This window comes from Sceloporus occidentalis, unplaced genomic scaffold, assembly GCF_023333645.1.
Source record: "Sceloporus occidentalis isolate IW3139 unplaced genomic scaffold, rSceOcc1.0.p SCAF_22, whole genome shotgun sequence".
Lineage (NCBI taxonomy): Eukaryota > Metazoa > Chordata > Lepidosauria > Squamata > Phrynosomatidae > Sceloporus > Sceloporus occidentalis.
Window position 1 is genome coordinate 9,686,658 of NW_028317002.1, and position 52,056 is coordinate 9,738,713.

Below are 52,056 nucleotides of genomic sequence, written 5' to 3' on the forward strand. Positions count from 1 at the left end.
ATAGTAGTATGGTTCCTTGGTAGAATGTGTTCCCAAAGATCAAAACTGACATTACAACCATCAAGAATTACTTCCAGCACAAGAGTTCCAGTATAGCTTGAGAGTTGCCGACATAAATGCATTTAATCTGTGGAAGATTACTTTGAAGGTAACAACTCATTATACAGTCTCTCACAACATTTATCTCTAAAACTTTTTGATCACTCTTTCTTCCCCAGAATTTCTCCACAATCTCCACTGGGCTATGTGTAGAACTATTCCAGAATATGAAAGTTTAACACCATCAAGCCTATCCCATTTTTGCACAGGGTAGCACACTGCCCTTTAGGTATTGCATCTATAATGGATATATGGTCTCTTTGTCATGTTCATATCCAAGTATTTCATTGGAGATCAGTGATGTAAAACTAAAACATTCAAAAGTAAATTTTTTCAGTTCATCAACAGCATATTGTAACTAATTTTATTCTATAGATTTAGAAAGTAGGAAAAAGCAGACAAGTGTTATCAGATTCCAACCTTTAATTCTTGTTAGGGACTGCTATCATTTGGTACAAAGATAGCAAGAAACGGTTCAATATTATATGCAGTAACAATATATTCACTAAAGTTACATTTAATATTGAGGTAGAAATAATGCATAATCTACGCACAAAAACATACATATGTTTTTGTTTTTAAACATATTTATTTTTATTTAGAACCAAAAATGTTTTGTTTCGATTCACATTCTTCAACACATGAAAACTGGTTCTTGGGTCTCTTTGGCAAGGGAGGAGCGAGACACAACTTAAAGTAACAGTTTAATGTAAATAATTGTTACACTAAATAAGAATGCATACTCTGTGGGTACAAAAAAATAAGTTAGAATCTTGAGCTGCCCTCCTCCTCTATGGTTTGATGAAACTTGAAGCAGCTAATCAGTGGCAGGAAAGTGCTCCCACTCAAATCAATAAGGCATTTTTTACACACATGCATAGGGGTTTCAACAGACTGTCTGCAAAACTATGCCAGCCCTGGCAGAATGCACAGAACTCATCTCCTGCACAGAAAATACAGTGCCCTGCACTAATATTGATACTCTTGGTAAATATGAGCAAAAAAGGCTGTGAAAAATTGTATTTATCGTTTAATTTCTCTTAGTGGATACCAAACAATTGCACACACAACACAGGTTTATCCAAAAAAGAAAAATGAAATACCGTATTTGCTTGATTATAAGACGACCCTGATTATAAGACGACCCCCCAAAATCTGAATATTAACTTAGGAAAAAAAAGAAAAAGCCTGAATATAAGACGACCCTAAAAGTTTTACCAGTAAATGTTAATGCATGTAAACTATTTTTTTTAAATAAAAGCTATGATTGAGAAAAATATTTTTTTTGTTTTTATTTCCTTGTATTTTCCAACCTGTCCCCCAGTTACACACATCTGCCCCCAGGCTTGCCACACCAATATGGCACTGTGGCCCATGATATGCCTTTTAACCCTCTATATGCCACTGTGCCCCATGGTATGCCTTTTGACCCCCTATGTGCCACTCTGCCTCCAGAAATGCCTTATACCCCTATATCCCATTCTGGCATTTAGGGGGTTAAAATGCATATTATGGGGCAGAGTGGCATATAGGGAGGTATAAGGCATTCCAGGAGGCAGAGTGGCATTAAGGGAGTTAAAAGGCATTGTATAGAGCACTCTGCCTCCAGAAATGCCTTATACCCCTATATGCCACTCTGGCATTTAGGGGGTTAAAAGGCATATTATGGGGCAGAGTGGCATATAGCGAGGTATAAGGCATTTCAGGAGGCAGAGTGCTCTATTAAATGCCCCTTTAACGCCACTCTGCCTCCTGAAATGCCTTATACCTCCCTATATGCCACTCTGCCCCATAATATGCCTTTTAACCCCCTAAGTGCCAGAGTAGCATATAGGGGTATAAGGCATTCCAGAAATGCCCTATGCCCCCATTTAACACACACACACACACACACACACACGCACACACACGGCTTCCAATTTCCTGCTGTATTGCCGGGGAAGCGGGTTGACGTCTCCTTCCGCTGCAGCCGGAAGGAGGTGGAGTTGGCAGCAGGGGTTTGTTTGCGTCCGTCGCGGATACCTTCCCCGGCTGTCAGAGATCAGAGTTCCCCGCACCGGCGTGGCGAACTCTGATCTCTGACAGTCGGGGAAGGTATCCGCGACGGACGCAGACAACCCCTGCTGCTAGCCACATCTCCTTCCGGCTGCAGCAGACGTTGTCTACGCGAATCGTGTAGACCTCAACCCGCTGCCCCGGCAATACAGCAGGAAGCACCGGTAAGTGTGTGTGTGTGTGGGGGGAGACAGGAGGATCCAGGTCCCCTGCAGCGGTGCGGGGGATCTGGATCTTAGTCTCATAATCAGACCTCTATTTGAGGTCTGATTAGAAGACGACCCCGATTAGAAGACGAGGAGTATTTTTCAGAGCATTTGCTCTGAAAAAAACCTTGTCTTATAATTGAGCAAATACGGTACTTGTGGCACAATTATTGGCAACCCTATGAATTCATATGTGAAAAATATAGTATATTCCCATTGATATTTCATATTTTATAGTACACTTGGGTGACTAGCAGCAGGAAATTGTTCAACACAGACTTCCCATTTCATTAGATATAGATATGGCAACACATTGCAATAGGCCCGACCAAGGAATATAGCTGTTATGTGCGGCAAAAGGTTGTTGAGCTTCACAAAACGAGAAGTGGTTATAAGAAAATAGCAAAACAATGAAAATGCCCATTTCCACCGTCAGTGCAATAATTATGAAGTTCCAGTCAACCTGGAAGAGGACATGTGTCTATAATGTCTCTATGCAATGTGGAGAGGATAGTTTGAAATGCCAAAAAATCTCCAAGGATCACAGTTGGAAAATTGCAGAAGCTAGTTGCATCTTGGGTTCAGAAAGTCTCCAAAACTACAATCTGACATTACCTACAAGTTCTTTGGAAGGGTTTCAAGAAAAAAACAAACCTCAACTCATTTTGTTTGCCAGACACTACTGGAACTTCAAATGTGATTGAGTTTTATGGTCAGATTAAATGAAAATAGAGCTTTTTGGCAAGAAATGCCATAGGTGGGTTTGGCACACACAGAGAGGTAGCCATATGAGAAGTACCACATGCCCATGGTTAAATATGGAGGAGGCTCTTTAATGTTTTGGGGGTGTTTTTCTCCCAGAGGACCTGGACATTTTGGTAGGATACATGATATCAACAGATATTAAATAAACACCTCACTACCTCTGCTAGAAAGCTTAAAATGGGCTGTGGTTGGACCTTCCAGCATGACAATGATCTAAAACATACATTTGTTTCTATACTGATCTTAGCACTGTCTTTTGAGTTTATTTTTGCTTTAATAGGTTTTCCCTATTTCTTGGGGAGTCCCAAGACTAGCTGCTTTGCTCTCTATTGGTTACTAATTATCTTTTATACAAAAGCCCAATATTACCTCGTCCATTTATGGCTGTTAGATATCAATTGTAAATATAAGTATTTTATACCATTCACATATAATTACTATTAATTGGTGTGGGAGTTTTTTCTCTTTTTTTTCTCTCGTGAAATATTTCTCACACATTAAATTAAGCGCTGTATTTTGTGTTTTTTGAAGGGAAGAGTCAACCTTGAAATTTGAAGGATCTGGATAGACTCTGTATGGAGGAATGGTCCCTTGCCATGTATACTCCAACCTCATCAGGTATTATAGGAGAAGAGCTGTTATATTGGCAAAGGGAAATAACACAAAGTTAAAAGGTGCAAAAATTGTGCCCCACACACACACACACATTTACATATATATATATATATATTTTTTTTTTTTAACGTTTTCTTTCTTCTTTTTTTTTTATAAACCTGTGTTTTTGCAATTGTTTGATATCCATGAGAGCAGAGCATCTTTGTGTATTCTGTGAAGAAAAGATACAAAGTTTAAACAATAAAGATATATTTCCACGGCCTTCTTTGCTTATATTTACCAAGGATGCCAATATTAGTGGAGGGCACTATAGCAGAGGTGGGCAAATGAATATGAGAGGATTTTAGGGAGGGACATCACAAAAATGTAAATGGTCCACACATTTATCATATGCACTAAAGTATACAAAAAAACAAAAACTGTCTGTGCTTCTCACCCTAATAAAGTTGGCAAAAAATATATAAACATAATATAAATTAGTGTTTTTTTCTTTTCCCTGTATGCACTTAAGTGCAAACGATGGCTAAAGTGTCCTTTGAACACGTCTCTGCTACATAGAATGGGAAAGTAATTATCTCAATCAATGTCTTTCTTCTTTGGATGGGTTTTTATATTTACTATATAAGCTATATAAAATATATAGCACATAATTATAAAATATATACCATATATTATATACACTAGTCAAGTCTTCTAACAATGATCAGTGTGGATACGCACATGTGCTCTCATTCTGTCGGAAATTCTTGTGGTAAAAGATGAGCAATGTAATTATCCTTGTCTGAATCATAGGCAATGGTGACATACAAGTCACTGGCTTGTAATTTACCTATAATGGGAGCCCTGTAATGTTATATTAAAGTAAATTATCCATTTGCTAAATTTATATTATTTTTATAAGAATTTGTAAATTACATAATAGTCTGTATATTTCACAAGGTGTTTTGTTTACTGAAATGTTTTCTGCCTACTCATAACAAAGAAGACTCCTTGATACATACTGAATAACTAGCTGCTCTTCTGTAATGAGATCACCATACATATGATGTTGCCCTGCAGAGAGTACAATAGTTTTTTTTAACAAGTTCTCAAATATGAAGAGGAGTGATCTACCCGTTTCCAGCCAGCAGTTTAACTATTACTCCAATAATAAGAGTAGCCACGGCAGAAATCACTACCAGCCCACGCCAAATAATCAGCTTCTTTACTGAGAGGACTTCTCCTACGACATTAGTAGTTTCAGCAAATAAATCATCTTCCTTAACCAACTGGTCTGTGTGTCTATCAACAGCACCAACATCTGGCAAGATTATATATCCAGTAAAATCTTGATCCTGTACACGATATGAAGTCTGCATTTCTCCTATATTAAGACAGAAAAGAAAGTCAGCAGGAGTTTATTGTGTATATTGTTAGTTTTAATGTTATTTTTATACTTTTTAATTCTCTCCTCATTGTCAGAGCTAGGAAATCTGCGGGCGCTCTTTAAATAAAATATAATAGTTATAAAAATGGAAATGTACATTTATAAAGCAGCAGCAAACAGAATTACAGGACATCAAAGATAGAGCGAGACATCTCATATACAGTGGATAATGTATTGAGAAGCATTTCTAGTGATTTCTCCAGTTTTCTGACTTTGCAACAGAATAGCTCTTTATACTTGAAACCCTCGCAATAAGTAAAACTATCGCAACCTATCGACAACAGCATAATTTTGGTGAACTGGTAGCTAAGTATGTGTGAATGTGTGATACCCCCATGTGTTTGGGTATCTTTGAAGCCGGCCAATGCAATTTACCCCATCAAATCATATATTTTTAAAAACTAGACACCCCAAGGTATTTGAAATGCTGGTATTTTAACCCTTTCCATGCACTAATTTTACCACCAGCCTTTGTGAAACTTTATGGTAGTACATTTATTTTTTATTTTTTTCACACATGTTGTACTTCAGGTATAAAATTATCGCTCCTGGTATATGCCCAATATGTGTTCAGCAACATTTCCTGAGCGCATTGATACCCCACATGCATGGGTTTGTTGGGTTATTTGGGAGGTAAAAGGCCGCCTTTGTGAGGTGTGTATTGTTATGCCATTTAGACATCTGATCCTACTGCCCCCATGTCCCATATTTGGGACATCTTTGAAGCCGGCCAATTTAATTTACCCCATCCACTCATGCATTTTTTAATAAGAGACACTCTATAGGCATTTGTAATGCCAATATTTTAACTCTTTCCATGCTGGAATTTTTGTAAAGATAAAGAATTTTAGGACTTGCTTATTAAAAATTATTTTTTTTGGTGACAGTGGGGCTTTTTACATGTTACCATATTTTTTTCAATTGTTTTATTTATTTTTTTAAAAAACATTTTTGAATAATAATTTTTTTTTTCTCTCTCTCATTAGTGAGCTGGGCTCCATTGACCTTGCATGGTTGGATGCAGTACCTGCATTCAACCTGCAGGAGGGGCTCGAGAGTTCTCAAGAGGGTCTGGATGAGCTCATATCTATTGTTGATGACATCCTGTGAATGACGGCAACGTCATTTACAGGATGGCACTTGTGGTTGCTCCACGGAGCAATCACAAGGCGATCGGGGTACGGGGGTAGTGTTACTGACATGCCTCTATCTCGAGGCATGTCAGCAACACAGTTTATGCTTAGGAAGCGACTCCGATCGCTTCCTTAGCCGTTTTAGTCGGGCGCCGCCATTTTTCTTCCAGGGAGGGCTTTCCTCCCCGGATCCACGGTCAGCCTCACTTGTGAGGCTTCCGTGGATGCTGCAAAGCCGCCTATCGCGGCCAAAATGCGATGCAGCTATTTAATGGCAGCCCGTACATGTATGGGCATTGTCGTTATCTCGTTGCAAGGCAACCCCGTACATGTACACGGATTGTCGCTAAGGGGTTAAGAGCAAGACAAGGTCAGGCACATATCCTGTAATGCCAGGTAGACACCATGGGGAAGGGGGGGCAGACGAATAGTGCAACATGTTTAAACAGTAACCACTAATATCAAGAAAGGAATGTGCCGTTGACGCAAGTGGGCCTAGCACATACTTGAGTGTGAAAACAGAGTGCTGTAAACATCTAACCTGGCACATTTTGTGGACAATATACTTACACAAATCAGGTAAGAGGGCACAATACAACCAAAATATTAAAATATAAATAGTCAAGTGATTACAGATTGGGTGTAAAACTCTCGACATATTTGTTCGATTATAAGACGACCCCCCAAAATCTGAAAATTAATTTAGGAAAAAAAGAAAGCCTGAATATAAGACAGCCCTGGTAAATCCCAGTAAATGTTAATTCATGTAAACTATGTTTTTAATAAAAGCTATGATTGAGAAAAATATTTTGTTTTTATTTCCTTTTATTTTCCAACCTGCCCCCCAGTTATGCACATCTGCCCCAGAAAGGCCTTATACCCCTATATGCCACTCTGGCATTTAGGGGGTTAAGAGGCATATTATGGGGCAGAGTGGAATATAGGGAGGTATAAGGCATTTCAGGAGGCAGAGTGGCATATAGAGGGTTAAAAGGCATTTCTGAAGGCAGAGTGGCATTAAGGGGGTTAAAAGGCATTTCATAGAGCACTCCGCCTACAGAAATGCCTTATGCCCCCTATTTAACACCCCCGCCCAACTTACCGGTTCTTCTGACTCCCCGGTGTGTTGTCCGGGCAGACGTCTACGCGATTCGCGTAGGCAACTTCCGCTGCAGCCGGAAGGAGGTGCGGTTAGCAGCGGGGGTTGTCTGCGTCCATCGCGCAGACCTTCCCCAACTGTCAGAGAGAATTCTGATCTCTGACACCGGTGCGGGGAACTCTGATCTCTGACAGCTATTGAAGGTCTGCGCGATGGACGCAGACAACCCCCGCTACTATCCGCAGTTCCTTCCAGCTGCAGTGGAAGTTGTCTACGCGAATCGCGTAGACGTCTACCAGCTGCCCCGGCTACATGACCGGGGAGTCAGAAGCACCGATAAGATTGGGGGGGGGGGTTAAATGGGGGGCATAATACAGGAGGATCCAGGTCCCCTGCAGTGCTGCAGGGGATCTGGATCTGTCTCATAGTCAGACCTATCTGAGGTCTGATTATAAGACGACCCCGATTATAAGACGAGGGGTATTTTTCAGAGCATTTGCTCTGAAAAAAACCTTGCCTTATAATCGTGCAACTACAGTATATTTAATACCATATGAGCCAATCTGCTCTAAACTAAAAACTGTTATTATATACATAATTCATGGTACATGATATACATACCAAAAAGCTATTCAAAGTTAGAAGGCAAAAAGGCCTTGCACGATGTGCCCCAATGTTAGATTTCTTAACTACATGTTGAGGACAAACCAGTCACGGACAGACTAAGTGAGGACACCATCCCAGACACAGCCCAACGCCTGGAATGAGGACAAGGATGCAGCATCCATCAGATTCTGGTAACCTGACTGAATACTGAATATGTATTTGAATATTTATATCCAATCCACCTACCATTGTTAGCCACATCAACACTGGGACTCTGTGGCTGCAAAGTTATGGGGTTAACATCCTTCCTGTCTTGTTTGACTCCTGCTCGAACCTGAGCCTGATAAAACATACAATCCATGGTTCATTACTAGTACAGCTGACAGCAGGAGTGCAGCTTTTTTTTAGACAAATAATATAATATACAAACAAATAACATACTTGATTAACTAGGCACACATCTTATTTATTTATTTATATCTTCACATCTAATGGCGCTTACTCAAGTTTCAGGATTTATTTTTTATGATCTCAGTTTATATACTACACATATGAACATATGAACACATATGAACACACGCGAATCGCGTAGAGCTCTACACGCTGCCCGCACTAAGCACCGGGGACTCAGAAGCACCGGTAAGTTGGGGGGCATAACACAGGAGGATCCAGGTCCCCTGCATCGCTGCGCGGGATCTGGATCTTAGTCAGACCTATTTGAGGTCTGATTATAAGACGACCCCGATTATAAGACGAGGGGTATTTTTCAGAGCATTTGCTCTGGAAAAAACCTAGTCTTATAATCGAGCAAATACGGTATATAATGATAACAGTTATGCTGTACCACTGTCAACGTCTGTCTCAGTATATAGTGATAGGTGTTATGCTGTACCCCGTCAATGTCTGCCTTAGTATATAGTGATAGGTGTTATGCTGTACCACCGTCAATGTCTGCCTCAGTATATAATGATAACAGTAATGCTGTATCACCTTTAATGTCTTCGCCAGTATATAACGACAGAAGCTATGCAGTTTTAAAGTGTTTGTGTGTGTGGGGGGGTGCCACATACAGGATCCGCCCCAGGTGCCAAATACTCTAGGTACGCCCCTGTGTACAGCAATATTATTTATTCATATAGTATTTACACTGGGTATTTACACAAGGTTAGCCTATCAAAACAAATAGCACTTTTACATTCTTTTTAATATAACTCCTTCTAGAGCAGGGCCCTCCTTACCTTTTGTTTCTGTAAGTGAAAATTACAACTTCTAATACCCTATGTATAGCATTGCGAAATATGACACTTTATTTTCATTATAATTATTTATTGATTTATAAAGACTAGATCCGTGTCTGGTCTCTATTTTCAGATGCTCTCACGAGTTTATCACTATTAGGATTAGGACAGCAAACTCTTTCTAAATATTTCAATTTCATTACATAGTGTTATCTCCAGAAAGCTATGCTCACAGCAATAAGTGGCTCTCCCACCCCAAGGTAAATAAAATGCATATTAAAGTACTTTAATACGCATTCTTCCTTGGTGAGGCTGCATGGGACACGAAACTCTCCCTTTAACATGTTTTTTCTCTGGAGTTGGACCCACTTATATTTCACACTTTTACACGAGATTTTGGATATAACCTTTATATACATTTTAATGAAGGAAACATTACCTCTTCACAAGCCTTGTTCCAATTCAGTCGTAAAACGAATGTAGCAAAAAAGGTGGCTTGTAGGAAGACACAAATAATCATTCCAGACCACAAACCTTGAGAAAAAAAGCATGTTACTGAAATATTGTAGCACATGATCTGAAGGTCAAAAGTATTGTAAAGTATAATAAATTATACACTAGAATTCTACACTAAAATGTTTCAGTTGTTCTGTATGAGCAAACAGATGTATGGGAGACATAAGTAATGAACTTCAGAAACGAAGAAATTTATTCTGAACCATTAACATTTCTCTTAGTTTCTGCAAAACTTAAGCACATTTGTCATATTAGTTTTGCCCAATCATATAAAAAGAACAGGGAAACATTTGAAAAGTTTTTCATGTTTCTGTGACAACACAGAAACAAAAGGTTGGAATACAGCATTCAGTAGTGAGATATGCACGAGCCAGGGTACCACCAAGTCCTTCAATAAATCCAAAATAAAGAAGCAGAGGCTCAGCACTCAAATGGTAAGGTGAGTTTATTTCACACAGTAAACGTTTCGACACACAGGTCTTTCTCAAGCTTGACAAAGACCTGTGTGTCGAAACATTTACTGTGTGAAATAAACTCACCTCACCATTTGAGTGCTGAGCCTCTGCTTCTTTATTTTGGTTTCTGTGACAACAACCTCTTCTAATCTATTAGGGAACTTATGTCACATGATATATATAAATACTGTTTTCTTAAACTGCGCACAGCCATCATATGCATTTTAATCAGTGTCAAGAAATGTCAGCTCACAGAGGAAGAAGGCAGTTTGCGTCATTTTTAATTTTTTTATTTTAAAAGAATGTATACAAGATTACAAACAATCCAAAATATTATTATTCATATAAAAAGGATGGAGCAATCAGAAATCGTCACTCTGATAGGTTCCTTAGAGGCTAGTGCTGTAACTTCTAGTGAGACCACTGTGGTTCAGGAGTAAGATGCTCAGACTCCTGTACCTTATTGTTTAGAGGGGGAGCAGGATAATACTTCAGTGTACAAGCTTGTCTATTTCTGACCTCTCACTAGTTTGCATAGTTTTTTTATTGACTCAGGGAACTATTGTATGACAATTCGATACACAAGGACAAGAAAGAGTTTTGTGTTTTGATTCTGTCTTGTATATCCATCTATAAGAAATAAGTTCTAAAAATTACATATACTACTTTTAATACAGAATACAACTTTTCTCTAGCTCTTTCTGTCAGATTTTCACTCTGTAAAATTCTTACCCACTACTCCAAGTTTCAGAGCAAACATCAGGGATATTCCTACTGGTAAACCAATGACGTAATATCCAACTGCATTCAAAATGGCACCAATCGTTTGCTTTCCAGTTCCCCGCAACACTCCCCCACAGGTACACTAAAAGCAACAATTAAATAGGTTATGCTTTAAACTGGACATAATATCAGAAATTCAGTAACATGTTTCAATACTCACAGCAATCGCATCAAGCGCATGAAATGGTGCAAAGATAAGCAAAAGACGTGAAACCAGTAGGACAATTTCACTGCAGATAAAACAGAACACTACCTAAGTTACATTTTTGTACATAGTAAAAATACAGATCACATAACTTAAATCCAAATGAGATCTAATTCTAGTCCTTAAGTCAGGGAAGTGCTAAGGTGGGTGCCATGGTGACACACCACCATGGTGCCCCAGTCTCTTGCACAGAGAGTGCATACAGCAGTGAAGACAGGGATTTGCATGCAGTAAGAGTGGAATAAGAGCTGGCAAGCTGCATGGGTAATAAGAGAGTGAGTGTCTGTATGTATATGTATGTATTTATGTGTAAGTGTATGGTGCTATTGTGAGTGAGTGTGTGTAAGTGTATGTCAAGGGTGAGCCTAGGGTTAGTGATGCGATGGAGAATAGTGAGATAGTGTGTGTAAATGTATAGTGTGAAGAGTGAGTGGCACATTTGTGTGTAGTATGTGCAGTATCATGTCAAGGTCACTATCTTACAGCAAATTATTTGCTGCTAGTTTAAGCCCTGAAAGGGTCATACCAGTATAATGTTGATGCAGGGCTTGGTTTCTATAACTTCAAACTCTCTGTGTAACATTGTGGGGACACTGTTTACTTACTTACCTGTCTGAGGTAAAAATGTAGGCAACATGATCTTTCAATCCGGCCACTAAAACACCAGTTACCAATGCCAAAAGCACTGTGGACCAAAAAAAAAAGGGTAAGAAGAGGATGATTTTGCCAACTGATACCTTTTAAAATGGCAAAAAGCAGTCTTGTTTGCAGGAGCTCGCTGTCACAGAGCCGCTATTCACCCGCTACCTCGATCCCAAGGTGAGCGGAGGCTCTGCCTCCTCTCCTACCCTGTTCACTGACACGGAAGCGAGCAGGGCGACACATCCTCCCCGCTGCCGACGGAAACCGTCAAGAAGAGGAACGCGATCAAGCATTTCTATGGTGATGCGTCTCTTATGGTGACGTCACAGTGGCGGTAAATTGAAACTAATTTAAACCCTGACCTCCCTATACCCTTTGCTCAGGTATCAGCTGTTTTGTTCCCTATACTATAGCGTTGATTAAAGTTTTGACTAACCGTGTACCAGACCCTCTTTTGTAATTTTTGACCTGTGATTTTTGCAGCCTGCCTAGATCTCTGCTTTGTGACCTGACATTGCTTTTTGGATTTAACCCTTTGTTATCTCACCTGGCTTCTACGTGTTCATTTGTTTCCTGCAAAAAGGAACTACCCTGTTCCCTAGCTCACGTGACACTTGCAAACGATTTTACTGTGAAGTCAGTGTCATCTCATCCCATCATATACTGCATTTATCTGCATTCAATTAACCTCCTCTACCAGCTGCTCAGTACGATAATTTTAAGAGTAATGTGTTTTACATTACCTTGTGATTGTGACAATGATGTGTACAGTCAATGCTGTTCCATTAGCCAAACAAACATTTATTGAAGGGACAGTCCTATAACTTTTTTTACCACATGTAGTAAGTTAGAAAAGAAGACCCCCCTGTCTGGTTCTAATGGAGTTGGTTGTACATCCATGTATGTAAGTAGAGCTGAAACACACCAAAGCGCATACTTGGACGGCATCCATCAGTGCACTGCCTGCTTCAGTAGGTGTAGAAGGAAAATCGGACATACGTCTACTACCGACTACTTAACCGGAATATTTTTAAGGTTCTATTACTCTTACCTGTGCATATAAGAGAGACTTTAGTAGAGAGTTTGGCCTGGCTGATATCTCCAGCACCTAAAGCATTTCCTACCCTGACACTGGCAGCAACTGAGAAACCAACAGGTATCTGTGGGGAAAGGGTGGGGAAAAGATATGTTATAGTTACTGATAAAAATGGCTTAATGCCCACATTAGCAGTGTAGCAGTATATCAGATAAAACCCATTAAACTGGAAACTTTCTTCACACTTTGCACCTCCCAGCTTGAATTCTACATATAACCAAGAACAAAAGAGCAAAACACAAGAGGGGAAAGAAATAAAAAATGTGTTTTTTGGTGCTTCCTATTATACTTTATCATAAAGGCTGTCTGTCAGCATTTCATATTTTCACAACTTTTGGAACAGTTTGGATGATTGGTTTTGGGATAGCCCCAAAATCACAAAATAATAACTTTGTCATGATCTCACTGAACCCTTGTTATCCTACTCACCATGTAAGCTGCTGTTGCCAACTCCAGCATTATCGCCTGTGCTCCAAGTTCCACCACACTTATAAGACCTTCGGGGAAGAAAGAACTGGGCACCTTAATTAATAAATTATGTTAAGTAATATTAAGTGTTTATATCTGTCTATCTACAGTACATGTATGCCACAAAATAAAAGGTTGATTTGTGTATGTATATCATGTATTCCATGTATTACTTTTCCACATCTATCTCACATCAGTAACTTAACTCTAAATAAACATACATTTGAAAATGTAACAAAAAATACAAATGTAAAAAATTACTTAAAAGGGCCCCTGTGATGTTAGATATAAGAGAGATTCCTGGGTCTTACAAGCACTCCACTGGGTTATCCAATGATGTTGCAGTTCCTCTTGTGCAAAACAGTTGAAAAAAGGTAAACAAAAGTAACAAAATGTCTTTTAACATCCCCTTACCTCACCCAGGAGACATAATAAAATAAAAAAATGACAGACTAAAATAAAAACGGTCTGCCACAAAAACAATGCATGCAAGTTATTATTGAACTTTGAGAAATATAGGGCATTTTTTTACATTGTTTGGAAGAATTTGATTGGGAAACAACTGCAAGGAAAGTGTTTGAATGACCCTTGTAGAAAAGCCTAGGTTGGTTATTTTTCATTACAGATAAAACTGGAGAAAAATACATATATTCTTCCATAAGTGTCCCTCACTTCCTGGTCGCTGGCTTAAAGTCATTGCCCTACCTAATGCTAATTGGCAAGTCATGCATTTGCCTGGACATTCTCATGAGTTGGCTTATTAACTCAATTGGAGATTACAAGGTAGTATGCATCAATAAAAAAGATTGTACAGCAATTAAACATCTGAAATTCTCTTGAACATGATAGGTGAAAATACTTCTCCCCCCAGCAAAAATAATAAACTAGCCACATTGCTGTAAAATTGAATCACATGGTGACACTACACAAAAAGGGTACAAAAGGCACACACCTAGATACATTAAAAAAAAATCTAACTGCGTACAAAATTACTATATATTTTTATTACTGGGGACAGTTTGCAGGAAGCAGGATCTTGAAACTAACCTGCCAAGAAGCCTCCCAATTCGAAGCTCCACCATTCTATACAGACCATGAGCATGCTGGGAATGGCTAGACGGATGAAGGATCCCCACTCCTGCAGGCAATCTTTAGACCACCCTAAGAAGAAAGAAGCATAAGAAGATCATAAAGCAAAAAACATTTTCTTCTACTATTCAACCAAACCCAAAAAGCACCACTTCCACAATGAGCTTCTGTTCCCACCAATTAACTGAAGCACAATTAAGGAGAACCAGAGCTGGAGAAACAGGAAAAGTATAATTTTGGTATCAATAAGATTACATTACATTGATGAAGCGGATAATGTTTTATGGGTTGATTACTGTTTAAGTTTAGTATTTTACACTGAACAGTGATTAGCTGGTCATTCAATCGCTATATAATTTAAAACATGTCAAGTGCTTATACTGTATTGATCAATAAGGGTTCTATTACCTTAATACAACCCCCTCTGCTCTAGTACTATGATTTTAAGTTTTATATAACAGACACATTTAAAATCCAGCCTCACTACTGCATTGGGTATATTATTTTGTATATTCTATGTATTTTGCACTTGTCTTATTGCATCATTTTTACAAATATACATATTTTTATATGCAACGCTGATGTCTATGTGGCCTTTATTGTGCTTGCCTTATACAATTTATTGCCATAATATTGCAAAGAGGATTTTTTAAAGATATTTTACTAAATAATCCTACGGTGTTATTAAAATAGCTAAATATTTAAAAAATATTTGAGTCTTAGAATAAGATTAATAGATATCTGGGTTATAGCTGGGTTATATCCACACATAACTATTTAAATGACTACATCTGGAACAGTAACTTCTTTACCAGGCTCTTTGTATGTTTAGTAGAAGTAAAGGGACCTTAAATTTGGTTTTTATGCCAATTGTATTTATGTTCATGAAGTGCTATTAGTTTTTGTGTTTTTTTTGTGAAATTTGGAAAATGTTTGAGATTTGGGTTTGATGAGCGCTTACACAAGTATAAAAAATATAGAGTGGATGTAAGTTATGTTAATAGGCAAGGTACGTGATTTCGCTTAGGCAAGTTCCTAAAACACTTTTTATTTTACTTCACTCTATTCTTTGCAATTCCATGCCTGCAATGATCTTCCCTTCCTCATAGTGGTTATAAAACTAGTAAGAAAGATTACATGGATTAACCAGTACAGTAAATGATTTATAAATCCTTTTTAATATATAAAGAATTAATTTTTTGTAGTGCAGCAGGGGATGTTGGTTAGAGATTGGTTAGATAATTAAGCATACATTTGTTACAAATGATCACTCACCTCCCCAAGTACCCACGTGCAGTTTTCTCACATATATATAGATGAAAAGCAGGGAACACATTGCAATCTGAGAAATTGTATTTGCCCAAGCTGAGCCCCTAAACGATAAAAAACCACAAACAATCTTAGACTGAACCCGCCAACACACATACTGTTCACAGTATACCACTTTTTTGTAGTATGAATTAAAAATGAACCCCCGCAACTTTCACTTACATACATATGTAAGTCACAGTACACAACATATCACAGGGTAGACAAATTAGATATACCGTATTTGCTCGATTATAAGACGACCCTGATTATAAGACGACCCCCCAAAATCTGAATATTAACTTAGGAAAAAAAGAAAAAGCCTGAATATAAGACGACCCTAAAGGAAAAAAGTTTTACCAGTAAATGTTAATTCATGTAAACTATTTTTTTTAAATAAAAGCTATGATTGAGAAAAATATTTTTTTTGTTTTTATTTCCTTGTATTTTCCAACCTGTCCCCCAGTTACGCACATCTGCCCCCAGGCTTGCCACACCAATATGGCACTGTGGCCCATGATATGCATTTTAACCCTCTATATGCCACTGTGCCCCATGGTATGCCTTTTGACCCCCTATGTGCCACTCTGCCTCCAGAAATGCCTTATACCCCTATATCCCATTCTGGCATTTAGGGGGTTAAAATGCATATTATGGGGCAGAGTGGCATATAGGGAGGTATAAGGCATTCCAGGAGGCAGAGTGGCATTAAGGGAGTTAAAAGGCATTGTATAGAGCACTCTGCCTCCAGAAATGCCTTATACCTCTATATGCCACTCTGGCATTTAGGGGGTTAAAAGACATATTATGGGGCAGAGTGGCATATAGGGAGGTATAAGGCATTTCAGGAGGCAGAGTGCTCTATTAAATGCCCCTTTAACGCCACTCTGCCTCCTGAAATGCCTTATACCTCCCTATATGCCACTCTGCCCCATAATATGCCTTTTAACCCCCTAAGTGCCAGAGTGGCATATAGGGGTATAAGGCATTCCAGAAATGCCCTATGCCCCCGTTTAACACCCCCCCACACACACACACACACACGCGCGCGCGCGCACACACGCGCACACACTTACCGGTGCTTCCAATTTCCTGCTGTATTGCCGGGGCAGCGGGTTGACGTCTCATTCCGCTGCAGCCGGAAGGAGGTGGAGTTGGCAGCGGGGGTTTGTCTGCGTCCGTCGCGGATACCGTCCCCGGCTGTCAGAGATCAGAGTTCCCCGCACCGGTGCGGGGAACTCTGATCTCTGACAGTCGGGGACGGTATCCGCGACGGACGCAGACAACCCCCGCTGCTAGCCACACCTCCTTCCGGCTGCAGCGGACGTTGTCTGCGCGGATCGCGTAGACGTCAACCCGCTGCCCCGGCAATACAGCAGGAAGCACCGGTAAGTGTGTGTGTGTGTGGGGGGGAGGATCCAGGTCCCCTGCAGCGGTGCGGGGGATCTGGATCTTAGTCTCATAATCAGACCTCTATTTGAGGTCTGATTAGAAGACGACCCCGATTAGAAGACGAGGGGTATTTTTCAGAGCATTTGCTCTGAAAAAAACCTTGTCTTATAATCGAGCAAATACGGTAGTTAAATTCCATAATCATGCTAAAGAAACAAACTCTAGGTAGAAAATACATATATGCCATAAGTATGGCAGTCTTTTTGAGGGCAAAAATGCCCTATATTCTGGCTGGGCATGATGAGAGCTGTTCAGCCCTTCTTGTATATTGTTTTTACTGGTGGGAGAGGGCACCTCCTGGCAATGCCTTAGCACAGGGTGCAGAGTGCTGCTACTTAGAAGCTGCGTCCTGTGCTCAGTCTGCCTCCTAAGTATTTCTTACATAACTGGCACTCTAGGGGTTGAATACGTGCTGAGGGCTAGTTTACTACATCCTACTGTCCATTAAAAACGAACAGTCTAGCCCTGAAAATCGTGTTTTTATTTTGCATAGACTCTAATGTATTTTACTTCATGGAAAATTGTACATGCATTCTTTAGAAAATGAAGACTTCATTTATTTTAACTTCATCCTATGCTACTGCTACTGAAACTAAGAGAGTAACATAGTGAGAGGCTAAGGGAGGGAGTATCTGTATGTGTGTTCGCATAAGTATGTCAGATGGGGTGGGTGTAGCATGAGTGTATAAGTGTGTGTTAGTGTGTGTGTGTGTGTAACTATAACTCTCAGAGGATGGAAGGGGCCACTTGGCTTTACCCAGGCACCAGCTCAGAAAGTGCCAGACCTCCCCTGGATTATATCTAAATAGTAGACGTTCTAGCTTTAGATCATGATCTTTTGATCTAACACTTAAACCAGGGCTCGACAAATCCCAGGCGCCAGGTCGCCATGGCGACTCAGAATTTTGTCCTGGCGCCTAGGAGTTTGCCAGCCTCTTACATCCACAAAAAAATGTCCCAGGAGTCTCCCACGGAGTGATCCTGTAGGCTGAAACCGCGATTGCAGGAAAACCTGCAATAGCGTTTTCAGCTGCCACAGGCAGCTTCAGGAAAAGGGGGTTCAGTGTTGATTGGGTCCCCACACTGTGGGGACCTGACACAACATCCCCCTGCTGCCTGATCGCTCCATGAGAGCGACAGGGCAGCGTTAACCCCTTCAATGCCGCGGCATTTTAGGGGTTAATTCCCGTTTTGTATGGGGCTCTGCTGCTGGTGGTCTGCCTGGAAGCCCAGGCAGGCCAGCAACAGCAAAAACGAGCCCCCACAAGCCCTTTGATGATTAGTATAGGCATGGAAGCCTACAGTAGTCATCAGAGACTCCCCCCTGCAACGGCTGGTCTATAGACCAGCAATTGCTTCCCAGCTGCCAGACAGGGGAGAGGGTTCTTCAGTCTCCACATGAGTGTGGAGACCAGCCCCAACACCCCCCTGCTGCCTGATTGCTCCATGAGAGCGACAGTGCAGCGTTAACCCCTTCAATTCATTCGTCGCATTGCAGGGGTTAACATTTGTTCCCACAAACTTGTGGGGACTAATGCTCCAATGGAACATCAGCATTGAAAGCGTTAAAAAAAATAATATATATATATATAAAAAAAAATAACAAAAACCAACAAAAAACAGCACTGACCTGAAAGTCCAGGGTGCTTCCAGGTTAAATGCTGTGAGTTTAGTAAGTGAGCTGATGATGATCAGATCACTCCTAACCAACTGTTAGTTTAAAAAAAAATCCTGGCTCCTAACTTTTTTAGCTGGCGCCTAGATTCACAACAAATTTGTCAAGCCCTGACTTAAACAATATTGTTTATAATATATGTAAAAGAGGCAAACAGACAAGTAAGCTTTAATCCTCAATATGAAACCATGATTTTGAAAATAACGCTCCAGCTTTGATTACCAAGCTCATTCTAGTGACCAATGCTCAAAATGCTCGTTTAGCTTGATATTGAAAGAAGGCATCAATGCCAAGTTTTAGGTCAAGATCTTATAAACGTCACACTCCTCCAGTCCATGAACATCAACTCATTCCAAGTTAAGCATGGACAGCAGGTGCATAGAAATCTCCCTCTGGCACCCTCTGAAGCAATACAAAAATCCAATGAGTCAGCAACACTACACAACCACAAGTCATCCATACCAATAGGTGAGTATAAATATATTCTTTATTCAGACATTCAAACAGCAGGACAACAAACTGGACAAGCTTAATGTGAGATGCACATATGTTTTAAGAGTATCCAGTTTGTTTTCCTGCCGATTATGAAAGTCTAAATAAAGAATATTTGTATACTGGTGTGCATCCAGTGGATGATTTGTGGATAGGCAGTGTTAATGACCTATTGGATTTAAGTATTAGGACAAGTCTTATAAGTGGCTGCAAGTAAATTAACTCCTGGGGAAGTCATTGCCTCAGGGCATTGCATTGGCGTTCCTTTTCAAATCAATGGCATCAACTTAACAAAAAGTAGCTTTTATGAAGACCCACAGATCAATAGGAAGGTACCCAAGTAAAAAATTGCATCTAATATGCAGTAAATAAACAGGACCATAAACTATGACATTTAAAAGTAAAATTACTCACACAACTCCGAGATTAAAGGCGTAGAGCAAGACAGCATTGACAGCAGCATTAAAAATATTTACAACAGCTCCAGTAAAAACTTGAGGCCAAATTATACCCTGAAAAACACAACATAACAGAAAAACAATTGAATACAAGTCATTAAATCATTCTTATAGCTCATCTAATATATGATGTGACAAACCCCGTTGGGCCCTGTATGTCGCTTTTAGGAATCCTAAGGACTGTCCTCTAGGGCATTAAGGCTCAGGAACACCAATTTGCAGTAAACTGTGCTCTTTATATGCAAGTGCGCAAATCAAACACCAAATCTCAAAAAAAATCATAAAAGAAAATCCTAGCTCCCAAGTTGAGCCCTCTCGGACTATACTTTGCTGGTTTAGACTCAGCAGCCACTAAGTATATCTCCCTGCCAGACCAAGCTAAACCAGACCTCCCCCAGACAGCACACACACTTCCAGGCAGGTAATGTCTTCATCATCAGTTGTCTTCAGGGCCTCTCCTTGCCATGAGAGCAGAGAGGAACTTCTCAATCTCCCCTTTGAACAGTCTCCTTGACTGTCATGCTCCAGGGTATTTTAATGCCTGGGACCTGTACCTGACGCAGACTTCATTGGGATCCCGGACTGGATCATTGGAGCATTGGGCCACATTTTCTTTAATTGCTCCACCCCAGGGACCCATATACATGAATTGTCCAGCACTTCTGCCAAAAAGCCAAACAAATCATCTCCCTGATTTTTACAGAGTCATATTGTCTAGAGAACATAAAGAGTAATTTCCTGTTATCTGTAGCCATTCAAAAAACATATTTGTTGTTCAAAACAATATATCTATGCAACAATAGAGATACAATAACAATTATAACTGAGATTTTGTGACTCAAATATGTCCTCGTGTCCCACGTGTTGAGGAATGAGTGGTCGTGAGTATCACAACTTCGCCCTGGCGGGTCCTCTTACCTGGATGGACTGTCTAGTTGCACTGCCTCACCTCTACACCGTGCAGTGGCTTCCACTCTCCGCGTCACTGGGCTTCGTTGGACTGCTGCTCGGTCACATCCTGGTTTATTTGTTTATTTGTTTCTGTTTCCCGTCGCCTTTCTGTTGAGTTTCCTTTACGGTTGACGACGCTACTACTAGTGGTTTCTGGGGGGCGGGGGGGGGTGCCTATGGTTTCATATTCCACTCTGAGGGTTCATATTGCCTGGGCCACCGCTTATTGCTCTGGCTTCGCTGCATATGGGATTTGCGTACTGTGTGGCGTTATATCTTCTATGTGCTGTGGCCCTCAAATGTAACTGTTTATGTTCTGCCTTTCGCTCTGGTTGCGGTGTTCCCTGGCCTATGCACTCTTACACCTCTACACATCTGTCGTTTCGGGGGGGGGCGTTGTGGGTCTTGGGGGGGGTTGTTTTGGGGGGGTTGGGGTTTTTTTTTTTTTTGTTTGCTCTTCTACTCCGGACGGGGCTGTGGTTATGCACTCTCATGCTTCCCTGACTATCGCTGTTTGCCACCGCCTCATTTGTGTGTACATATTGCCTTAGCCCCCATTCCTTGCTCTGGTCCCACTGTCTGTGGCGCCTGTGCACTGTGGGGCGCTATATCCTCTATGTGCTGTGGCCTCACAGGTAACTGTTTCTGGTATGCCTTCCGCTGGTGCGGTTTCTCCGCATGTGTGGGGACCCGCCCTGGTGGGCTCCCTTTCGCCTCTACGCACCTGCTGTTTCGGGGGAGGGGCGGGGGGGTTTTTGGTTTGACGACTGTTTTCTTGCACACTGTTTTATATCTCGGGTGTGGCTGTGATTGTACTTTCTCCTGTTTCCTTGTATACCGATGCATGATGCTACCTCACTCGGGTGCGCGCATTGCCTTGCTCCTCCCTTATTTGTCCCGCTACCTATGTGAATAGTGTACTTTGTGGCTTTAAACCCACTGTGTGCTGTGGCCCTAATCTGCGCATGTTCCTGCTATACCTTTCGCCGGTGTGGTTTTAGTCGCTTATGCGGGGACCCGCTCTAGTAGCGGGATTTCCTGGCCGGTGCACCCTTACACTCCTGCACATCTGTCCTTTCGGTTCTCTTTTCCTTTCTTTTCTCTCTTTTTGTTCCTCCCCTGTTCCCCCCCCCCCGGCCCTTTCCTATATATGCTGCGACTTTGGTCGCGTGTCTGGCAATGCCTTCCCCTGTGGCGCCCGTTGACTACGCAATGGGTGTCCCCTCCCCTCTTCATGGTTTCCCTTGTGCCCAGATTATTTATAGCTGCCCTACTTTTTGTGTTATTGGAGTTGCGAGCGGCGGCTCGCGTCGGTTTGTTTTGGTTTTTACGGTTTTCTTTTCTCTAGTTTTTGTTCGCGGTTCTCCCTCTGTGGTGGGTCTTGCCCCTACACAGTGACGCCATTCGTTGCCGGGTAGTGGTCCCCGGCAGGCGTAGTTTGTGTCTGTTTTCTTTCCCGCCTTTCCTTCGCTTCCCTTCCGGCCTCTTTCCCCCCTCCTCCCTCGCTCTTTCCTTGTTCCCCCCGGTCCTGTTCTTGTGCGTTTCCTCCTCGTTCCCCCCCTGGTCCTGTTCTTGTGTGTTTCCCCCTCGTCCCCCCCCCTTTTTTATTTATTTATTTATTTTTTTCTTCTTTCTTCTTTCTCTCTCTCGCCTTCGTTATTCCTTCTCTTTCACGTCTCCTTCTCTCTGATTTTCCTTTTTCTGTACTATGGCGCCTCCGGCCTGTTCCGAGCTCGCTTTCCTGTCTCTCAATGCCCGTGGTCTTAACACCCCTGAGAAACGTTCCTCCCTTTTCCGGGACTTGAAAAAGAATCGGATTGATGTTGCCTTTCTACAGGAGACTCACTTTTTTGGGCCTAAGGCTCCCAAGCGTCAACATCGGCTCTATCCCACCGTTTTCGTGAGCAACAACCCCCTGTCCAAATCTAAAGGAGTAGCGGTGCTTTTCTCCAGCCGTGTTCCCTTTACGGTGCTGGACACTCGTGTTGATCCTGAGGGGAGATTTCTGTTGGTGAAGGGGACAATTTTGCAGCAGGTGTACACCTTTGCGAACGTTTATCTCCCTAATCGGGGACAACATGTTGCTCTCCGTGCGGTCCTGCGTGAGCTTGACCTTTTCCAAGAGGGTTTATTGGTTTTGGGAGGGGACTTTAATGTGGCTCTGCACCCGGCGCTTGACGCTTCCGCGGGTTGCACGCGGACTCCTCGACATGTCTTGCGGAAGCTTCTCTCTCTTCTCACGGATCGTAAATTGGTTGATTGCTGGAGGGCTTTACACCCCGCTGTTAAGGACTACACTTTCTTTTCTGCGGCTCACTGCTCCTACTCTCGCATTGATTATTTTTTCATTCCATGTCAGTTTGCCCCGTTTCTCCGTAGCTCCGCTATCGGGATCGCCACTTGGTCCGATCATGCCCCTCTCTCCCTCCTCTTCTCTGACCCGCCCCTCTGGGCGTTCCTGGCGTCTTAATGAGTCTGTCCTAACGGATGCCGCGCTCCGCGAGGAGACTTCCCGCGTCCTTGAGGGATACTTTGCTGACAACTTAGTGTCGGGGACCCCCTTATTGACTGTGTGGGAGGCGCACAAATGTGTGGTTCGGGGCCACCTTATTAGCGCCTGTTCCCATCGTCGCCGCCGTGAGGCAAAGAGGATTGAGGAGCTCTATGGGCAAATCGCTGTAGCTGAGCAGGCTCACAAATCCTCCCTGTCGGGTGAGGACCTCCAACGTCTATTGGCTTTGCGGGGGGAATTGGCCTCCCTTCTTAACTATAACATGCAGCGTTCCTTTCTGAAAACGAGGGCCTTGTTTTACGAGCATGGCAACAAACCGGGTAAGTATTTGGCACGGGCTCTTCGTGCTAGTCGGAAATCTACCTATGTTTCCACGATCCGCTCCTCTGATGGCGTTTCTAAGTCTCCCAGCAGACATTGCCGAGTGTTTTAGGGATTACTATGAGGGCTTGTACAACCTTCGCTCAGACGCCGGCACTTCGCGCTCCCCCACTGGTGTCTCCCCGGCCCGCTCCTACCTGGAGAGGGCGATTGGTAGGAAATTGACGGCGGAGGAATCTTCTCCTCTGGATTCCCCAATCACCTTATCAGAATTTACACTGGCCCTCCGCTCCTCTCCACCTGGTAAATGCCCTGGCCCCGATGGGTTCCCTTTGAGGTATTACACCGTCTTCCAGGAGCTTTTGGGTCCTCACTTTGTGAGGGCCTTTAATTCCATTCTAGATGGTGGCCGTATCCATGAACATACTCTGGCGGCCTCAATCGCCGTGATTCCTAAGGATGGTAAGGACCCCGCGTTGTGCAGTAGCTATCGCCCTATCTCCTTACTGAACGCCGATTTGAAGATTTTTGCAAAGATCCTGGCCAACAGAATGAAGCCTCTCATGCCCCTGCTGGTTCATCCCGATCAGACCGGCTTCATTCCAGGCCGGGAAGCTAGGGATAGCACTATTAGGGCCTTATCCCTCATGCATTATGCCCAACACACCTCCACGCCAGCCATCCTGCTGGCCACTGATGCGGAGAAAGCATTTGACAGGGTGGACTGGGGCTTCTTGATGTCCACCCTCACTCATATGGGCTTTGGTCCTGGGCTGCTCTCCTGGGTGAACTCCTTGTACACCACTCCCTCTGCTCGTGTTCGCGTTAACGGTTCCTTTTCTGACCCTTTTTATATTCGTAATAGGACCCGGCAGGGTTGCCCGTTATCCCCTCTTCTTTTCATGCTTGCCCTGGAGCCCCTACTCCAGGCTATCAGGCTGAACCCTGACATCAGTGGTCTTCGCATCGGGGGTGCTCACCATAATGTGCTGAGCTATGCCGACGATCTACTGTTTGTAGTCACCTGTCCTCCGGTCACCCTCCCTAATATTATCCGGGAATTTTCGACCTACGGTATGCTCACCAATTTTAAAATTAATAATTCCAAATCGGAGATCCTCAATGTCACTCTCTCCCAGACTGTCTCGTCTCACCTGCGGTCCTCTTTTCCCTTTGCGTGGTGCGACGCTAAACTTCGATACCTAGGGGTTTGGCTTTCTCCTGACTTCTCCCACCTCTTCGGCAATAATTTCTTACCCCTTCTCACCGCGCTTTCCGATGATTTTCGGTCCTGGAGGCGGTTGTCGGTCTCCTGGGTCGGTAAGGTTAATATCATTAAAATGAACATCATGCCCCGTTTACTGTATTTGTTCCAGACCCTCCCTATTGCTGTCCCCCCTTCCTTTTTTGCCTCTCTTCGAACTTTGTTTCTGCGATTTGTATGGAATTCTCGGGCCCCTCGGATCCGCTTCTCCACTTTGATCCTTCCTAAGTCTCAAGGCGGTTTAGCTTTGCCTTGCCCCCGCTCTTACTACAGGGCTTGTCACTTACTCCGAGTCCTGGAATGGTCCCATAATCCTGGTCATAAGCAATGGGTGGGGGTTGAGTCTGCATTGCTGGGTCTTCCTGCCGGTGTGTTGCCCTGGCTTTCGATCCCGACGGCCCGGGGGGTTGCGCTGCCCCATCCTTTCATTAAGGCTACCTTGGACACCTGGCTCTCCATCGTGCGACGGACCAGGTTGTCCACTATTCCCTCTCCCCTGACGTCCATTCGCAATAACCCTGATTTCCCTCCTGGATTGCTCGCCCCCCTCTTTCCCTCCTCCCCCCCTATGGTGCGGTCCGACATCCGCTTGTACGTGACTAAGGCTGGTGTCAAACCACTGGCTCAGCTTGCCACGCGTTCTCCTCCTTCTCTTACTGATGTGCTTCACCATGCTCAGCTTCATAGTTTCTTTCGGTCCCTGGTTCCAAAGCATAATGTGCTACGGGATTTAACTACGTTTGAGGACCTTTGTGTGTGCGCCCTCCCTCCCACCTCATGGCATATCACGTCTTTATGGCTTACTTCTCGAGGCCTTCAGCTCTGGCTCTCCCCCCGTTATGGGGCGTTGGGAGTCTGACCTACAGATTGTCCTCTCTCCCGAGGAATGGGAGAAGGTCTGTGTCCTTACTCATCGTTGCTCTAGGAGTAACGGGGACCAAGAGATATGTTATAAATTGCTGGCCCTTTGGTATCGGCCTCCCTCTGTTCTCTCCGCTTACCGCCCGGATGTACCAAACACCTGCTGGAGATGTGACGCGGTCCCAGGCTCTCTTCTTCATTTGTGGTGGCTCTGTCCACGTATCGTTCCCTTCTGGTCTTCCATCCACCTTCAGCACTTTACGGATAGGGCCATACCGTTCACGCCGGAATTTTTTCTTCTTTTTCACATGCAGTATTCTGCCTCCTGGTTCCGGAAGTCGGTCCTTCGCCATCTTCTCACTGCGGCCAAGGCGTTGATACCCCTACATTGGGGCTGCTCCGCCCCGCCTACTCTTAAGGAATGGATTCTCCGAGTGGAACAGACCCGGGTATTTGAGGAGTTCCACCTCACTGCGATCGGGGCAACTGAGCGATATCAACAGACATGGTTCTACTGGTTGGGATTTGTGTCTGGTCCTCTGGCCCGTTCTCTCCTTACCTAGTCCTTGTGCTCTTCTGTCTCGCCCTCTCCTCTGTGATTATGCCTCCTGTCCTTTTCTTCCCTTCCCCTCCCCTCTTTTTTTTTTTTTCTTCTCTCTCTCTCTCTTACTCTCCCCTCTTGTTTTCCCTTGGTCCTGTCGCCCCCGTCCCTTTGTTGTCCACCCTTCCTTCCCTTTCTTACCCCTTCTCCTCCCCCCCCTGCCCATGATACTTACCGTCCCTTTATGCGTTTCAGGTTTTCGGCTTACTACCGCAGTTGTGCCCTGCGATGCATTGTACAGGTTACTTCCCTTGGCCTACCCTGACTGGTTATGGCCGTATACTCACCTGGTCTGGCCTATGCTTGGTCCGAGCATGGACTCGATACCATTAGTTGGCCATCTCGATTGGTCTTTCCAGTCCTCTTTTCTCCTCTCTCACGCCTCCACAACCCACGGTACGCTTTGTCGCTGCTGCTTCCCGTGATTTTAGCACCATTGCGGGCCCTCTGTGAGTGCTGCCACTCCCATAGTGGAGCGCCTTTCCGAGCTGCGACTTCTCCATTTTTGCCTGTATATTTCATCTACGCCGGACTTGTGCCTAGTCCCGGGGCTTGTTGTTGCCTCTCGGGCCCTCTCACACTTGGTGTTGTGTTGGATGCTGTAATGTCCTGTACTGTACTTTATTGCATTGTACCTTGTCCTTCCCACCCTTCCCTTTTTTCCTTTTTGTATCCCTCCCCAAAACTTTTGAAAACGAATAAAATTTGATTTACCCATAAAAATAAACTTTTTTAAATATATTTTTGGACTTTAACGTTTTGTGGGAAGTAGATAGTTTAATTATTTTTAAATGTAACCAAATTTTTTTTGTTATTTAAATTTTTCTTCAATTTTGTTAAATTTAAATTTTACATTTTGATTAAAAAGCTGGGCTCCATTGACTTGCATGGCTGAATGCAGTACCTGTATTCAACCTACAGGGGGAGCCCAGAGTTCTCAGGAGGGTCTGGAGAGACCCTCTTGGAAACTTGTTTATCTTTTTTAAAGGATGCCACCATCTTGTGGTAGGCAAAGTCTTTTGTAGTGGCGATTGTGACAGCTCTCTAGAGCAGTCACAGTGCGCCCTCAGGTGGGTTTTCAGTGTTGTTTAATGTCTCACTGGTCTTCAAGGTATTTTGTTCTAATGATCTTTCCCTATATAATTTAAGCACAATTTGTATATTTCACTTTTCCTGTAAAGCTTTATTTTTTTTAAATTCACCGTTTATTGAGCAGTGTAAAATACAGAGACCATAAACAATATGCAGGTATAAAAGTAGATGGTAGCAGGCAGCATACCAAACACAGATCCAAATGAGGGTAAACAAACCATCACATAGCATAGATGTCACAGACGATACTATTACATAAAGTCTCCTGAGTGTAAAAAGAACAATGGATGCCACCAGGTCGATCCAGCCCGGCCACAAGAGGCAGAGAATCGTGGAAAAACCAGCAGAGGCAAGGTGACAACACATTCTGCATACATCAAATAAACGGAGCCGAAAAAGGAAAATAAACATGTATAACAGAACTAGAAAACAGCTCCACAAGCAGTTGCTCCGGATAAACATAGATACATAAAAGAGGTGAGACGGTAAAAATAAAAAATGCATAAGGAGGACACATACAACAGAGTAAGGACCTGCTTCGACCATCCCTACCCGTCATCCGAAGAGCGTAGTGAGTCGTCGCGACTGAGCATAGCTAGTGAGGGGAGCGCGGGGGAGGAGTAGCCGTGAGGTACTGACCCAAAACGTCCCTAAAATCCGCTGAGGCAACAAATTCATGCCACCAGAACCAGCGCCTGGTATGCTGGTAACCCTTTCCCCTGGACGTCCAGACTAACTCCTCCATTTGTTCAATAAGAGTTACCTTCTGAAGCCACACAGAGATTGGCGGGGGAGCGGGTGTACGCCAAAACTTGGGTATCACGGCCTTGGCCGCATTGAGGAGGTGTATGGTAAGTGTGCGCTTGTAAGCTTGAGGTGCAAGGGAGGTAAGGTGTAACAAAACTGCTTCTGGTTTATCCCAGAGATCCATGCCACCTACACGCTCCACCACCCGCAAAACCACTCGCCAGAAGGACTGAACCACCGAACATTGCCACCATATGTGGTACAAAGTTCCCCTGTCGGACCCGCACCTCCAACAAGTATCAGAGACCGAGGGAAAGAACCTATGGAGGTCCACGGGCGTCCTGTACCATCTCGTCAAAAGCTTGTACGAGCACTCCTGAATCCTGCTGGAGATGGAGCCCCGATGAATAGCAAACAAAACCTTATCCCAGTCCTGAAGGGATGGTGAGACGGAGAGATCTCCCTCCCACATGCTCATAAAATAGGGTTTCGACCTGGATGCGGAATCCAACAGCAGGGCATAGAGCACCGACAACAGATGCGGGGTCTCTGAGGTAGAAGAACATAGCAACTCAAAGGGGGACAACGGGCGGGACAGGAGGGGGCCCCTGGGAATAGACAGTACAAAATGCCGAGTCTGAATGTAAAACAGAAGTTCTGCCGAAGACAAGGATTGCTTACCATAGAAGATCTCGGCCGACACAAGCCTATCACCCACAAACATGGAATGAAAACGCTTAATACGCCATGGGAGAGAAGGTTGCAGAGGGGACCGGTGAACAGACATACTAAGGGGGAAATTCGGGTTAGGAATGATCGGATAGAGGGGGCACGGACTGGAGGACAAAACGCCCTCCTTCACGACACTGGCAAACACACGTAAAGTAACGCAGACAGTAAGCGAGGACCCAGAAACAAAGTGTTTTTTAAAATCCGGTAGCCAAGGAAGGCAAGAAAGAGGGATGCCCACCAGCAACCCCTCAACCTCCAACCACTGCTTAGGCACCGAGATGGACCACTCCGTAATCCTACGGAGATGTGCCGCCCGCCAGTACTTCTCCAGATCTGGTAACCCCAGACCACCTTTAAGTTTAGCTCTAATTAAGTGGGCATGGGAAAGTCTGGGCGATCTAGAGCACCAGACATAGGAACGAAAAAGACGGCGACACTTCTTAAAAAATAAGCGAGGAAGAAAAATAGGTAAGGTTTGGAATAAGTATAAAAACCGGGGAAGAATATTCATTTTAATAACGGCCACCCTGCCGAACCAGGAAACGTGTGTGTAATCCCACCTCCGCAGGTCCGAAGACACGGCCGCAAATAATGGGGTGAAATTCAGCGAGAAGAGAAGGGAAAGATCCACGGGAATCCGCAAACCTAGGTAAGTAAGGGCCTGATCACAAATCTTGAACGGAAAATCGCGCTTCAAGTCTGCCAACAGATCCACTGGGACATTACAGCATAACATCTCGGACTTAGAGAGATTTATTTTATAATTGGAGAGCGCACCGAAGGTTCGCAACTCCCGAAGCATGTGGGAGAGAGAATCCAGAGGGTTCAAATTAATACAAAGCATGTCATCAGCATATATTGCCAGTTTGTGTTGGACCCCAGCCATAGGAATGCCAGATATAGAGGCGTTCGCCCGGATAGCGTTCGCCAAGGGCTCCATCCCCAGCACGAAAAGAAGAGGCGAGAGCGGACAACCCTGCCTAGTGCCATTCGACAGGGTGACCTGATGAGACACAAGCCCATTGACCTTAATCAACGCCGTAGGGTTATGATACAGGGCCCTAGTCCAACACAGAAAACGTTGGCCGAGATGCAGTCGCTCCAGGACACGAAATAGGTAGGGCCAGGCCACCCTGTCGAAGGCCTTCTCCGCGTCTAGCGAGGTCAAAGTAAGCGGAAGGCATGTCCGGTTAGCCAAATCAATAAGGTCAATAACTTTCGTGGTATTATCCCTAGCCTCCCTGCCGGGGACAAAGCCCACCTGATCTCTATGGATAAAGCGGGGGATATAAGGTGACAATCGCATGGCCAAGATTTTAGCAAGGAGTTTAATATCCGAATTGAGTAAAGAAATGGGACGATAACTACTACAAATGTCAGAGGGCTTATTTGGTTTCAAAATCAAGGAAATATGAGCCATGTTAGATTGGGGGGCAAACTGGGAACCCGAGGTAAGGGAGTTGAACGTATTCACTAAATGTGGGCCCAGGATAGGTAGGAACTTCTTATAATAAGTAATGGGAAGGCCATCCGGCCCTGGACATTTTCCCTGTTTGGTGGATTTGATAGCATCCCTGACCTCCTCCAGCGTAATGGGGGAATTAAGTAGGTCCGAATCCTCCGGCCGTAGGGGGCGAGGTAGATGTTTATCTAGATAAGCGTCCAGAACTGTCATAAAGTCAGGACAGGACTCCTGAACAGAGGGTAAATTATAAAGGTCCTGATAAAACTTGTGGAAACAATCTGCGATCTCAGGGGTGGAGGAGACATGAGTACCCTTGGCAGTGCGGATCCGGGCTATAAAATGTTTGGCCGTCTGAGTCCTGAGAGCCCTAGCTAGCAGCTTACCGGGCTTATCCCCATATTCATAGAAGTGTCGTTTAGTCAAAAGAAACTGCCGCTTTAGGCGACGATTTGTGAGAGAGGCTAATTGGGAGCGCAGAGAGTCCAGCTGGATCAAAATAGAGGGGTCCTGGTGGGATTTATGAAGTGCTTCCAAAACAGCTATTTTCTTAATTAAGTCAAGAGTAGCGGCTAACGCCACTCTCTTAAGCCGAGAGCCAATTTGTATAAACTTTCCCCGTACCACCGCTTTATGGGCCTCCCAGATGGTGGGCAACGGCATATCAGGGGTAGAGTTCTCAGAGAGATAGAGGCGTAAATGGTCAGAGACCTCTGAGGAAAGCATCGGATCAGAAAGAATATTTTCATTCAGACGCCACACCCATGGTCGGGCAGGGAACGAAGCAAGCTTAATAGTCATAAAAACCGGGGCATGATCACTGAGTACACTAGGGCCAATAGAGGAGGCGTGGAGAACGGGGAGGTGGTGATGGGAAAGAAAAAAAGAGTCAATACGGGTATAACGGTCATGAAGGGCAGAGTAAAACGTGTAGTCCCTCGTAGCAGGGTGTTGCGTCCGCCAAACATCTATAAGCTGTGCCCTGTGGAGCAGTCTCTTAACCCGGTTGATTTGAGTATGTGGGATAGAGGAAGTACCAGATGAGTTATCAAGAGCCGGGAGGAAAGTCATGTTGAAGTCGCCCCCTAAGATCGTCATGCCCTCTTGGAAATCCATCAATTTTTTCAAAATCATAACCAAAAATGTAGACTGGCGACAATTAGGAGCGTAAACATTTGCAAAGGTAACCCTATGGGTACCCAAAAACCCCTTAACAAAAATACACCTGCCTTCGGAGTCCTGCCAGCTATCCAATTTGCGAAAGGGTAAATGTTTGTGCAAGAGGATAGCCACCCCTTTAGATTTAGAATCCGGGTTACTAGACGTAAAAGAGGTGGTAAAATGTTTATTAGTCAATTTGGGTTCCTTAGTGGCTTTAAAATGTGTTTCTTGAATAAAAGCTATTTTGGATTTGGTGCGGCGAAGTTCAGTAAACAATTTGGATCTCTGTTCGGGTTTATTAAGGCCCCTGATGTTGAGGGAAATTAATGTAATAGGATCAAGAGCCATATGGACGACGTCTGGCAGGACTACGCGAATACATGAGCAATGTAGGATAATCATCAATAAAAATCAGCAGGAGCAACAGTGTCGGAGCAATAAACAAAACAACAAACAACAGACAAAAACATACTCTTATTAAAGCAACAAGAGCTGGATGCCATAGCATCAAGGAATGAGCATCATGTCCAAAAATATGGACATAGACCAAAAGGCAGAGGCCGTCAGGACCCTGCATGGTAAGCTCTGGGGGGGGATCACCAGAACACATGGTACATACAATCACTGCGGGTAAGGCAGCAATAAGAACAATAAAAGAAAATAAAAATGTGTGAAATCAGGTAAGCACGCGAACCCTGAGTGAGGCCTTCGAGCGTGTAAGTGCATGTAAAGGGTGTGTGGACGCGGGACCGTAACAGTCCCAGGTGGAAACATGTAAGTGTGTAAGAGTAGACATGGGCCATGTCATGTAAATAGCCAGGTATGAAAAAAGAAAAAGAAAAAAAAAAAAAAAAAAAAAAAAAGGGGGGGGGGGAACATTTCCCGAGTCCATCTGGACGTTCCGTCTGCGACGATGGCGGCGTTGAGGCAGGGACGACCAGCTGGACTTCGGCAAAGGCGCAATGGAAGGCCTGCTCGAGGAAGACGACCACTCCGGCAGGTCCAGAGGAGGGAGATCTAGAGAGCCCAAGAAACCAGGTAAGTCTTCAGGATGGCGCAAAATCACTGCCTGAGTACCCTTGCGGGCGATCAAGGCGAATGGGAAGCCCCACTGATAGGGAATAGAAGCCTCCCGAAGCACTGAGGTAAGGGGGCGCAGCATTCGTCTCGTCTGAAGTGTGATGGGCGATAAATCCTGGAATATGGAGATGGTGTGCTCTTCATACTGGAGAGGCGCCTTCGCCCTGCATCTTTGGAGAATCAGTTCTTTAGTACGGTATTCATGAAGGCAACATATGACGTCGCGTGGAGGCTGCGCGTCAGGACCCCTAGGGCGAAGCGCTCTATGAGCGCGATCAAGGGCAATTGGAGAGTCCACCGGCCTATCCAGGAGCTTATTAAAAATCGATGTGAGAGTGGCCACAATGTCCGCCGGCGGGACAGACTCCGGGAGGCCCCGAATACGAAGGTTAGACCTCCGGCCTCTATTATCAAGGTCTTCTACCTGTCGGAGCAGTCGAGAGACTGTATCATGCTGGTGGGAGAGCGTTGCAGAGAAGTCGTCCAACGTGGTGTGCACCTTCTCCCGCTCCTCTTCCAAGGCCACCACACGATCGCCAAGTTGTGAAAGGTTTTCCTTTATGTCATGCAGGTCTTCGCGGACCCCAGAGAGTGCCGAACGAAGCAAGTCCGACATCTCAGCCTTAGTAGGCAAAGCTTGCACCGCTTCTTGCCACGAAGAATGTGCCTGGGATGGCATCAAAGCGTCAGAGTCGGCCACGGAAGGAGATCCGGAACGAGCGCTTCTCGGACTTGGAGGCGGCGACGCCATCTTGTCAGGTAGGCCCCGGTTTTCCGCATCGGTAAAAGCGTGGAAAAACGACCTAACCGAAGAATTGGAGTGTTTCTCCTTAGCCCCGGAGGGTTTAGGAGTAGTCGTGGTCCTCGAGTGTTTGCCCATGTCTGAGTGGGACACCCTACGAGCGGTGTAAACAAGCGAAAGCCTCGGAGCTCAGCAGCTACACGTGCAGTTCCATCGAGTGCTAGCCACGCCCCTCCTGTAAAGCTTTATTAACAAATCATTTCCTTTACAAATAAGTGATTGACCTTGATTGATAATAGCAATGGCAGTTTTTTCCCTAAAGGCCATGGCCATGAGTACTATTTGTAGATCATGGTCAAAGACAGGTCTTGACTGACCCCCTACCAATTACCCCTTCCCCTTGGCTGCCGTCTACGTGCTAAGCATCGGCATCTGACATCATGAAACATGCATGTACGCCACAGAATAAGGTTCTACTACCTATCTTAATAACAACAATAATGTGCATGTGGCAAAGTTGATGCATACCTGATTTTGTAAGTACCGCGTCTGCAACTGGTAAAGAAATACAGCCTAAAATAATCACAAAAAAAGAATGAAAAAAGTATTGAACTCCATCAGACACCCAAAACATAACATTTCCGTATCAAGATAATTTCATTCTCTAGAGTGCTCTGGAGAATAGTGGTTTAGAGAAGCAAACAGTAGCAGTACTGCTAACTAGCAATTCTGTAGGTAGATGTTCCATGTTACTTTACTATCCTGTAATCCTATCCACACAGACTTAATATTTCTGGAGAAATGATTCTTGTAAAAAGTGTCATGACTTTTTCTCTAACCAAGAAACCATAAAAGCAGATCAAAAAGGATAATGTCACAAATGTGAAAAGACAACTTACTGGCAGAGCTGGAATAAAAATCATTACGTATGTCTGTGCCAGCCTAGGAGAAAAATAAATTGTCACTTTCAAAAAAACATGCACAGTTTAAAGTTAACAAACCCATATGAGTTAAAATCTAGGACACGGTATGCTATGATATTTGAAACAATGATTGACAAAGAACTTTTGAGAGGGCAGTCTCTATTATCGCAGATTAATGTTGTCAGTAATATTTTAAGGCAAGACAGGAGGCTCATATTTGCATTACTGTAACAATCCGACAAGGGACGGGTCCCGTATGCAGAGTGGTGAGCTATCCGGACAAGTAGTTGTAGGAGGAATAGTGGGACAGCAGCGGAACAGTACAAATAGCAAAAACAGGTCACAGTCCAAGGTCAAGGCAGGCAGCAAACAGGCAAAGTTCAAAAAGCAATCCGAAGTCAATCCAGGCGGCGATCAAAGAGTAGTCAGGAACAAAGCAGGAGTCAGAAAACCAGAATATCAGATATATAGCACACTGAGACAGTGATAACGAATGTACCACACAAGGGCTCGGATTAGAGTGAGCAGTGGGCTTAAATTTGGTGCCAAACAGCTGCAGGCAATAATCAGCCAATCAGATAAAAAGCGGAGGACCCGCCCCCTAGCGTGACGTACGCAGTTGCTGGGTAAGGATTCCTGGCCGCCATGACAGCGTGCACGTGTGTGCACTTCCATAGCACCGAGGACGGCAGCAGAGGAGCTCCCTGGACAGACCCGCCGGCGAAAGGTAACAATTACTTCCTTTACTGTCAACAAACAGCAGCAAATAAGAGAAACAGTAAACCAATCAGAAAACAGCCTTTAACCATATAAGCTAAAACATCCCCTCCCTCTTTCTTTGCTGCTCACCTGACTGTCAGACCTCAGACCTGCTTTCATGGTTATGGATATTTTGTTTCTTCCAGGATTTCCCCTTGTATTTGTTCCTCCTACTATTAGAGAGTTTGCTCAGTCCTACTGGTTTTGTTTTCACTCCCCCATGTGTTTCTTCTCTGTAACAGGGTACCATTTCTGTTGGAGCTGCTTGTTCTGTGTCCCCTTCTCCTCCTTGCAGTATCTGCTTTGGTTTTCAGTAGGTCTGAGGCTCTCTTCCTTTGCTTCTCTGGGGTCCCCCTCCTCCTGCGCCATTCAGGCATTTTGTTTTCTCCACCAGTGCCACAAATTAGCCCTGTTTACAGTGGACTCCCGTTTCCCGCTGGAGGCTGGCGCCATCTTGTTTTCCCTCTGTCACTGGGCAGAAACGCAGTGTCGGATGTTATGGTCAGCTCACGATCATCTGCTCTCTTTCTGTGTTTTTCCAGCTATTCTTTTTTGTGTTTCACATTAGGAAAATTGCAACTGCCTGCGGTCCAACTTCTAGGCTGTCTCATAGTTCTATTCAGCTATTTAGATTTTCACAGGCTGAACCCGTGTCAGTGCTGTCTTGCCTGATTTATAAGGGTGAGCCCATTTAAATTTTAGTTCCCTGCTTAGCGCAGGAAGTGTCTACTTGGGCTACCTGTTATCCAGCACCATAATGTCGGAAGGGACCAGTCCATCACAGGCTTTCCTTTTCTGGCTGGAGTCGAAATTTCTCAGCTCCATGGAGTCATTTATTTCTAAAATGACAGCCAATGTGACTCAAAGCATCCCGGTTCAGCCTGCCCCTGAAACCATCCAAAATGTATACAACCTATCTTCCTTATATAGGTTCACCCCTTCAGTGGGGAAGATAAGGCTACTGAGAGTGCTCTCACCCTTTTAGTTGAATGTCGTGCCAGATTCTCCTATTATTTCAGAGTTTTCAGATATCCTGGACTCTACCATTCCTAACCCCACTACACCTTCTCCCGAGGACACTCCAAGTTTGGACCCAGACGGTTACTTTCTATTCGAACCCAAATATATGCGGCACCCTAGAATTGGCCCCGCCAGCCCACATCTTTTGCTCAGAAAAAATCTTCATCTTATATTCAATAAAATCGATTCAACTAATCAATAATGAAATCCGTTGGCAATGATTTTCATTATCGATTATTATTGTTTTTATCGATTAGTTGTTGCAGCCCTACATGGAAGCAATGGGCGGTCTGTGCTCTTTGCACATAAATTGACTTGAACTCATTACAGCCTTTTTCGCCATCAAGAGCCATGCTAAGGATCGTACAGATTGTTGTCTCTTGCTGAGGATGGACAACATTTCAGCAGTGAGATACATCCACCAGCTGGGGGACTGACGAGGGGAATTTTCTTGTCCAGGGCCAACTACCAAACCAAAGATCTCTACAGATCCGGGGACCCTGGCTACAAACACCTCGTTTCGAAAGGTAAATCCCACTGTTCCATTATTTTGATTCCGTCGGCTTGCTCTAGAAGCCATGTAGACGTTGCAAGGGAACCAGTCCATAAGGATCCTGTGGTCTCTCGTCTGCTGAGGGGTCGTAGTTTATCTAGATGCTATTATACGCTATGGGATGTTGCTGTTCTAGATATTCTGCGTTCCTGTCCGGATAACAATTCTGCCTAGCGATATATTGGTGGGCGAAAATAAGTGTCCGGAGGGGCCCTGTTGCTTACCTGAGCTGGAACCTAGTGGAGTCACGTGAATGCACATCGCATGACTTCGCTCCGCTCCTTCTTCCCCTTGGGGCGGGAAAAGAGAAATTGTTCGCACAGAGCGATAAAGGAAAGCAGCAGGGCCCCTTCAGGTAAGGGGGTGGGGGAGGTTATATGAGCAAGTATGTGTGATAAAGGGAATGAATATGAGTATATGAATGAGTGAAGGAATGTTTGTGAATGAGAGTGTGTGTTATAGCATGGATGTGTAAGTGGGGGAGTAGCATGGCATAAGGAGGCTGTAATCACACGCCCATCATGCCCAGGCAGCTAGTACATGGTGGAACCTGGGCATATATATCGTTGATTTTTTGTCCAATTTTGGTGTGCTAACCACACTTTTAATAAAAGTAAGTAACACACCAAAACCAGAACCTGGGCATGAGTGTGATTGCGGTTAGCAATCAATCATATATATTAATTTTGTTATTGATTTTTTTGTCAAATTGTGGTGTGTTACTTTTAATAAAAGTGTGGTTATTTTTTTTTTTTTTAAAAAGGTGTGTGTGGGGGGGTCATTTTCTGTTTCGGCCAAGTCAATGTTACATTTTCATTTCGGTGCATCCTTACCAGCGGTGTCATGGTGACATCACTGGGCACCCATTTATTTTTACCTTTTTTTGAAAGGGGGAAACATTTTTTTCTTCCTCTCCTCCTCCTGATCTGTTTATGCTGGGCTCCAGATTACAATAACTGCAACCAGCCAAAAGGGGGAAGCAATGGTAGAGGTTAGAGGTCTAGAAAGACAGTGCTGAGTCTCTTCTGTCCTTCCAGTGGGTGTCAGTAGTGACACGTACAGAAAGGGAATACCTGATCACCAATAGGGGAAACTCTTGTTGTTAGTCAGCCTGATCTCCTGTGTAGCAGCAGAGAGATGTCTTACCTGTACGTCCTAATGAGCATCTTGCTACAAGTTTTAACAACCTACAGGTACATCCTAAGTGGACTCAACAGCTTAAAGTTAACACCAAATCAAGTTGCTAATCATTAAACACGTCTATCCTGCATATAATACAAAGGCGAGGACTGATTAAAGTCTTTAGATGAGGAAAAAAGTGCAGACTAAATGGGCCAACTTGCTTCTATGTTTCTATTATTCAGTACTTTTTCAGTATAAACTGGTTTACTAAATTAACGGACTGTTTGTCCTGTTAATTCATAATGTGACAACAATGTAATAATAACAGAAAAGTGTCTTATAGCTTGCATTTTAACTGTGCCTTATTTGTACTTTGATCAGTGGTTATACAGAGATTAGCAGCTATCATTTGTGTTTGTCAGAAATTATGTGTAATATTAACCTGGCAACATCCGGATTCTGTCTGAAGAGCAGCAGGATGTGTTCAGTGTTAATGAAGATGGCCCAGCAAGGTAAGCAGCACAGTAACAGGATCAGAATCCCCCTCTGTAAGATAATTCCAATGCGTTTCATATTTTTACCACCATACGTCTATAAGGAAATAATAGAGACAAAATTACAACACAATGACAATTGTTTTTTAGTTGCATATACGCAACCTATGTTTGACATATCATAATCCTAACAAATGAAGACTTGATGCTAACTGATATGCATTTCCACCCTATATTAAAAACACACAATATTTTCATGAATTTATTTTGCTGTAACTCTACCTGAGAAATGAGTGTGTCGCATGCATTCGACAAGCCTGAACCAATAGATATTCCTGTAACATTGATGACCTAAAAAACAAAAAGGTATATGACAAATGGTTAAGAAGCCATTTTGTCTGACTAAGCTCTGGTAACCATCCCTATAATAATAATTCAACTACAAACAGTGTTATCTGTACACAACTTTATTACTGAAATCTAGTAACAGATTGCTAATATCTTATAAGAAATCCTTGACTAAATGGTACATCACTGTCGGGGTTAATGAGGAGGAGTCCGGAATGCAGGAAGACACCAATCCATGAAGCACAATACAACAAGGTCAAACAAGGATAGGCAGGTTCACGGAGATCAGCAAAGTCCAGTAAGAATAGCCAGGGTCAGGTTCACAGAGATCAGCAAAGTCCAGTAAGACATGCCAGGGTCAGGCTCAAGGGGATCAAAGTAGAAAACACAGCAGTGAGGAGCTCAATACGGCACATACTCAGTGCTGATTTTTAAACTTGCCGCTCCTGGAACCCCCCCCCCATGCATGACATCATCCAAGCGCATTGCCCGTCTTCTCCACTCGAGGAGAGTTAAACAACACGAATAAAGTTGAGTGAGAGTGCGCACACGAACAGCCATGCGAGAGGCAGCAGAGGAGGGTACTCAGGTGAGTGGTTCCGTTGGGGTCTCGGGCAGAGATCCTATATAACAAACTTGGAGGGATGATGATTTACCTTATATCACTTAATCTGGCCCTAATTTCGCCCAAGGCACAAGCCATAATATGACATGCATAGCAGGCAATTTAAAACGGGAGATAACATATAGTTTATAAAGTGCACCACTAAATTCACCAGATATACTAAATCAGGGCTCGACAAATCCCAGGCGCCTGAGAATTTTGTCCTGGCGCCTAGGTCAGGGGCGTCCAACTTTCAGGACGTGCCGCTCAAGGGGGCAGGGCTCAGAGAAGAGTTCCTCGTGACGGGGAGGGGAGAGAATCTTCACGCCGGAGGAGAGCAGGGGGGAAAAAAAAGCGAAGATGTAAGTATAAAAAAAATTTGAGGAAAGTGGACCTATATTTAGGGGAGGGGGGGGGAATTCCCTTGGGACATCATTAAAACTTAAATAATACAAAAGGGGGATTGGCTGGGTTTTGAAATTACAAAATCAATATAAACAGGGGTGTGTGTGGCTGGGGCTAATACACATGGCAGTGGGGGCATCAATAGACAAAAGGGTGGTTGGGCATCAAATAAATTAATACTAAAGGGGGGCATCACATTAACCACTATAAAAGGGTGGGGGCATCAATACACAAGGGAGGAGGGTTGGCTGGGGGCAACACATAAATCAATGGCATAAATGCACAAAGGGGCGCAATACACAAGGCTGTGGGGCAGAAACACATTAATCAATACTAAAGGGGGGGCTGGCTGGGGCATTAATACACACGGGGCAAAAATATAAAGGGGGTTTAATGACAAAGCAGTGTAGAAAATACATCTTCTATGCTTCGTAGTGGCTTACCCTGTCCTGGTGTGTGTGTCTGGGTGCCGGTGTGTCAGAGCCTGTCCTGGTGTGTGTGTGTGTGTTTGGGTGTCGGTGTGGCAGTGCCTGGTGTGTGTGTGTGTTAGTGTGGCAGAGCCTGTGCTGGTGTGTGTGCGCATTTGGGTTTCGGTGTGGCAGAGCCTGTCCTGGTGTGTGTGTTTGGGTGTCGGTGTGGCAGAGCCTGTCCTGGTGTGTGTGTTTGGGTGTCGGTGTGGCAGAGCCTGTCCTGGTGTGTGTGTGTGTGTTTGGGTGTCGGTGTGGCAGTGCCTGGTGTGTGTGTGTGTTAGTGTGGCAGAGCCTGTGCTGGTGTGTGTGCGCATTTGGGTTTCGGTGTGGCAGAGCCTGTCCTGGTGTGTGTGTTTGGGTGTCGGTGTGGCAGAGCCTGTCCTGGTGTGTGTGTTTGGGTGTCGGTGTGGCAGAGCCTGTCCTGGTGTGTGTGTTTGGGCGTCGGTGTGGCAGACACAAAAAAGCCACAAAAAGGCAAGTGAAAAACACTATTATATAGAAAATTTGGTGTGTCACATAAGAATATATTCAATTATCTGCATAATTTAAATGCCCATGACTTTGGTTCTAGTCTTTTTTATGTGTAAATTAAAGATGTTATTTTTGTCCTTGAAAATAAAACTGTTAGTTTAAAAAAAATCCTGGCTAACTTTTTTAGCTGGCTCCTAGATTCAAAACAGATTTGTCAAGCCCTGTACTAAATTAGCTACAATTCACCTTACATCCAAAACAGTGTAGACATGGTCTTGTTCTGTTAATATAAAGTTTTACATACACATTGGGCTACATACAGTGCATTATCAAACTAAATTTAGTGTGCAAAACAACACTTACAGCAATAGCAAGTACCACAGAGTCCAACTCAATTTTTCCCAGATGTCCACAGAAAATAGAGCTTACAATATTCACGAGGAACACCATAATTTGAGACAGGAACTGAAAAACAAAAAAAAAAGTTTAGTATATTTTTCAATGCACATATATATCTAACAAGGTAGCTTTCCATATTATACTAAAGAAAGCATATCCATTCACATTCATTATGTCAGACCGGGGCAAAGCACGGCCCGCGGGCCACATCCGGCCCGCTGAATAGCTCGGACCGGCCCGCAAAGAGTGTCCTGGTGACTCACCAATGAGTCCGGTGTCCCCCCCCGCCCCGGTCACTTACCTTAAACTCCTGTGTTGGAAGCGTTTGTCTCGGGTGCCGGCGCTTTACGCTGGGCGCCGGCATATGACGTCAGACGCCGGCGATCAGCAGTGAAGCGCCGGCACCCGAGACAAACGCCTCACGCTTCCAACACAGGAGTTTAAGGTAAGTGACCGGGGCGGGGGGGGGGAGATCCTGAGAAGGGGGGGTTAGGGAGTTAGAGGGGAGATACTGAGAAGGGGGGGTTAGGGAGTTAGAGGGGAGATACTGAGAAGGGGGGTTAGGGAGGGAGGTCTTACTGTGTGTGTGTGTCTTACTGTGTTTGTGTGTGTGTGTCTTACTGTGTGTGTGTGTATCTTACTGTGTCTGTGTGTGTCTCACTGTGTCTGTGTGTGTCTTACTGTGTCTGTGTGTGTCTTACTGTGTCTGTGTGTGTCTCACTGTGTCTGTGTGTGTCTTACTGTGTCTGTGTGTGTCTTACTGTGTCTGTGTGTGTCTCACTGTGTCTGTGTGTGTCTTACTGTGTCTGTGTGTGTCTTACTGTGTCTGTGTGTGTCTCACTGTGTCTGTGTGTGTCTTACTGTGTCTGTGTGTGTCTTACTGTGTCTGTGTGTGTCTCACTGTGTCTGTGTGTGTCTCACTGTGTCTGTGTGTGTCTCACTGTGTCTGTGTGTGTCTTACTGTGTCTGTGTGTGTCTTACTGTGTCTGTGTGTGTCTCACTGTGTCTGTGTGTGTCTTACTGTGTCTGTGTGTGTCTTACTGTGTCTGTGTGTGTGTCTTACTGTGTTCATAGCTTATTCAGTTATTGTAATAAATATTTTAGCCCATTTTTTAGCTCAAAATATTTTTTCCTTTTTTTTCTCCTCTAAAATCTAGGTGCGTCTTATCAGCAGGTGCGTCTTATAGAGCGAAAAATACGGTATGCACTCCGAAGCCTTGTTCATTTTGTTCACTTCTGTGCTGTGCTAATAGTTATTCAGGCCTTACTTATTCAAGCACCTCTACCAATGACGTAGGCTTGAATAACTTTATTAAACAGCACATAAGTTAACAAAATGGACAAGGCTTCGGAGTTTGTAGTTTGTAGAGGTCTGGCCCTCTAAAACCATTCCAATTTCTCATGTGGCCCCATGGGAAAATTAATTGCCCACCCCTGCATTATGTAGTTGTTTAGGTTCCTTCTGAACAATAAAGGATTAACGTTAGCCCTCCATAATGCAGATAAAATGGTGGCATCCTCTTTCAAAGCAATAGGTGTGCCAGTTGTAACTTGTACCAGGTGTTTTAAGGGCCCATTACACATGGCACAAGTTACAACTGGCACACCTTTAAAGGTGGCTGTAAAAATACATCGGGTGCTATGGGTAGATGATGACTGCATGCATTGTCTGCAAGCAAGGTTTCCTGTAAATTGCATCGCTTAAGGTTAAACAATATTTATGAAGAATATCTGACAAATATTGTCATCTCTAGCATAGGAACTCAGAATGTTTGCTGGGTCTCAGTGAATCTCAGTGTTGTACAGTCTGAAACAGCAGACAAATAATAAATTAAATTGAAATGAACTTGCCAAAATGAAAATGTACATTTTCTATCTAAATGCCTTAAAAGTACAAGTAGCTACTTGTCCTTAAGGGTAAGATGTAGTATATTTGAGAAGAGAAACACTTTATCTTCTGGCCTTAATCCTTTCAGTTCCAACCAAATATGTGATATGTGGCTGGAAATGTGGACTCCAACCAAATGTGGATGCCAACCAGGTTTCTCTTCCCTAATCTGGATCCCTAAAGCAAACCCATGCTCCCTGCCATTTTACCAGATTAAGCATTCTTGTTAAATCAACAGACATTTATCTAACACTTAATAAGTATCTAACAATCAATAGACAGCTGCCTACAATACGGTATTTAGCATATGCGTAATAGAAACTTTGTGATTTGCATTTTAACTCTGAGGTTGAATATTACTTTTTACATTTAACTGATTCTTTTAAAAGTATTTTTTGCAGAAAACATTTTTATGGTAAAGATGCTCTGATAGTGCTAAGAGCTCTTGAGACTTGTGTTTATAGAGACGGTTAAGGCTAAAATATAACTATAGCCACCATATGGAGAATTTTGAGATACAAATATCCTCCTGATAAAATATGTGGAAAGGACTTTCACCCTGCATTTGGTGAAAATAAGTTACCTGTAAATCTGCTCATACAGGGTAGGGTAATTTGTTTAGATTGTAGCATTTTATCTCATTGTTCTTTGACCTTTTGCTTATTGAATTTGCACAATCACGAGAGCCCTTTAATCCCTATACAATTAAGGTCAGTAAAAGCTGTATATGATATTGTAAAAAAGTCAAAGGCAAAAATGCATTAGGGCAACTCAAGAAAAGTTGTTAAGAACAAAAATGCGATTTCACTGTGTATTATATTGATTGTGATTAAAATTGTAATTTTATAACCTGTCTTTGGCACTGTACCAATAGCTCTATTGTTTTCTTGGGGGCATCTGGGAAGAGCCTCAATTGGTATTAAGCTGCCTTTTCCCCCTCCCCTTCTTTCTTTTCTTTTATTCTCTCTTTCTTCTGTACCTGCTATACCGACTACTGGCACATGCCTACACACGTTACCTCACAGACAGGAAAAATGACCTGATACCATTAATCTATAGGCTAATAAAGATTGCATGTCATTAGGGCTGAAACAACTAATCGATAAAATCTATAATAATCGATAATGAAAATCGTTGACAGCGATTTTCATTATCGATTAGTCGAATCGATTTTTATCGATTATAAAAAAAAATTTCAGAGCAAATGCTCTGAAAAACTCCTCTCCTTATATAATCCGACCTCAAACAGAGATCGGATTATAACACTAGAATCCAGATCCCCCGCAACACTGCAGGGGACCTGGATTCCCCTCACTGTCAGCCGGTGGGTGTCCGTGCGATGCGCACAGACAACTTCCGCCTCTCCCCTCCACTTATGCTCCTACGATGCAGTGGCAGCATCACATGATGTAGAAGCCCCAGCGGAAGTGAAAGGGAGTAATGGAGGCCGCCTGTGCACATCGTGCAGACCCCCACCGGCTGACAGAGAATCAAGGTCTCCTGCAGAGGATCATCCTCTCTGTCAGCTGGTGGGGGTCTGCGCGATGCCCACAGACAGCCTCCGTTACTCCCCTTCACTTATGCTGAGGCTTCTATGAATCCAGTGAAAGTTCCTGTCAGCAACGGAGGTTCACAAAACACCAGGGAGTCGGGAGAGAGGCAGAGTGGTGTATGGGGGGGAGGCACTCTGGCTCCTCCCCCTCCCATACACCACTCTGCCTCTCTACCCGACTCCCTGGTGTCTTGTGAACCTCCGTTGCTGACAGGAGGCAGAGTGGTGTATGGGAGGGGGAGAGAGGCAGAGTGGTGTATGGGAGGGGGGGAGAGAGGCAGAGTGGTGTATGGGAGGGGGGAGAGAGACAGAGTGGTGAATGGGAGGGGGGAGAGAGGCAGAGTGGTGAATGGGAGGGGGGAGAGAGGCAGAGTGGTGAATGGGAGGGGGGAGAGAGGCAGAGTGGTGAATGGGAGGGGGGAGAGAGGCAGAGTGGTGTATGGGTGAGTTATAGTGGTGTATGGGGGGTATAATGAATTTCAGGGTAGCAGAGTGGTGTATGGGGGTGTAATGAATTTCAGGGAGGCAGACTGGCATATCTGGGGGAGTTAGAGTGGTGTATAGGGGAGGTAGAGTGGTGTATAGGGGGTATAATGAATTTCAGAGTGGCATATCTGGGGGAGGTAGAGTGGTGAATCAGGGAGTATAATGAATTTCAGGGTGGTCCAGGGCATTTATGGGGGTGGAGTGGCATATCAGGGGGCACAGTGGCATATAGGGGATATAAGGCATATCGATATTAGGCATATGAGGGGGGCAAAAGACATATGTGGGGGCACAGTGGAATCTCTGGCATATAGGAGGTATAAGGCATATCTAGGGGCAGAGTGGCAAGCTGGGGTCAGATGTGCATAACTGGGGGCAGTTTGGTAAATAAAAGAAAATTTTAACAAGGCTTTTTTCTCAGTTTTTATTAAATATGAAAAATAGTTAACATATGAATTAATACTTACTAATAACTTTGTATTGAAACCTAGTTTGAGAAACACTGTGTTTGGGTTCTTGTAGCTTTTATTATTATGTCAGTAAAATAAGAAGGTGAATAGAGAAATGCCAATGCGATAAAGAGATGAAAGTGTAAATTGTAAGTTTTTTATTACATTATTTTAAATAAAAAAGTTTTTTTTTATCCGATTAATCGAAAAAATAATCGGCCAACTAATCGATTATTAAAATAATCGTTAGTTGCAGCCCTACATGTCATAATTAAGCCAATACAGTCAATAAATGCCATATCAGGAGGTTTGCTGTTCACTGTGGTGTCCATGGTTATGTATCCACATAAAAGTATACAAATGCATAGGGCTGTCCAACACTTTCTCTGAAACTTAATCCACACAAAAAAATCAGACTATACAGCTCAAACAGAATCCTTGCCTTGAAATGGATCTTGAAGCGAAAATTCGACCAACATGGGGTACCACCTGCCAGTGAACCCTACAACTTAGAAGGTGTCTGCCCTTACAACTTGTTCATGAGGTATTTAGTTAACTGTTGTTTCACAGCTGTATGCTGGCTTTCGTCATCATAAAAAAACATCGACATTACAATAAAGTACTGTAAGCCCATAAACACTCAATGGACTACATTGTACCACTGAGAATACAGTTACTAGTACAAGAACTGCACAACAACTGCAAGTTAAGCTTCAGGTTCAGCAAAAGAATGAATGAAACAAAATCACATTGCTCCTTGTGATTGCCCTCTGGGGAGTGATAAAATTAGACACCTCAATACTATCAACTGTTCTAAAGTTGTCAACTCCCTTTCAGATGCAATTCTACTAAGCAATCATACAAAAAGAAACATGAACCATCTGCCCATTTCCTAGTGATGTAAAGACTCAGACCTTAATCAGAGCCGGCCTTAAGTGTTCTGGCGCCCTGTGTGGACTACTCCTCTGGCGCCCCCTGTCCCCCCCAAAAAAAATCTTGTAACAAACAACTAGCTTTCATTAAAGATAGTTTATGTGGAAGTGCAACCAAGAACAGTAATATATAACTGGAAACAATAATATACATTAAATACAAGGAAAAAACAGCTAATCTTCTGTAACAAAAACGCCTAGCATGCAATCACTCCCTCCGCTACCACACCAAAAAAAAAATTGCCACACTGACTGCAGATTAGGCGAAGACTGTGATAGTCAGTGCAGTCTTCCCTCCTTCTCACCCTGACCATGACTTTGAGAGGTCCTCTCCCCTGAAATCATTCCCAGTCCCTTTGTCCCTCATTCACTAAGCCATACCTCTCCTTTCCTTCCTCCCTGCGGAACTATAGATCAAACACATATAAACAGCACTTGCATGTATACCGTATTTGCTCGATTATAAGACGACCCTGATTATAAGACGACCCCCCAAAATCTGAATATTAACTTAGGAAAAAAAGAAAAAGCCTGAATATAAGACGACCCCAAAGGAAAAAAGTTTTACCAGTAAATGTTAATTCATGTAAACAATTTTTTTTAATAAAAGCTATGATTGAGAAAAAGATTTTTTTTGTTTTTATTTCTTGTATTTTCCAACCTGTCCCCCAGTTACGCACATCTGCCCCCAGGCTTGCCACTCCAATATGGCACTGTGGCCCATGATATGCCTTTTAACCCTCTATATGCCACTGTGCCCCATGGTATGCCTTTTGACCCCCTATGTGCCACTCTGCCTCCAGAAATGCCTTATACCCCTATATCCCATTCTGGCATTTAGGGGGTTAAAATGCATATTATGGGGCAGAGTGGCATATAGGGAGGTATAAGGCATTTCAGGAGGCAGAGTGGCATTAAGGGAGTTAAAAGGCATTGTATAGAGCACTCTGCCTCCAGAAATGCCTTATACCACTATATGCCACTCTGCCATTTAGGGGGTTAAAAGGCATATTATGGGGCAGAGTGGCATATAGGGAGATATAAGGCATTTCAGGAGGCAGAGTGCTCTATTAAATGCCCCCTTAACGCCACTCCAGAAATGCCCTATGCCCCCATTTAACACACACACCCTATACCCCCATTTAACTAACTAACTAACACACACACACACTCCCCCCCCCCTTCCCCCGCTCTCCCCCCTCTCTTACCGGTGCTTCCAGCCGGGGCAGCGGGTTGACGTCGCCTTCTGCTGCAGCCAGAAGGAGGTGTGGCTAGCAGCGGGGGTTTGTATGCGTCCGTCGCGTATACTTTCCCCGGCTGTCAGAGATCAGAGTTCCCCGCACCGGTGCGGGGAACTCTGATCTCTGACAATCGGGGAAGGTCTATGCGACGGACGCAGACAACCCCCGCTGCTAGCCACACCTCCTTCCGGCTGCAGCGGACGTTGTCTACGCGGATCGCGTAGACGTCAACCCGCTGCCCCGGCAACACAGCAGGAAGCACCGGTAAGTGTGTGTATGATGGGGGGGGGGGAGTCGGGTGAGACAGGAGGATCCAGGTCCCCTGCAGCGGTGCGGGGGATCTGGATCTTAGTCTCCTAATCAGACCTCTATTTGAGGTCTGATTAGAAGACGACCCCGATTAGAAGACGAGGGGTATTTTTCAGAGCATTTGCTCTGAAAAAAACCTCGTCTTATAATCGAGCAAATACGGTATATCACATACAAACCCTATATCTGGTATCGATCAACAGAATCAACACAGAAACCAAGCTTTGCAGGTATAAATCAATTGAAAATCACGTTAACTCAGCGTTGAAGGTATAGATCAAATAAACAGAATCAGACATACAAATCCTGTATTTGCAGGTATACAATAATAATATATGAAACGTAGCATTGCAGGTATTGATCAAATAAATACATGGAAACAGCATTGCAGGTATTAATCAACTGAATAAGACATATTAACCCTGTATTTGCAGGTATACATAAATAATAATAATAATAATGTATGGAAACATATCATAGCAGATATGGATCTACGGAATAACACAAAAACCCAGCTTTGCAGGTATAGATCAATTGGAATTCACATAAAAAAGGTATATTTAAAACCCCCTAAATTACAGGCATAGATCACAGGTTGCACACCCAAAGCCAGCCCTGGTGTCCACAATGCCCACATAGAACCTGATCAGCACCCAGATTATACACATATTACAGCCCAGCCTGAGCCAACTTTGTCCCCTAACAGCTCAGTGTAAGACATCTTTGTTGGCAAACAGCCCACCCTTCATGTGCCATCTTTGCATTTCCCCAAATCACTTAAACATCCATGATAGACACAAACACTTACACAGTTACTCACTCATTCACACAAATCATTAATGCAGTCTCACAAATCATTTAAGCAATTCATCCACACATTCATTCCCGTACGCATTCACACTACCCCCTCTCCCCATCTCCTTCTTACTATGTACCCCATCTCCTCCTTCTCACTATCTATCCCCTCTCCCCCTTTCTATCTATTCCCTCTCCCCCTTCTCACTGCCTTCCCCCCCTCTGCTCCTTCTCACTGCCTCCCCCCTCTGCCCCTTCTCACTGTCTCCCCCCCTCTGCCCCTTCTCACTGCCTTCCCCCCCTCTGCCCCTTCTCACTGCCTCCCCCCCTCTGCTCCTTCTCACTGCCTCCCCCCCTCTGCCCCTTCTCACTGCCCCCCCCTGCCCCGTGGGAGCAGAAATGTTTTAGACTTGAGAAAGGGAGAAGAGCTCCCGAAAGCTTGTCATTCCAAAATTCTGTTAGTCCAATAAAAAAGGTATTATCACAAGATACTTATTCCATCTGTTATTTGATATATATATATATATATATATATATATATATATATATATATGTGTATGTGTGTGTATATATATGTGTGTGTGTGTATATATATATGTATGTGTGTGTGTATATATATACACACACACACATATACATATATATATATATATATACACACACACACAAACACACATATAGATATATATATGTGTGTGTGTATGTATACATAAACACATATATATATATATATATATACACACACATATATATATATATATATATATATATATATACACACATACATATATATATATACACACATACATATATATGTATGTGTGTATATATATATATATATATATACACACACACACACACACACATACATATATATATACACACATACATACATATATATACACATATACATGCATATATATACACACACACACATATATATATATATATACACACACACACACATATATATATATACACACACACACACACATACATATATATACACACACACACACACATATATATACACACACACACACATACATATATATACATATATATATACATATATATATATATTCTTACGGAGCAATTACACACCGAATAAATACCGTTCTATATGAACACCAGGGAGGAGAAGAAGAAACTCAGAGAATAAGATAATTCCCGTTAACATATATAGGTCGCAAGCCCCTCTTACCACCGGTCCGGCCAGCACACACTGTTCTTTCACTTCACTCGTGAAGCCAGCAGGCAGCAGCCGGCGGAGACCGCGAGGAAGCCAGTCGGACTTACCGTTGAACGGTAAGCCCTCCGCTGGCCGCTCCACTCCGCCGTTCGCTCGTCCGTTCATTTCCTCCCAGGGAGAAGGCCCAGTGCCGTATGCGTTCCTGTCAGTCACATTCCCTGTATATATGCTCTGAAGTGCCGCCCATTGAAAACAGAGGAATGGAAGATGCCACAAGCCTTAAGGGGCGGGGTCTTCGATGGGGGTCACAAATATTTATGTGCAAGAAGAATAAGGATGCTGCTTTAGTACTTCAACACTTATGAGAAGTTTTCGCAACGGCTTTGTACCATTGGCACAAGGTGACATGTGGTTGTGAGGATAGGGATAAACGGCTTAATGGCACAAGGATAATACAAAATAATTCTGGATTACGCTGGCACTGCCCCGCTGCCCGTGCTTTTGGTACTTCACTAGCTCTTGCCCCACTATTGGCGGGAGTTTAGGGTATAAATATATGGGGTATAACGTGTGTAGGCAGTGCCCAAGGCAAACGGTTATCTGTCTGTAATCTGTACGGACCGCAGAGTCTGCTGAACAGCAGTTAAGCAGGATGGCCGCGTGTAGCGGCATGGAAGAGCTGCTGAGGCTTAATAGCCGCCCATTACGTAATGAATATTTGTTTAATGAAAGGAAAACGCTTTTATAGTTTTATTTATAGATAAAAAAAAAGTTATTTGTTGTGACTTATTGGGGTAATAGTTGCCTCGCTTTAAAGGGGAAGTGAACTGGTTGATATACAAATTTGATATAATGGTTTAAAGGGCGATTGGCTGGATTTAATTTACGTTTTGGTACTCTGGTTATTATTGCAGCGTTTCAAAACGAAATTACAGACCACGACCTGTTTTCACTCAAATTGGTGTCTTCTGCTTTATATCATTTTAGTGTGCTGCCACAGGCTGGTTATACTGCTCGATTTTAAGACGCCCCCCCCAAAATTTGAATATTAATTTAGGGAAAAAAGAGCCTGAATATAAGACTACCCTATATGAAAACTGTTTTACTAGTAAATATTAATTCACATGTAAACTGTTTTTCATATTTAAAGAAACTATGATTGAGAAAAATACATATTTTATTTGCAAACCTGCCCCCAGTTATGCTTATATGCCATTCTGCCCCTCCCCGAAATGCCTTATACCCCCTATATGCCACTCTGCTGCCAGATATGCCTCTTGACCCCCTATTTGCCACTCTGCCCCCCCAGATATGCCTTATACCCCCTATATGCCTCTCTGCCTCCTAGATATTCATTTTAACCCCGCATGTGCCACTCTGCCTCCCTGATATTCCTTTTAATCCACTATATGCTACTCTCCCTCTCTGATATTCCTTTTAACCCCCTATATGCCACTCTGCCTCTAGAAAGCCCTTATATCCCCCGTATGCCACTCTTACCCTCCCCCGACTTACCAGTGCTTCCCTAGACTTCTCTCCGTGCTTCAGATTCCTTGGTGTGTAGTGGGGCAGCTGGTCGAGGTCTGCGCGATGTGCACAGACAACCTCCGCTGCCGGCACTTACACCGGGGCTTCTATGAAAGAGCACCGGAAGGTCATGTAGCGTCGGCGCTCCGTCATAGAAGTCGCGGCAGCAGCGGAGGTTGTCTGCGCACATCGCACAGACCTCCGCTGGCTGCAGGAGAGGAGGATCCAGGCCTTCTGCAAGCCTGCGGGGGATCTGCATCTTATTCTTGTGATGAGACCTCTATTTGAAGTCTGATTAGGAGACGACTTTGAATATAAGATGATGGCTATTTTTCAGAGCATTTGTTCTAAAAAAAAACTTGTCTTATAATCGAGCAAATACGGTACAGTGGGGCAAAAAAGTATTTCGTCAGCTGTCAATTGTGCAAGTTCTCCCACTTACAAAGATGAGAGAGGCCTGTAATTTTCACCATAGGTACACTTCAACTATGAGAGACAGAATGAGACAACAAAGTCCATAAATCACATTGTCTGATTTTTTAAGAATTTATTTGCAAATTATGGTGGAAAATAAGTATTTGGTCAATAACAAAAGTTCATATCAATACTTTGTTATATACATTTGTTTGTTGGCAATGACAGAGGTCTTCACAAGGTTTTCACACACTGTTGCTGGTATTTTGGACCATTCCTCCATGCAGATCTCCTCT

The 52,056-nt window shown here is 43.6% G+C and overlaps 1 protein-coding gene across 1 annotated transcript; it reads right to left on the reverse strand.

Annotated features, from left to right (window-relative positions):
* Positions 1–6,645: 6,645 nt before the first annotated feature.
* On the reverse strand, positions 6,646–49,984 carry LOC149300990 (multidrug and toxin extrusion protein 2-like). Its single transcript, XM_089484504.1, has 17 exons — positions 49,832–49,984; positions 40,940–41,041; positions 38,561–38,629; positions 38,227–38,375; positions 34,307–34,349; positions 33,936–33,980; positions 19,838–19,935; positions 15,772–15,869; positions 14,455–14,568; positions 13,369–13,436; positions 12,895–13,003; positions 11,811–11,886; positions 11,157–11,226; positions 10,946–11,078; positions 9,682–9,776; positions 8,251–8,344; positions 6,646–6,683 (listed from the first exon to the last, which is right to left on the reverse strand). Exons 1-17 carry the CDS (start codon positions 49,982–49,984, stop codon positions 6,646–6,648), a joined length of 1,554 nt encoding a protein of 517 aa, XP_089340630.1.
* Positions 49,985–52,056: the final 2,072 nt, after the last annotated feature.

Bases quoted from the DNA above. Each gene is read 5' to 3' on its own strand.
- LOC149300990 (XM_089484504.1), bottom strand. From the start codon at position 49,984: ATGAACGGACGAGCGAACGGCGGAGTGGAGCGGCCAGCGGAGGGCTTA. The intron at 38,376-38,560 runs GTAGAGTTACAG...ATTTCCTTATAG, and splicing joins GCGACACACTCATTTCTCAG to ACGTATGGTGGTAAAAATAT. The intron at 33,981-34,306 runs GTAAGTTGTCTT...TGATTATTTTAG, and splicing joins TTTTTATTCCAGCTCTGCCA to GCTGTATTTCTTTACCAGTT.